This window comes from Xenopus laevis, chromosome 7S (assembly GCF_017654675.1).
Source record: "Xenopus laevis strain J_2021 chromosome 7S, Xenopus_laevis_v10.1, whole genome shotgun sequence".
Lineage (NCBI taxonomy): Eukaryota > Metazoa > Chordata > Amphibia > Anura > Pipidae > Xenopus > Xenopus laevis.
The window spans coordinates 109,412,504-109,484,592 of record NC_054384.1 but is presented as its reverse complement, the minus strand read 5'-3'; the positions used below and the strand labels follow the sequence as shown (position 1 = coordinate 109,484,592).

Sequence of the window (72,089 nt, the reverse complement as noted above, 5' to 3'; positions counted from 1 at the left end):
AAATATTGTCCATTGACTTTAATGCATTTGGAGAATTTTTAGCTCAAAAATTTTGGTGAAGTGAAACGGGTCAGATTTGCTCAGCACTTAAAAAAGTCTACTTTATAATTAAAATTATAAAAAAAATATAATATATAATCAAATACAGCAACAATAAAAAAAAAATTGACAAGGCAGATTGGAATTCTTTACAGGACTGGACAAAAATATCTTACAATTACCCAGTGAGTGAAAATGCTTTTTTTTCTGTTCAACAATATCATAAAAAAATCAAATTTTCTCTAATTTTACATATTTTAATTGTCCCCCTTTGGGGGTGGGTCTGAAATAATCCCTTCTAATTTGACACAATTCACTATATCAGTTCCAATAAATAAACTTTATATTTTCGCCAGAAATATTTTCAGCTATTTTTGCGAATAACTGAAAACGAAATTCCCTATTTTTCTTTTTTATCAGACCCACACACTGCCCCTCCCACGTCACACTCAGTATTACAGTTAATGAAGTGAGAGAATTAAAAATATGGGGTTATTTTTGAAGTCAGGGTTGTATTTTTTTACAAATATATTTATAATTAAATATAATTCTAAATAACTGAATATGATTCTAAGCAACATCCCGGTTGCATAGATGTTTCTCTAACAGTTGTGACGTCACTATCTGCTGGATGGTTTCCCACGGCGCCTGAGCTTATTTCCTGACAGCAGCCAGAGCCCACTGAGCATGTGCAGAGCCCCTGACACACACTAGGGGGCAGATTTAACAAGGGTCGAATTTCGAATAAAAAAAACTTCGAAATTGGAATAAAAAAGACCAACCAAAATTTATTTAAAAAATCTGTTTTTTTTTTCCAGGTAAATAGACCGTTTTGGTTCGAATTCGAATCATACAAATCGAAGTAACATCATATTCAGTTGAATTCGATTCAAAGTTTTTTCTAAAAAAAAAACTTTGATTTTTCAAAGTCCACCAATTGACTCCAAATAGGTTCTAGGAGGTCCCCCATAGGCTAAAACAGCAATTCGGCAGGTTTAAGATGGCGAATGGTCGAAGTCGAATTTTTAAAGGGGCAGTACATGATAAATTTCGAATTTGAATTTCCTTAGTCCAAGTAGACAAAAATAAGTCGAAATTCGAATTTTTTTGAATTAGAATCTTCACTTTGACCCTTGATAAATCTTCCCCTAGACGTCTAACAAGATCCAAGATGGGGAGCTGCGGGGGGACAACTGGGCTGCTGAGCCTTTGGGCTGGAACAATAAGTTCTGTATATAAAATATCATTTTAATATTGTTCTAAGAATATTTTGGTCATTTTTAGAACCATTGCACCAACAACTTTAATCCAGAAACACAGCTGTTCTGACCCAAAACATAATAAAATCCCAAGAAATAATACATTTTGTGTCTTTGAACCAAATCTCTCTTCCTTTGTGAAAAATTAAACTTAAAAAGGAACAATTTGTTTTTGTCTAAAGGTCCGAGGAACCTGCGGTCGGACTCACCGTCACCACTTCCCTTCTCCACAGTCAGACGCACAAGATCAGTTGCCCAGTGGCTCATTAGCAAAGAGAGGGGCACAGTAATAAAACAAAAATGTTTGGCTTTCTGCTTGAAAAAAAGCTTTGGCATAAAGAAAAGTCTTATAAAGGTTACAAGACTTTGTTTTAAACATTGGGACATGTCAGGTTCCCATTGTAAGCAGCAGTCCTGTCCTGCTTTATGGCAGCTGAGATTCTAGCTATCTGTATAACAGAACATTCTGTCCCAGTGGCTGCACAGATCCTATCTGATCCCCATTGTAAGCAGCAGTCCTGTCCTGCTTTATGGCAGCTGAGATTCTAGCTATCTGTATAACAGAACATTCTGTCCCAGTGGCTGCACAGATCCTATCTGATCCCCATTGTAAGCAGCAGTCCTGTCCTGCTTTATGGCAGCTGAGATTCTAGCTATCTGTATAACAGAACATTCTGTCCCAGTGGCTGCACAGATCCTATCTGATCCCCATTGTAAGCAACAGTCCTGCCCTGCTTTATGGCAGCTGAGATTCTAGCTATCTGTATAACAGAACATTCTGTTCCAGTGGCTGCACAGATCCTATCTGATCCCCATTGTAAGCAGCAGTCCTGTCCTGCTTTATGGCAGCTGAGATTATGAAAACAAATGAAAAAACAACAAGAAGACAAATATTAAATAGGTCGAACACATGAAAAGATAATTTTAGGTGAATTTTGCCTTTAACAGGCACCTGCTCATATGCTAATGTATTCCCATTGGGTCTTTGGTGTAAAGGGGAACTCTACTTAATAACTATTTTTGCATAATGAAAGAAAATATAAGCAGCTTTCCAGTATAAGAGTTTTCACAGGCAGATACTGCTTTCAATCACACATGTTTACAAACAACTTTAAACCCACAAAAAAGTGTCATGAATGAAAGTTTGTGAGTTGCTAAGTTCCCCTTTAATTCCTTTCCGTTGTTGCTGGGGGGCATGAGCAGGGCAGGACGAGGCCAGGGATACAATGTAAATAATGATCGAGGGGAGTAATTCTCATCAGGAGTGACACATGGACACTTACAGGCAGGGAAGAGAGAGGAGAGGGGTAAGTGGGTGTGTGATAGTGCGAGAAAACACCCGGAATCCCCAGACTTTTGTGAATCAGTAATAGGGAAATCCACCGTGTCATGAGTCACCTGACCCCGGCGATGAGTCACACCCACTGCTCTTATACCCCCCCACACACACGGCACACCCCCAGTTACCTACAGTCTGTCTTCATCTGTCTGTCTGTTTATTATCGTTATTTGGACTGAATATAAATGAGCTGGAGAGAGTGCAGAGACTAAGTGCAACTAAACTGGTTAGAGGGAGGGAAGAGTTAAATTATGAGGGGAGACTGACAAGGTTGGGGTTGTTTTCTCTGGAAAAAAGGCGCTTGTGAGGGGACATGATTAGACTTTACAAGTACATTAGAGGACATTATAGACAAATAGCAGGGGACCTTTTTACCCATAAAGAGAATCACGTACCAGAGGCCTCCCCTTCAGACTAGAGGAAAAGAAGTTTCATTTAAAGGAACAGAGTAGGGGGTTCATCACAGTCAGGACAGTGAGGTTGGGGAATGCACTGCCGGGTGATGATTCAGTTAATGACTATAAGAGGGACTTGGATGATTTTTTGGACAGACATAATATTAAAGGCTATTGTGATACTAAACTCTATAGTTAATATAGGTATGGGTATATAGAATTTTAATTAAAAGTAGGGAGGGGTGTGTGTATGGGGCTGGGTTTTCATTTGGAGGGGTTGGACTTGATGGACTTTGTTTTTTTTCAACCCAATTTAACTATGTAACTATGTAACTATGTAACTATGTAACTATATTGTTATTAATATTATCTGCTGTCTGTTTATCTATATATCCTCTAGCTGTCGATCTTTCTTTTATCTGTCTGTCTATCTGTCTGTCCGTCTATCTATGAAGGAGATAACATTTCAGTTGTATAAAGGTATATCGACGATATTCTAAAAAAAAAATCTAATGGGCAGTATTGTGCAAATGTGCAATATTCCCCCCCTTCTACTTATACAGGTATTGGACCTGTTATACAGAATGCTCAGGACCTGGGGTTTTCTATGTAGGGTTTATCTATCTATCATGTATCTCTCTCTGTCTGTCCGTCCATCCACCCATCATCTATCTATCTATCTATCTATCTATCTATCTATCTATCTATCATCTATCTATCTATCTATCTATCTATCTATCTATCTATCTATCTATCTATCTATCTATCATCTATCTATAGTATCTATCTATCTATCTATCTATCTATCTATCTATCTATCTATCTATCTATCTATCTATCTATCTATCTATCTATTTATCTATCTATCTATCTATCTATCTATCTATCTATCTATCTGTCTGTCTGTCTGTCTGTCTGTCTGTACATCCGTCCGTCTGTCTGTCTATCTATCTATCATCTGTCTATCTACATTTCTATTTACATCTATCTACCTATTGTCTTTTTATATATTGATCTGTCTATCTGTCTGCCTGTCTACCTACCTATGTATCTATTATCTATATATCGATCTATCTATCATTAAATATCTAGCTACCTACCTACATTATCTATCTTCTATCTATCTCTCTATCTACTATCTGTTCATCTATCTCTATTAATGCATCTAGTAGAACTCTAACAGCTGAACTGATTTCTGTACCGGCATATTGTATATATAATGGGGAGGCTGAATTTTTTTTGGGGGGGCACATACCTCTAGAAGTGGAGGGGGGAGAGTTCATTCCCTCCCCACCTTGCGTCTCTTGCCTGTAAGGGTCCAGCCTTCCCCTGTAGAATAGCAGCAACTGCCTGTTTCTCTCTGTCAGCTTTCGCTGTGATGTGACAGTCACTCGTCGCTGCTTCTATTAAAAAGGAACTGTCAGGTTCAGCCCACGGAGGAGGCGACGGAAAGAGCAGACCAGGAGATAAATAGAGGAGATTGGTAGATAAGCCTGATACACTGAATGAGTGGAAGATACAAGGGAAAGTCACTAAAATAAACCCAATATAAAATGGAAAGAGTTGGTGGTTGGTGTAAGCCGGCCATGTATCTACATAATGCAACGAGTATAGAATCACTGTTAAACCCTAATGAGCAAATTCACCCCAAATCCTCACTCTCCAATCAATATCAGGGCAGGAATCCAATATTTTCAGGGTTGAACTTGATGGACACGTGTCTTTCTTCAGCTTCATCTACTATGTGACACTTTGTGCTGCTGAATAGACACTTTCAACCTTCCATTGGCAACTGCCCCAAACTCATGTGCTAAATAATCCATCTGTGGCCCTATGGGCCATTTTTCCATATATATGCCATGCTTATTTGCTAATTGAAGGTGGGCAACACTTAGTAGCATCACTTGGCATTTACAAAAGTAGGACACGGGTACTTGCCCCGGCATTGCCCTGGTGCTGTCACTAAAAGTACCATAGTCTCTCAGTTCTGGTAGGAAGAAGTGGTTAAAAAGAAAGGAATATTGGAATTATCCAAGAACATCGGGGCATGAATCTGCCCTTAACCCATTAACCCAACCCAGCCATTCAGATTCCTACTTTCAGTTTCTATCGTGTCATAGACTGTTGAAAGCTAATTGTCGATTGGTTGCTATTTAGCACTTGCCTCAGTAAACCAGCCCTAAAATGTTCACATCGGTGGCACTTTTGAATAACATTTTTGGAAAATTCCTGTGTTGTAAAATATCAGCAGTTGATTTTGGAGAAACAGATCAAATATGACCACACCAAAGGGGATAATGAACATGATGCAATACAGAAACAGGATATAAATAAAAAGAATGTCGTGGAAATTGATTTTCATTTTTGGTTTTACTGGTCCTTTAATTATATTATGGTGTGCTCCACAGCAATGGAATGGTTACATTAAATGCGCTAGCATTGGAGGCAATGGGGGTGTCCTAATTTCTGTGTTTCTTTATAAAAGAACACAGAGAAAATCTTGAAATGTGTCACAGAGAGACAACCAAATGTATTAAGGGAATGAATTTTATTGTAAATAAGCTAGAGGCATGTTGTCAAAGCTAAAAATCTAATCTAGTTTTGCTCCAACACCTCTGAATATGGTCCTGGAAAAAAACATTATAGGAGTTGCAGGGGAGCCCTGAGAATGGTAAATGGGCAATGCACATTTATAGACTAATGCTAATGCTAATGAATATATTTAAGGAAACAAAAATGCTGGGCTACCCCAAGGTCTATGAAATAAAGTTTTTGATGCCGGCCAACACATCCATTACCAGGCACAGATTGATTCCTATTTAATAATGTATTTGTTTGCCCCAAATCTGTGATTATCGCAGGAAGCCCTGGGTATTTATGCATTTGGGTAGGTCAATTAAAGACATTTGCTGCACAGATTCAAGTATCCTAGGGCCAATTCCATGTTTAATAATCAGAATACAAGTCAGAATAAATACATTGCCAGTTCCATGTATAATACTCCAGAACTAACAACAAGATAAATTTAGTATCAGTTCCATGTACAGTATAATACCCCAGAACACACAGCCATTTCCAAGTACAGTATAATACCCCAAAAACAAATGGTAGGACAAAAACAGTACCAATTTCATGTATAATACCCCAGAACACTCAACACGATAAATACAGTGCCAATTCCATGTATAATACCCCAGAACACACAGCAGATAAATACAGTGACAATTCCATGTATAATACCCCAGAACACACAGCAGATAAATACAGTGCCAATTCCATGTATAATAACCCAGAACACACAGCAGATAAATACAGTGCCAATTCCAAGTATAATACCCCAGAACACACAGCAGATAAATACAGTGTCAATTCCAAGTATAATACCCCAGAACACACAGCAGATAAATACAGTGCCAATTCAATGTATAATACCCCAGAACACACAGCAGATAAATACAGTGTCAATTCCATGTATAATACCCCAGAACACTCAACAAGATAAATACAGTACCAATTCCATGTATAATATCCCAGAACACACAGCAGATAAATACAGTGTCAATTCCATGTATAATACCCCAGAACACTCAACAAGATAAATACAGTACCAATTCCATGTATAATATCCCAGAACACACAGCAGATAAATACAGTGTCAATTCCATGTATAATACCCCAGAACACACAGCAGATAAATACAGTGACAATTCCATGTATAATACCCCAGAACACTCAACAAGATAAATACAGTACCAATTCCATGTATAATATCCCAGAACACACAGCAGATAAATACAGGGCCAATTCCATGTATAATACCCCAGAACACACAGCAGATAAATACAGTGCCAATTCCATGTATAATACCCCAGTACACACAGCAGATAAATACAGGACCAATTCCATGTATAATACCCCAGAACCCACAGCAGATAAATACAGAGCCAATTCCATGTATAATACCCCAGTACACACAGCAGATAAATACAGGACCAATTCCATGTATAATACCCCAGAACACACAGCAGGATAAATACAGGACCAATTCCATGTATAATACCCCAGAACACACAGCAGATAAATACAGTACCAATTCCATGTATAATACCCCAGAACACACAGCAGATAAATACAGTGTCAATTCCAAGTATAATACCCCAGAACACACAGCAGATAAATACAGTGCCAATTCCATGTATAATACCCCAGAACACACAGCAGATAAATACAGTACCAATTCCATGTATAATACCCCAGAACACACAGCAGATAAATACAGTGACAATTCCATGTATAATACCCCAGAACACTCAACAAGATAAATACAGTACCAATTCCATGTATAATACCCCAGAACACACAGCAGATAAATACAGTACCAATTCCATGTATAATACCCCAGAACCCACAGCAGATAAATACAGTGCCAATTCCATGTATAATACCCCAGAACCCACAGCAGATAAATACAGAGCCAATTCCATGTATAATACCCCAGAACACACAGCAGATAAATACAGGACCAATTCCATGTATAATACCCCAGAACACACAGCAGATAAATACAGAGCCAATTCCATGTATAATACCCCAGAACACACAGCAGATAAATACAGTGCCAATTCCATGTATAATACCCAGAACACACAGCAGATAAATACAGTGTCAATTCCATGTATAATACCCAGAACACACAGCAGGATAAATACAGGACCAATTCCATGTATAATACCCCAGAACACACAGCAGATAAATACAGTGCCAATTCCATGTATAATACCCCAGAACACACAGCAGATAAATACAGTGCCAATTCCATGTATAATACCCCAGAACACACAGCAGGATAAATACAGTGCCAATTCCATGTATAATACCCAGAACACACAGCAGGATAAATACAGGACCAATTCCATGTATAATACCCCAGAACACACAGCAGATAAATACAGTGCCAATTCCATGTATAATACCCCAGAACACACAGCAGATAAATACAGGGCCAATTCCATGTATAATACCCAGAACACACAGCAGATAAATACAGTGCCAATTCCATGTATAATACCCCAGAACACACAGCAGTATAAATACAGGCCAATTCCATGTATAATACCCCAGAACACACAGCAGATAAATACAGTGCCAATTCCATGTATAATACCCAGAACACATAGCAGATAAATACAGTGTCAATACCATGTATAATACCCCAGAACACAAGACAGAATTAATCCAGGGCTAGCTTCATTGATTTTGGTTAGGGAAATCTTAGCCAAGTGTTCATTAAAATCTGCCTATGAATGGGAAACTACAGATCTGCAAGTCGTCCATGCCAGTAGTAAATATGGTGCTGTTGTGCAGGGATTTCCGGTTCCGAATGCCTCATCCACATCAGACTTCCTATGACTCCCCTTCACTGGGTCGCTCTGCTGTCAAACACTCTGTGCGGCTGTTATTCATCATTAGCAGAGGTTCAAGTCCAGTTCCATATAAATAGGAGTCATGTGATCTCAGATGTAGTTGCCCTGACCCAGAAATGCGGCAAAATAATAATAATAACAATTAGAATAAAAACAGAGTTTCATCATTGTGGTTTTTTTAATTGGATTTCTTTTATCCTGAACCTCCAGTTTTTGGAGGAAGTGGAAGTAACGAATCATCATATAAATAAATCGGTGGATGTCTCACGTGTCTTTGTTTTGCACTTATATATCATAGACAGGGCACAGATTACGGTGCAACATTTCAATGTGCAGATGTAGAACACATGAATTGGGACTCGAGGCACAAACTAGGACTGGCATTTTGTATATGGATAGCGGGAACTGCAATAGAGTCATAATGAAAGTGCCCAAAATGGAATGTGCTCACAAGATTGGGAGCATAGCAATTGTGACATCATACACAATCCCATACTGGTGTATAATACAGTTTATAGTGACATCATACACAATCCCATACTGGTGTATAATACCGTTTATTGTTACATCATACACAATCCCATACTGGTGTATAATACAGTTTATAGTGACATCATACACAATCCCATACTGGTTTTAATACAGTTTATTGTGACATCATACACAATCCCATACTGGTGTATAATACAGTGTATAGTGACATCATACACAATCCCATACTGATGTATAATACAGTTTATAGTGACATCATACACAATCCCATACTGGTTTTAATACAGTTTATTGTGACATCATACACAATGCCATACTGGTGTATAATACAGTTTATAGTGACATCATACACAATCACATACTGGTGTATAATACAGTTTATAGTGACATCATACACAATCCCATACTGGTGTATAATACAGTTTATAGTGACATCATACACAATCCCATACTGGTTTTAATACAGTTTATTGTGACATCATACACAATGCCACACTGGTGTATAATATAGTTTATAGTGACATCATACACAATCACATACTGGTGTATAATACAGTTTATAGTGACATCATACACAATCCCATACTGGTATATAATACAGTTTATAGTGACATCATACAAAATCCCATACTGGTGTATAATACAGTTTATAGTGACATCATACACAATCCCATATTGGTTTTAATACAGTTTATTGTGACATCATACAAAATGCCAAACTGGTGTATAATACAGTTTATAGTGACATCATACACAATCACATACTGGTGTATAATACAGTTTATAGTGACATCATACACAATCCCATACTGGTTAGATATATCCACGTGTATCGGGCACTGCAGAAGAGTCCAATCAAGTTTGGTCTGGCCCATTTCTTAGAAGGCAAAGAACCCTCATATCAGCCTGAGTCACCCCAGTTTCCCTTTCATAGTTTCATTTCCCAGCAGCGCCATCACCGTAAAAGAAATGAAAGGAACCGGCCGGCTGGCCCCGCACTCGTCCCCATGAGATATTGGAATGATACATGAAAATTTCCCTGGGCAGGAAACAGATGCATCACTCGCAGACTATTGACTTCCAGCAACAATTTCTTTCTCTGTACAATTAGTTAAAGTCTGTACAGCTGGTGCAGCAGAAAGGTCACTTTATTCACAAGTTTCACTTCTGGTGTCGGTGTCATGCAGTGACGAGATGCTGTGAGTTTTGAGGGGACATCATCAATGACAAATGAAAAAACATAAAAACATATTACCCTCCGCTCATTTAAGCTTTTGGGCATTTGCTGCACAACTGGCTGCAGTATCCCGCACATTTCATCTTTCATTTTGGAAGGGAAATAGAATAGAATTAACCCTCTGGCTGCAGTTCTTTGGCCCCAGATATATATATATATATATATATATATATATATATATATATATATATATATATATATATATATATTTTTTTTTGCAGGCCTTGTGGTCCCCAAGGCTCCCTACACTCTCCATCTTGCCCTACAGTTTCCATCTTGTCCTTCTGCTTCCCTCTTGCTCTACTGTCACTATCTTGCCTTACTGTCTCCATCTTGTCCTACTGTCTCTATCTTGTCCTACTGTCTCTATCTTGTCCTACTGTCCCTATCTTGCCCTAATGTCTCCATCTTGCCCTACTGTCTCCATCTTGTCCTACTATCTCTATCTTGTCCTCCTGCTTCCATCTTGCCTTACTGTCTCCATCTTGCCTTACTGTCTCCATCTTGTCCTACTGTCTCTATCTTGTCTTACTGTCTCTATCTTGCCCTAATGTCTCCATCTTTCCCTACTGTCTCCATCTTGCCCTACTATCTCCATCTTCTCCTACTGTCTCTATCTTGCCCTAATGTCTCCATCTTGTCCTACTGTCTCCATCTTGCTCTACTGTCTCCATATTGCCCTACTGTCTCCATCTTGCCTTATTATCTCTATCTTGTCCTCCTGTCTCCATCTTGCTCTACTATCACCATCTTGTCCTACTGTCTCCATCTTGTCCTACAGTCTCCATCTTGTCCTACAGTCTCCATCTTGCTCTACTGTCTCCATCTTGCCCTACTATCTCCATCATGTCCTACTGTCTCCATCTTGCCCTACTGTCTCTATCTTGCCCCCCTGTCTCCATCTTGCCATACTGTCTCTAACTTGCCCCCTGCCTCCATCTTGTCCTGCTGTCTCTATCTTGCCCTACTGTCTCTATCTTGCCCTAATGTCTCCATCTTGTCCTACTGTCTCCATCTTGCTCTACTGTCTCCATATTGCCCTACTGTCTCCATCTTGCCTTATTATCTCTATCTTGTCCTCCTGTCTCCATCTTGCTCTACTATCACCATCTTTTCCTACTGTCTCCATCTTGTCCTACAGTCTCCATCTTGTCCTACAGTCTCCATCTTGCTCTACTGTCTCCATCTTGCCCTACTATCTCCATCATGTCCTACTGTCTCCATCTTGCCCTACTGTCTCTATCTTGCCCCCCTGTCTCCATCTTGCCATACTGTCTCTAACTTGCCCCCTGTCTCCATCTTGTCCTACTGTCTCTATCTTGCCCTACTGTCTCTAACTTGCCCCCTGTCTCCATCTTGTCCTACTGTCTCTATCTTGCCCTACTGTCTCTATCTTGCCCCCCTGTTTCCATCTTGCCCTACTGTCTCTAACTTGCCTCCTGTCTCCATCTTGCCCTACTATCTCTATCTTGCCCTACTGTCTCTATCTTGCCTCCTGTCTCCATCTTGCTCCACTGTCACCATATTGTCCTACTGTTTCCATCTTCCCCTACTGTCTTTATCTTGTCCTCCTGTCAGCATTTAGCTCTACTGTCCCTATGTTGCATATGGAACAATAGAGTCTCAGTTTTTCTTATTTAAGTCAATGCATGGTTGCTAGGGTAATTTGAACCCAAGCAACCAGATGGCTGAATTTGCAAACTGCAAAGCTGCTGGATAAAAAGCTAAATAACTAAAAAATAATAAAAAAATTAAAGCCATTTGCAAATTGTCTCAGAATATTACTCTCTACATCATACTAACAGTTAACTCAAAGGTGAACAACCCTTTTAAGTTTGCTAATTCATATTCTGTTTATGACTTTATTATAGTCTCCATTTAGTGGTAGTGCATAGGTCATAGGTCAGGGTGCTTGTCCTGTTAGTCCTGTATAAGGTGAGTCATATACTGTAATTAGGAGACTAATTAAGAAATAAATTTGTTTTGGGTCAAGTGAGATTCATTAGATAAAGAATATGAGTAAAAAGCAAATGCATTTTATAACCACAAAAATTGACATAAATGAGGAAGTGATCAGGGAGGAAGACAAGAGGAATGTCCTTTTCTTGGTTTAATAGACATTTAAACCAAAATGTGTCGTGGGTGTAGAATTGTGTTTGCACTCTGGGTGTGGTTAATGCTTAGTCATCATCTGATCCCAAGGTGGGACATTTACACATTCTGGTGTGACAATTTCTCTTGGGGAACCCATTTTTGGGGGGGAGGTTCATAAACTGGAAGCTGAAATATAACATTCTATTGCTTTGTAGCTGGTTCCCACCAACACACCCCAAAATCAGCTAAGTGAAAAAAATAGCACATAAAGTGGAAATAAAAGTTTAGAAAATTCTAAAGTTTCCACAAAGACAATAAAACCTGTCTACACTGGAACTGTGTACGTTTTCTGATTAAAATTCCAGGCCTTATGCAGGAGCCCCTTATGTATTTTGTAGAAATAGGTGATTTTGTGTGGCCGTAAATGTAGATTTGTTGTGCAGTGCATATTGGCTGAGGGCAATGTCCTCCACAATTGCCTCCATCTGACATTAAAATGTAGAACGTTTCCTCAAGCTATATCATATAGGTGATTTCCTATTGAATTGTTTCATACAAGGGATGCCCTATCATATTCATAGATTCTGAAAAGGTCTTCAAAACTTAAGAGAACGAGCAGGTGGAAACCCTCAAGAACTAATGGATACCAGAGGTAGTTATCAAAGTCATCAAGAAATGTACGATAATTTTATGTGCCCAGTGGCTCACAAGGGTCTTCCCAGTGAAATCTGGAGTCCACCAAGAATGCATTCTATCTTCGACTATCTTCTTACTCATACTGGATGAGGTAATGAAGAACATCACCACACAAGTAGAGGATCTAAGTTACGTTGATGACAACAGTTTCAATAATGGTGCATGCTATGAAATGATTGCCAATATTAATATCCAAGACCTTGGCTGAGTGCAGGGGAACGTCATGAATACTGAGAACGTTGATGAGGACAGCATGGTCAAAGGATGGAGGAGCAGATGCAGATGTCAAAGAGTTTATACAGAAAGCAAAAGTAAAAGTTTTGAAGGCCATAGGAATATTACTTTCGACCAAAGGATTTTTATGTCAAGCATCAAGACTGTATTGCTATATGGCCACAGAATGTGGAAGGTCAACTCTGAGATTACCATAAGCCTTCAAGTAGAGTCCTGCATTGGGTTGGGTACCCATGGAAAAACCACAATATGATTGGGACTTGAGCGGGTCGGGTGAAAATTCGTGGAGTTGTCAAGGCGGGTAAGCGTGTCTGGGTCAGACTTGGGGAAAACAGGTATGGGTTGGGTGCGGGTTTTAAAAAACAGACCAGTGCAGGTCTCTACCTTCAAGTACTTTCAGCTGGTGCTTGTGAAGGAACCTTGACGTGTTCTGACCCAATGTTATCTCCAAAGATCTGTGGAAACAAGTAGAGCATCACATCATCAGACAGATCAAAAGGAGGAAGTTGGACACGCACTGCAGAAGTATCAAAGTGCGGCTGAGATGCTAGTACTGCTGTGGATACCACAAGGATGAAGGACGTGGGAAAGATAATGTGGAGGAGAGGCATTGAGGTGAAGAAGAAGGGAAAAGACATCAGGAGAACCAACAACCCTTACCCATTCCAGAAATTTTACTCTACCCTATAGTGTGAGCCAGGAGGCCTCAGTAAAGGGAAAGCCAGTGCTCTAAGGAATGGTGGAAAACCTTAGTAGATAAGAGGGGTCACATGAATTAAGGCTTCTAACTAGTAATAGGATTACTCTTCATATAGCAGCAACTTTGAGCTGCTATATGCTATATGGGTTGAGCACATTCACTTGGGAGTCACCACCAAGTATCTGGCACCTATGAGTAGATCAACCTCATTGAAGAAACTATAGTATACCTTCACTATGTGATATACTGAGAGATGTATTGAACTGTGCAAAAAGACAAAGAACTTTCCTCTTCTTTATCTTGTCCTTCAATAAATAAAGAACCACTGGTTTTGAAAGTGTGTGTGAAAGTGTAGTTCAGCCTTGAGACCTTATGCTCTACCTGGCGAGTGTGAGGAGTAAAATAATTCCATGTTCCTAATATGTCCCTAGTGCTATAGAACGTCAGTAGATGGACAGTGGGCTCCTGCCATGAAAAGTCACCGCTGGCAACTTCAAGAGCAAAAATTTGGGCTCAAGAAAACCCCCATGTTGTATTGCTGGATATGTTTAGTGCCAGCTCATTAATCAGAATTATTCAGACAGTGCAGTTCCATATTAGAAGTCAGTTGCGACTCCCAAATATTTTATTGTCCTGTACTCATTTAGAGACAATGAATGATGCAGAGCTGCGCTCACATTTATACAGCGGAGCTCACACTCGCATGTAGGAAGGTAATGAAAATCATACATAGAATCAAAATGTGCAAAATGAAAGTGAAACTGACAGATTTCAGCCTAATGCAGAAGTGTTGGCACCGGGGGGGGGGGGACACTGCTTTACACCTGCTGATGCGAATCTGAGAACCTACTTAATAACCATTAAAGGTACATGTGGTCACAGTTTTGGGGTAAAAACTAAAAAGTTCAATAGTACAAATGGCACAGTATGGGGCAGATTTATTAAAGGTAGTGATGGGCGAATTTGCGCCATTTCGCTTCGCCGAAAAATTCGCTATTCGCGAAACGGCGAAAAATTCGTGAAACGGCGCCGGCGCCCGTTTTTGACGCCGGCGTCCGTTTTTCCGAAAAAAATTTTTTGACGCCGGTGAATTTTTTCCGCGAATTTTCGCTGGTGTTTCGCGAATTTATTCGCTGGCGGCGAATCGCGCAAATTCGTCTTGAATTCGCGCCTGGCGAATAAATTCGCCCATCACTAATTAAAGGTATAAAGTTTCTTTAAATTGTTTTTTATGATCAAAACTGTCGGGAATTATTCAAACTCGATTCCAGTTTTTTAAAAAAAAATTGGAATTAGATTTTTTGAGATTTATCATACTCTGGCCCTTTAAGAATTCGAATTCGACTATTCGCCACCTAAAACCTGCCGAATTCCTGTATAAGTCAATGGGGGAGGTTCAGTGACTACTTTGGAGATGTTAGTAGCCTTCCTGACTTTCGAGTTTTTCCGAGAAAAAACTCAAACCGAGTTTGGTCGAATTAGAATCAAATTCGTTTCGAGTTTTCCGGTGAGTAAAATTCGTCCGAGTTTCGGGTAAAATCGAATTCATGTGAGTTAAAAAAGACTCACATGAATTTGAAATTCGACCTTGATAAATGTGCCTCTAAATGTATTGTTAGATATTTTCAATAGACAGATTGGTGATACCCAGTCTGCAGTTGTTGAATTGCAATTCACCATTTCCCACCTACTGTGATCACTGGAGGGCTGCAAGTTGGCAAAAACGTGGGTGAAGGTTTCTTGAGCTCCGAAGCTTACATTTCCAATCACATTTTCAATAATGCATCTCCTCTAGGTTGCTAAGGGTAACAAGATGTTGGGCGTCCAAGCTTAATGCCCTTCCTTATTTTGTAACCACCCTGGAAAAAAGGAATGATCTATTTGGCACACTCATGTTTAGCAATTGTGCACTAGGTCAATGGAACCCTTGGGCCCCCCTGAAGCTGTTCTTTCTTATCTCTTATAACAAACAAGGGAAAGTTGTGCTCACCACTTATTTTAAAACCATTAGGCGGGGGTGCAATGAGGCTGTGACCACAAAATACAAATATTCACATACAAGAGTCCTCAGCACTCAACCCATTATCAATATATTTAAGACAGAGACATTTTGTGCTACTGCTACTGAAAAATGCCTTACCCTTTAAACAACACAGGGATTGTTTGTCCATATATTGCAATATATTTAAGCTGGCCAACTACGTCAAAGTCATCCCATATCTGGCCAGTCCTATGCTCAATTTTATCTGATTCATTAAGAATTCTATTGCTTCATTATACATTTTACAAAGGGACTTGGTTTTACCTGCAACTTAACTTGCTGCTTTCAAAGTAAACCTCCATACTTGGCTGCCCTTTTATTAGACACCAGTGGGATCACCTGACTATAGCTGGGAAGGGTGGGAGCTACAACATGGAGCTGGTCACTGCTCCTGTATAAACTATAACAAACAAGGGAAAGTTGTGCTCACCACTTATTGTAAAACCATTAGGCGGGGGTGCAATGAGGCTGTGACCACAAAATACAAATATTCACATACAAGAGTCCTCAGCACTCAACCCATTATCAATATATTTAAGACAGAGACATTTTGTGCTACTGCTACTGAAAAATGCCTTACCCTTTAAACAAAACAGGGATTGCAATATATGGACAAACAATCCCTGTTTTGTTTAAAGGGTAAGGCATTTTAGTAGCAGTATGCACAAAATGTCTCTGTCTTAAATATATTGATAATGGGTTGAGTGCAGAGGACTCTTGCATTTTCTTATCTCTTACGCCCCCTGTGGGAAGTACAAGTCATATCTTCAATACCCTCCTAAACATTGACTATTTTGATGCTTCTGTTCCCTATATAATAATGATCTTATACACAGTGAGTGTAGGGTTAGCACTGTGCAAGCTGGTGGAGGAGGCTCCAGTCAGACAGTGGAAGTGGTGGGCCATGTTGTCCAACTCCCACTGGGAGAAAGTGGCCAAGATTAGGGCAGCCGACAAAGGGAGTGGGGGAGTTAATGTGGCCCTATGTTTGACAGAGACACAATACTCATCAATGATGACATCAGAGCCTTGCACCGAGCATCTCCCAGCTTTTCCTTCCATCAGTGGGCAGCCGTCCATGACTAACGCACCTCTAGGAACAAGCTACCCATGACATCATACATTTTCTGTGTCTTTCATCTCCCCGTCGCAGGGATGTGGCCTCTCAGTCGGTGAAGGAAGGAGGAAGGGGAAGTGGGTGTGACCTGCACACTCAGACGGTTTGGGGTTTATCACAGATGCACAATAAGGAGATAGACACCAAGCTGTACCAAGAGCGTTGCTTGGTCTGAGGGATCATTAGTCCTGCGCTCATAGACTCAGAGGGGCCCCACATAGAGTAAAGTGTACATATACGTGTGTCTTGTGTTTGTAACCCAGTGAAAGGCACCAGAAATAAAGACCAAATGCAAGTTTCCTTAGACTTACCTTTCAAGGCTTAGGTCAAACACTGTGGTGACATCCTAAGGAAATCCTCAGCCTGAAGTAACAGTTACTGCTCTCTTTGTTGGATACTTGCCATAGAGTACTGCAAGATAATCCGGCAAGTCTCATCCCACGGCAGTGTCGGACTGGCCCACCGGGATATCAGGAAAAGTTCCGGTGGACCCAGGTGTCAGTGGGTCCTTGTGCTGCTAAACATTTGGCCTATTTCATGGTCATTCCTTATTTCTATGAGAACAAAGTGGTTAAATAGATGAAATAATAGATTATAGTCTGTAAAGAAAAGAGACAGGAGAATAGAGGTTGAGTGAGGAGAGGAAGAATAATAATAGTACTGAGAGTGGGCCCTGGTCTAAGATTTTTGGGTGGGCCCCTGGTGTCCCAGTCCGACACTGCCCTACGGCACAACTAATGACCAGTCTCTGGGTGAGAAAGTGTAATGTATCCTGGTATCTTCAGCTTTAGGAGGTGTGGGGCCCTAGATCAGAGGTTCCACTGGGCCCTACAGGAGATTAATGTGGGTTAAACCTTTATACTCCTGGGCACTGCCATTAAATGCCCCTTTGAAAAGCTTAGTGGTGCCACGTAGTGATGGGGGAAATTCTTCACCATTCTGTAATGATACAAAGTGTAAAGTGCCCCATAATTTGTAGGTAAGGTTGTTGGTACCGTAGACAATTGGCACATTAGACTGGCAGACATCCTAATGCTAAGCCAATATTTCCTTTCAACCTTACTTATCATTTACCAAAAATGTATATTTTACACTTTACATGTCCCTATAGACTGGGTGCCCCTGTAACAGGGCTGTTCTGGTCATGGGAGCACAGAGAAGAGGTTTCTTTAACCAGAATTGAAAGGAAAATCCCAACCCAACGTGAATCATATTTGAGACTTGATTGAGTTTTACACGCCAATAAATAAATTCCCTCTCTGGGCCCTTTATGACCCAACCAAATATATACAATAACCAAAGGGGTTCTGTAAGCAACACAGCATGAAGGTGAGATTCCCAAAGGAATGGGAGAGCGTTTGTCCCCAAATACTTTACCCAATTCTGTCACCTGCCTGCATTATAGACAGAACAACTCCTCAGTGACTTCTAATATCCTTATCATTTACAGTAGGGGGAACATTATCCCTTATAATACATGAGTGATACTCAGAGTTCCCTGTATAACTCAGCCTGCAGCCTTGTGCCTTTATATGGTCACAGAACAACCCCTCAGTGACTTCTAATATCCTTATCATTTACAGTAGGGGGTACATTATCCCTTATAATACATGAGTGATACTCAGAGTTCCCTGTATAACTCAGCCTGCAGCCTTGTGCCTTTATATGGTCACAGAACAACCCCTCAGTGACTTCTAATATCCTTATCATTTACAGTAGGGGGTACATTATCCCTTATAATACATGAGTGATACTCAGAGTTCCCTGTATAAGTCAGCCTGCAGCCTTGTGCCTTTATATGGTCACAGAACAACCCCTCTGTGACTTCTAATATCCTTATCATTTACAGTAGGGGGTACATTATCCCTTATAATACATGAGTGATACTCAGAGTTCCCTGTATAAGTCAGCCTGCAGCCTTGTGCCTTTATATGGTCACAGAACAACCCCTCTGTGACTTCTAATATCCTTATCATTTACAGTAGGGGGTACATTATCCCTTATTTTTTATTATCCTGTACTCATTTAGAGACAATGAATGATGCAGAGCTGCGCTCACATTTATACAGCGGAGCTCACACTCGCATGTAGGAAGTTAGTGAAAATCATACATAGAATCAAAATGTGCAAAATGAAAGTGAAACTGACAGATTTCAGCCTAATGCAGAAGTGTCGGCACGGGGGGGGGGGACACTGCTTTACACCTGCTGATGCGAATCTGAGAACCTTCTTTATAACCATTAAAGGTACATGTGGTCACAGTTTTGGGGTAAAAACTAAAAAGTTCAATAGTACAAATGGCACAGTATGGGGCAGATTTATTAAGGGTCGAATTGAAAATTCTAATTCAAGTTTTTTTAAATTGTGGTCAAAACTGTCGGGAATTATCCAAACTCGATTCCAGTTTTTTTTAAAAAAAAATTTGAATTAAATTTTTTGAGATTTATCATACTCTGGCCCTTTAAGAATTCGAATTCGACTATTCGCCACCTAAAACCTGCCGAATTCCTGTATAAGTTAACGGGGGAGGTGCAGTGACTACTTTGGAGATGTTAGTAGCCTTCCTGACTTTCGAGTTTTTCCGAGAAAAAACTCAAACCGAGTTTGGTCGAATTGGAATCAAATTCGTTTTGAGTTTTCCGGTGAGTAACATTCGTCCGAGTTTCGGGTAAAATCGAATTCATGTGAGCTTAAAAAGACTCACATGAATTTGAAATTCGATCTTGATAAATGTGCCTCTAAGTGTATTGTTAGATATTTTCAATAGACACATTGGTCATACCCAGTCTGCAGTTGTTGAATTGCCATTTCCCACCTACTGTGATCACCTGGAGGGCTGCAGGTTGGAGTTTTTGATTCATGCTCGGCTTCTGGCAAAAACGTGGGTGAAGGTTTCTTAGGCTCCAAAGCTTACATTTCCAATCACATTTTCAATAATCCATCTCCTCTAGGTTGCTAAGGGTAACAAGACTGTCAGATTTTGGGCGTCCAAGCTTAATGCCTTTCTTAATTTTGAAACCACCCTGGGAAAAAGGAATTATCTATTTGGCACCCTCATGTTTAGACTTCTAATATCCTTATCATTTACAGTAGGGGGTACATTATCCCTTATAATACATAAGGGATACTCAGAGTTCCCTGTATAACTCAGCCTGCAGCCTTGTGCCTTTATATGGTCACAGAACAACCCCTCAGTGACTTCTAATATCCTTATCATTTACAGTAGGGGGTACATTATCCTTATAATACATGAGTGATACTCAGAGTTCCCTGTATAACTCAGCCTGCAGCCTTGTGTCTTTATATGGTCACAGAACAACCCCTCAGTGACTTCTAATATCCTTATCATTTACAGTAGGGGGTACATTATCCCTTATAATACATGGGTGATACTCAGAGTTCCCTGTATAACTCAGCCTGCAGCCTTGTGCCTTTATATGGTCACAGAACAACCCCTCAGTGACTTCTAATATCCTTATCATTTACAGTAGGGGGTACATTATCCTTATATAATACATGAGTGATACTCAGAGTTCCCTGTATAACTCAGCCTGAAGCCTTGTGTCTTTATATGGTCACAGAACAACCCCTCAGTGACTTCTAATATCCTTATCATTTACAGTAGGGGGTACATTATCCCTTATATAATACATGAGTGATACTCAGAGTTCCCTGTATAACTCAGCCTGAAGCCTTGTGCCTTTATATGGTCACAGAACAACCCCTCAGTGACTTCTAATATCCTTATCATTTACAGTAGGGGGTACATTATCCCTTATAATACATGAGTGATACTCAGAGTTCCCTGTATAACTCAGCCTGCAGCCTTGTGCCTTTATATGGTCACAGAACAACCCCTCAGTGACTTCTAATATCCTTATCATTTACAGTAGGGGGTACATTATCCCTTATAATACATGAGTGATACTCAGAGTTCCCTGTATAACTCAGCCTGCAGCCTTGTGCCTTTATATGGTCACAGAACAACCCCTCAGTGACTTCTAATATCCTTATCATTTACAGTAGGGGGTACATTATCCCTTATAATTTTATTCAGGCAAAATGCCAGCCTTTAGTTTGGGAACTTTACCTTCTGACCCACTTTGCCCCCCTGGAATGCACTCAGCTCCCTGATTCATGTCTTCTCATCCTTGTTTCAATTGCTTTTAAACCTTCTACTTACTCTTATTGAGAATGGAATGTTTAAGACATACGTCTGAACTACTACTACTGATCTCCCAGCATCCTCTAGCAACATATGGATTCTGGGGATTACTGGGAGCTGGCCTTATGTATCGGTTGGAGATGCACAGGTCTGTGTTCTGTCCAAAATCTTACAAGAGATCTTGAGAGTTGTAGTTCAGCTGCATCTGGAGAAATCATTGGCCAGTTCCCCTGCAGCCCCATTTGTTCCATGAACATTTTTTTCTGTGTAATTGGCAGGTCCCTTCCTCCTTTTCTTTGTGCAATAGTGACACCTAGTGGAGAGCTGTATCCATTGCTCAATCATGTCGCAGGTCATACAGCCTTGTGCTCTGTACAGTCCGAGAAACTGTTGCAACTACTGGCTTCCCCTGTGTCGATAGGCGCAACTGCACTCGATTCGAAGGGGGGGATCACAGTTGTGGTCGTGTCATTTCCCCTTAATCAGTTGCAGGAAAACTTATATTCATTAACGGTACTTGCACCTAAAGGTGCTCCGACACCGCTTTGCACTTTCTGTGCACTTACTGAATTTGAGTTTGAGCCACAAGCTCATTAGCAGTCTAAAGCTGCAACTATTCCAGAAGTTATGTAGTGTAGTGATGAGTGATTTTTTTCGCCAGGCATGGATTCCCGACAAAAAAGTCGCCACGACAAAATTGCCATCCAGACAAAAAAGTCGACAAAAAAAAGACCCGCCCATTGACTTTAATGCATTTGGAAAAAAGAATGGACAAAAAAGTCGCCAAGACAAAATTGTCATCCAGACAAAAAAAGTCGCCATAAGAAAAAATACCCATTGACTTTAAGGCATATGAAAAAAAAGAATGGACAAAAAAGTCGCCAAGACAAAACAGTTGCCACAAGAAAAAGCCCATTGACTTTAGTGCATTAGGAGTGAGAAAAAATTGTTGCACACGTAAAAATTTGCCGCGCTTATAAAATTTTTGGACTTCAATGCCGTTTGCCATTTTGCAAAGGTTTTAGTAGTTTCATGAATTTTCATCACTAAAGATCCGTAAGTTTAATAGCAGAACAAACTTGGGTGCTAAACTCAATGTTCCCACAATAATTATACAGGGCACCATCATAGTGGACTTACAGTCTTTACACTTATGTTCTTATGCAGTAGCCATCCTAGAGGGGGGCGGGCCCTTGTGCGTGACGCGCAGCCGGGCCCCGCCCCCCTCCGTACGGCTGCATTTGGCCGCATTTACAGTGGCGAACGGACTGCCGGGGGGCCCTGAGGGGGTGCAGGCCCTGGCACGCTTGCACCCCCTGCTCCCCCGGTAGTTCTGCCACTGTTCTTATGCTAATTGCCCCCAAGGTACCAGCTCAGTGGAACCAATTTGTGAGGAAAACTCACCCTGGTGGTCTAGTGGTCCGGCGGGGACGCCTGCCTCGTTGATTCTTCCTCTCTGGCCTGCCGGTCCCTATGGCGCACGTGGCGCGCACTTCCTTTATTTATGCGACTATTCTACACTCCGTTATCCGTCTGCTTTGACTACTGCTCATCCAGAACCCTCGCTTGGCTCCTCTCTTTTTAAGACGTGGTGGCATCCAATTAGCCGAGGGTTCCTCCCAAGGTGAAAATCAGAAGTAAGAGCTGAGACCAGGGAGCCTAGCATTGGTTCTGGATTCTGAGTGCCGATTCATGACACAATTGTTCCTGATGCCTAGACAGACAATTGCATCAGTCCTCCATTATGCAGCCTCCTTACCTCAACTATGTGGCCTCTTACCTCAATGTACCCCTCCTGTGATGCCTCCCACCCCAGAGTTTGCCCGTGAAGCATTAAGGAGATCCTTTCCTGGCCCTCTCCATGGCAATACTCCCGGAAATCCCCTCCATCTCCTGACTGAAGAACCCAACCCCTAACACATAAATTAGTACCTCCCCTGGGTGTCTCGTAACAAGTTCAACTACACCACATAACCCAAGGGAGGGAATCCAGACATGGAGAGGACCAGGAAAGGAATATCATGGTAAGTAAGACACAATTTTCCCTTTTCCCTGATCCTCTCCATTTCAATAATCACAGGACCAAGCGGGCTGAATATCCCTGGGTGGTTATGAGTATTGACATGGAAAGGACCAGGGAAAGACTATGACTCCCCCTTCCTTTTATACACGATTGGGATCAGCTAATAGAATCCCAGCATTTCTACTCTTCTATCCCAGGGAAACTTTATCCTGCTGAGATGGTTCCATGGGGATCACATATCACACAGGGAGGGAAACATTTTCATTTGAAAACTCAGAAAGGGTTTAATATGCCAAACCTCCCATATGCTCCATGACTAGTCCCCATTGTTATATTGACTGCAAGTTACAGAATGAGAGAAGATATGGGTAGTGATGGGCGAATTTGCGCTTTGTCGAAAAATTTGCGAATTTTGCACGAAATTCATCAAAACGGCGCCGGCGTCTCGTTCTTGACGCCGGCGCCCGTTTCTTTTACGCCGGCGTCCGTTTTTTACGCTGGCGCCCGTTTTTTACGCCGGGGCCCGTTTTTAACGCCGGCGAAATTTTTCCGCGAATTTTCGCGGGCGTTTTGCGAATTTATTCACCTGCCGCGAATTGCGCAAATTCGCCGCGAATTCGCGCCTGGCGAATAAATTCGCCCATCACTAGTGGCAACCCTAAAAATGAGCTGCTCCTTACCTCAAAGCCGAAAAGAAGCTGCAGCTGGGAGGGGAAGGCAGGAGTTTGTTTATACAGAACATGAGAACTAAAGCTACTGTAAAAATATTGTCATGCGCTGCAGAGGACAGCACAGAAGGGTTACTACCTGCACGGCTCCTAGGTTACAGGCATAGCCAAGGCTGGGGCTGATTCAACATGATTCAAATTTACATGCAATTTACTTGCTGATGAAATTGCAGCCCCTTGTTGTTTCCCAGCCCCGTGTGGCAACAGTCAATGGATCATCCCTTGATAGCCCCATGGTGGGAGGGTAGTCAGAAAGAACTGCTTAGTAGCCACACCTGAACATGGCTACCTACATGCAGCAGCATTGTTACAGCATTAGAAAACTGGAAATGTGCAGTGCTCCCTACTACAGGGACTTGTTATCAAAAATGCCCAGGACCTCGGGGATTCCAGATAATAGACATTCCATAATTTGGATCTTCATACCTTAAGTCTACAAGAAAATCATATAAACATTAAATAAACCCAATAGGCTGGTTTTGCCTCCAATAAGGATTAATTATATCTTAGTTGGGATCAAGTACAAGATACTGTTTTATTATTACACAGAAAAAGGAAATAATTTTTAAAAAGTTGAATTATTTCATTAAAATTAAAAGTAGAATTATATCATTAAAATTGAGTCTGGGGAGATGGCCTTCCCATAATTTAGAACTTTCTCGATAATGGGTTTTCAGATAATGGATCCCATACCTGTATTTCCCTTTTCAAACTGTCACCCATAATCATTACATATTAGAGATGGATTCTCTCCCTTGTTTAACCCAGACACAGCAGTTTTTACAAGGAAAAAAATGTTTCTTTTGATAGGACATCAGTTACTTTGATACATTTTAGGGATGCACCGAATCCACTATTTTGGATTTGGCCGAACCCCCGAATTCTTTGCAAAAGATTTGGTCACATACTGAACCGAATCGGAATGCTAATTTGCATGTGCAAATTAGGAGTGGGAAGGGAATTTTTTTTACTCCCTTTTTTTAGGACAAAAAGTCATGCAATTTCCCTCCCCGCCCCCAATTTGCATATGCAAATTCAAATTCAATTTGTCCGGGCAGAAGGATTTGGCCGAATCCGAATCCTGCTGAAAAAGGCTGAATACTGGCTGAATCCCCAACCGAATCCTGGATTCAGTGCATCCCTAATTATATTATGTTAACATTTAATGACATTTTAAAATGTAATTGACTTGAAAAATTTAACTTTTGAAATGCCTTTGTAATTCCAGCAGGGGGAATCCAGGGCCCAGGAAACAATTTAATGGATCCTGTCATCGGAAAACGCATCAGTTAATAGTGCTGCTGAATTCTGCTCTGAAATCCATTTCTCAAAAGAGCAAACAGATTTTTTTATATTCAATTTTGAAATCTGACATGGGGCTAGACATATTGTCAATTTCCCAGCTGCCACAAGTCATGTGACTTGTGCTCTGATAAACTTCAATCACTCTTTACTGCTGTACTGCAAGTTGGAGTGATATCAACCCCCTCCCTTTCCCCCCGGCAGCCAAACAACAGAACAATGGAAAGGTAACCAGATAGCAGCTCCCTAACACAAGATAACAGCTGCCTGGTAGATCTAAGAACAACACTCAATAGTAAAAACCCATGTCCCACTGAGAAGGAAAAACAGCAGCCTGCCAGAAAGCATTTCTCTCCTAAAGTGCAGGCACAAGTCACATGCTGCTGGAACAGCACTAATAACTGATTCATTTTGAAATTTTTTTTTCCTATGACAGTATCCCTTTAAGCAGGTCGGGTGCAAGCAGGAGGGCCATGCGGGTAATTGTGAGTTCGGGTTGTGGGTACAGGTCAGGTCCGTGCTTCAAACTATTTTGAAAGCAAAGGGTCATGAACAGACCCCATGTGGTACTCCACTAAAAAACTGATCCAATTGGAAAATATACAATTTCCCCCTATTCTGTGTAATGTATCCTTCAGCCAGTTCTCTATCCAGGTACAAATATTATGTTCCAGACCAAAATTCCTTAACCTGTAGCCTTCTGCCTGGCACTTTATAAAATGCTTTAGCAAAGTCTAAGTATATCACATCCACTGCCATCCTACTCCTGCTTACTTGCTCACCAGACTTAATCAAATTAGTCTGGAAAATCTATTACACATAAAACCATGCTAACACAAACTAATAGTAAGGTGATTGTGCAATATATTCAAGTATCTGATCCCTTGTTAGCCCTTCCAAAAGCTTTCCTACCACTTGTGTCAAACTAACCAGCCTATAGTTTTGAGGTTGATCTATTTTTGAATAGCAGCACCATATTAGTGATTCGCCAATTTATGGGCACTAAGACAGACCTCAAAGAATCCTGAAAAGTAAAGAGGTTTGGCAATCCCAGAACTAAGCTCTGTAAATCCCCTCGGATAAATACCACCTGGTCCAGGACATTTACAGAATAGCTTCAAATGTTCTAGTCTCTTTTTAATTTCCTCCTGAATCACCTATGCATCAATAGTTATATTATTAGAATTGGGTCTATTTAAAAGGGAGCCTTCATAGCTTGTTCCTTACCTGTGTAGACGAATGAAAAATAACAGTTTAGAATCTCTGCTTTTTCCCTGTTCTCATCAACCAATTGACCTCCCTTTTCACACATTTTTTTTTTACTATTTACATATTTAAAAAATAACTTTGTATTTAATTTTACTTGCTGCAGTACCCTTTACCATCTCTATTTTAGCTTGCCTGTGTTTAACCCTGCAAAAAGCCTTTCCCAGTTTATGTATTGCAGAGATGTCCTTATACTGCCAAAGGTTGTTCATACAAATTTGGCTCATGTTTCACAAGCTCATAAATTTCCTCTTGGGATCACTCAATACCCAGTCTTGCCCGAGAGTTTAACAAAAGAGAAATAATCTCCATTTGTCGTCAGAATCGACAGTTCATGTCTAAGTTGCCCAAACCATTTCCCGCAGAGACCTATGGTAACTGGGTGGATATTTGCTAATTCTCTATTGCAGAACTGAAATATTTCAAGGTTGCAGGCTAATAGAGAAATACTGCAGATTAAAAAAGGAAACGTTATTTTTGCTCTGAACTGTTCGTGGAAGGGGGAGATGCTCATATTGAGCTCATCACCAATTCCTCTAACTCCTCAGAGGGGAGGTGAAAACCACTTGTGATTTCCTGTCCTGTGCGTAAAAAGCAGAAAAAGTGAGAAGGTGGGTTACAGACCATGTTTGGAACGGCAGAGCAATGAAGAGCCAAAAGTACTCCATGCACCTTGTGATCCTATGTCTGCTTGCAGGTGAGAACTTCAAGGGTGAGACAGGAGACCATGGTCAAGAGGTTGTGTGCAAGTTACTCCTCAGCTGATCCTTAAAGGTCCTGGATATGAATTTATTCAGGATACCTGCTCTCTGGAACAAACTTGCCTGATCTCTTCATGTGTTGGAAAAATAGAGTCAACTTGAAAAAGATGTAAAGGTAGAAAAATGCTTAATTGTGTGATGTTTACTGTGTTTTACTAAATGATTAGATTACAGATCATAGAGGGACAGAGGCATGGGGAAATGTTGGAAGGGTTACTGTCTGCTCTCTCTCATTTCCCTACAGAAATAGGGATTGGTAACACTAGATAGGTACCTAATATATAGAGACAAGAGGAAAGTGTTGGAAGGGTTACTGTCTGCTCTCTCTCATTTCCCTACAGAAATAGGGATTGGCAGCACTAGATAGGTACCTAATATATAGAGACAAGAGGAAAGTGTTGGAAGGGTTACTGTCTGCTCTCTCTCATTTCCCTACAGAAATAGGGATTGGTAACACTAGATAGGTACCTAATATATAGAGACAAGAGGAAAGTGTTGGAAGGGTTACTGTCTGCTCTCTCATTTCCCTACAGAAATAGGGATTGGTAGCACTAGATAGGTACCTAATATATAGAGACAAGAGGAAAGTGTTGGAAGGGTTACTGTCTGCTCTCTCTCATTTCCCTACACAAATAGGGATTGGTAACACTAGATAGGTGCCAAACTCTGCCCACTTCTGCAACTGTGAAACTCTCAATGAACTCTAAATATTCCCCCAAAAGTTAACTTTTATTATGATAATTCCTCTTCTTCACACAGTGAGGTCCTTTGGTAGATCTGGTGATTTCCAGTGGAATCTTTGGGGCCAGTGTTGTGTTACAGCAAAGACTACTGAAGAATTGTTTTCTAATCGGTCTGGTTATCCGTTTGCCTGTAGAACCAATATAAAAACATACTGGTGAAATCGTAGTCAATTGTGTAGACGCTGGGATCAGGTTGATGACCTAATAATTAACAAAAAATTGCAGATTATGTTTTTTTTGGTGATTTTCTGGTTGCTGGGGGGTCAGTGACTCTAGCAACTTTATAACAGACTGTGTTTAGTTCTTTATATTTAATAATCATCACTCGCTGTTTTTTCACTACAAACCACTGCCCAGCTCCTCGGGCTATTGGGTCTCTCCGAACCAGATATTATTTTAAATTCCTAACTGAAGCAATATAAATAACAATATGTCAGCTTATCATCTTTCTGTTTCGTAGCACAGTAAAACGGGAATTGAAACGGTTCACAAACAATGATGGAGAACCTGCTCCTATATATATATATTTATATATATGGCCTTGCTATTAAAGGGGAACTGAGCCCCTTCTCTGAAATCAGATTTATTGATTGAATAGATGTGGTCTCTGGAGGTGTTTGTGGGAAGGGTTAGAATGGACCTATAAGTCGAGCAGTACAGCCACAAAAACATATGTTAATTGAAGCATCTGGCACACACAGACACCCCACTAAGATGAACGGAGTGCAAAAAAAATAGGGGTTGTACATGACAGGTAACATGTGGCCACCATAGAACGTTGGTGGCTTCCATATAATGACCTTTTTAAGAACCTTTATGCTGAGAATATTCAATGGCGGATGACTCAGTAGATGCCTATGTGGACTGCTTAAATGAGCAGCAGTGTGAGAAATGGAGAACTTCACCCTACTTTGTCTGTAAAACAGAACTTCATCTCTTTACATCCTCCACCATTTGTTCTTTAACAACTTGCCTATAGAAGGCAGGAGGTAGCCTGTGGCAATGAATCAGGTGTGTATTAGCCCTACCCTGACCTGGAAAGGCCTCCTCTTGCTCTGGGTTACTAGACTCGGCTTTGGTAAACTCAGACATGACCTTGTATTGGCTACAGATCCAAGGAATAATAAAAGTAAACATAATTCTAAGCGACTTTGCTATATATATATATTGATTACAAAATACAAATAAGTTGCTTAGAATTAGCCCTTCTATAACATACTAAACGTTAACGTAAATGTGAACCACCCCTTTCATAGACGTTTGCAGCATTGTTTAAAAAGAAAAAAAGGAGGAGTTAAGCGAATGTCAATAGCGATTGTTTTTTCAAAGAACTTTAAAAACACTGCCAATTATTAATAAATGTTTATTGGAAAGTTGCTTAGAATCATTTTTCCTTTTTATTAGAAAAGTACATCAGTCTCTTTCTTTCTCCTGACAACTTCCTTGACTACTTGCTGGTCAGACTGGTGGGAAACTGACCAGCAGGTGGCGCTGTTGTAACACAATTCATTCATATTAACAGCACATGTATCCCTTAATATCTTGGAATTAAAAATAAAAAAAAATAATGAATGTAAATAACAAAAGTTCCTACAATAGTCCCCTTGTCAATTTGACATTCACTTATTTTAAAGGGGTACTTAGCCTTTAAATGACAGCAGCCATTGGCAGCGCTGCCTGAAACAAACCAGCGAGTTGTCTGAATATTACTATATTATTATTATTATTATGAAAGGTACTAAATCTCACTAAATAATCTGTCCTTTTTGGGTTTTTTTCAGCCTGTGCAGCATCCTCTGAGTCAGGTAAGGCACTGCTTTATAGTCATTACTGATAACCTTAGGTGCGCTGATCTATACTTGCCCTTTGATGGATCTTAGCTAGAACCCCAACTTGTCTTTGAGGGCATCAGGTCCGGACTGAGAATAAAAATAGGCTCTGGCATTTCAGGTACACAGAGGCCCAATCAGCCCAAAAAGAGGCCCAAACAGCCCCCACCAGCCCACTAAATACTGACTTTCTATGGCACCTTATAGCAGCCCCTCTGGCATTTGCCAGAACCCACAGATTGCCAGTCCGGGCATGGAGGGGATGTTAATTATCTTTCTGTATTTTATATATATATATATATATATATATATATATATATATATATATATATCTATATATATATATATATCTATATATATATCCCTTTCCTCCTATTTACATCCACAAATATAAACGAGCCCTTATGTTTTCCTGCACTGGGAGGGTGAATGAGGCTGAATTGTTTAACTCATGTTCTTACACTGAAAAGGCAAGTGGAGCCGTATATTGAACCCTGTGTATAACGGATTCACCTTTAAAGGAAAAGGAAATAGTAATGTGCGAATTTGTCCCGTTTCGCCCAAAAATATGTGAAACGCATTGAAATAAATGGGCGTCAAAATTATTTTGACGTGCGTCAGTTTCAAAGCCCGCAACACATTTTTTTTTGTCCAAAAAGCATTAAAGTCAATGGACGGCCAAATAATTTTGTTTTGTGACAATTTTGATGCACGGACATATTCTGACGCACGCCCAAATATGCCCAACGGCATATTTTCTTGACAAATTTATTTGCTGGCGACAAACTGTGGAAACTGCCAAATTTATTCGCCAATCACTAAAAGGAAAGGCTAAAATTAAGTAAGCTTTATCAGAAAGCTTAATTAACTAAATACACCAGTAAACCTTCAAAGTAATGCTGCTCTGAGCCCTCTATTGTGTACTCAGACTTCCTGTTTTCATCTTTCCTGTTTTCATCTTAAACCTCCAGGGCTAGGGCTTGAGCATGCTCAGTTTGCTTCTCTCTCCCTCCCTGCTGTAATCTGAGCCCAGAGCTATGAGTGAGCAGGGAGAGACTCAGACAGGAAGTAATGTCACACCAAGCTAATATGGCAGCTGCTAGAGAGAGCTTCTACAGCTGTTTACTTAACTATGGTAAATCATTCTACAGAATAAATATAATCTTATAATTTGCATTATTGTGGCTAATCGATTAGAAATAATCTGCTTCGGTAGCTTTCCATCTCCTTTACGTTTTATGGCCGTATCCATAGACAGATCAATTTATAGGGCTGGCACTGTCTTTATTTCTTAGCACAGGCAGCACACACGTGTAATTAACACAGACCTCATTATCCTTACATGCAGCAAAACTGTTTTCTTTTTAATTGTTTTGTCCAGTTTGCAACTGAATTGCTCGCGTTGCTAGGGAATGAGATTCTAGCAACCAGGTGGCAGTTTCAGAAATAAAATGGAGGATAGAATAATATGAGCACAATGGGGGTGAGGGGTAAAGGACAGGTGACATTAATATTCTGGAGGGTTTTTGTGCTGCCGCTTCCTCTCTGGTGGGTGGGGTGGGTGCTCAGGAAGTAAATGCGGAGAAGCTGCTCGTTCTTGTTAACCCCATGTGCAACTTGCAGCTCTTAACTCAGGAACTCATTGGCCTCTTTGTTCTGCAGCTTTTTGTCCTTCTTAAAGGTACACACCTTTCAAATGTCATTAATATTCAATTAATTTGCTCCTTTAATACAGCCTTCAAAATTATTAAAAAAAGGCCTTTATTAGCAGGAACTAAAATAGAACAAAGCATGAATACTATTGGCCAAGCTTAATGGGATCCTGTCATCGGAAAACATGTTTTTTTCAAAACACATCAGTTAATAGTGCTACTCCAGCAGAATTCTGCACTGAAATCCATTTCTCAAAAGAGCAAACAGATTTTTTTATATTCAATTTTGAAATCTGACATGGGGCTAGACATTTTGTCAATTTCCCAGCTGCCCCTGGTCATGTGACTTGTGCCTGCACTTTAGGAGAGAAATGCTTTCTGGCAGGCTGCTGTTTTTCCTTCTCAATGTAACTGAATGTGTCTCAGTGGGACCTGGATTTTACTATTGAGTGTTGTTCTTAGATCTACCAGGCAGCTGTTATCTTGGGTTAGGGAGCTGCTATCTGGTTACCTTCCTATTGTTCTTTTGTTTGGCTGCTGGGGGGAAAGGGAGGGGGTGATATCACTCCAACTTGCAGTACAGCAGTAAAGAGTGATTTAAATTTATCAGAGCACAAGTCACATGACTTGGGGCAGCTGGGAAATTGACAATATGTCTAGCCCCATGTCAGATTTCAAAATTGAATATAAAAAAATCTGTTTGCTCTTTTGAGAAATGGATTTCAGTGCAGAATTCTGCTGGAGCAGCACTATTAACTGATTCATTTTGAATTTTTTTTTCCCCATGACAGTATCCCTTTAATCTGCATTCCATGACACATTGAGGATGATTTACACAGGCAGCACACATATACTATATTTATATATTCCATGCATTTATATGAAGTTATTTTCCCCTTTACTGATACCTCTTTGTTCTCCACCTCATGTCAGAGGAGTGTAAGGATTGTTATCGGATTGACACGGCGACGTTGGTGGGGGTGGTTCTGGGCGACATCCTCTTAACGGTCATAATCATCCTGGTCGTATATTTCTGCACCAAGCAGACCTTCCAGAAGCGCATCACTGTTGGTAAGGAATGTATGTATGGGCGGGACATTTATCTGCATAGGTTTTCAGTGCTTTTATTATTACAAAATCATCAGGTTTTTACCAAACCGGGAACATAAGGGGGGAGGCATTATTATCATTAGGGATGCACCGAATCCACTTTTTTTGGATTCAGCCGAATACTTCTTGAAAGATTCGGCCGAATACTGAACCAAATCCAAACCCTAATTTGCATATGCAAATCAGCCACGGAGAGGGGAACATTTATACTTCCATGTTTTGTGACGAAAAGTCACATGATTTTAAGGATTCGGTTCGGACCGGCTCAAGGATTCGGCCGAATCTGAATCCTGCTGAAAATGGCATCCCTAATTATCATACAATTGTATTGATAAGATAAAACTGTCTCCTTTCTGTAACGGTATGGAATCTCTTACGTATTCATAGTAATGTAGTAACATAGTAAGTTAGGTTGAAAAAAGACATGTCCATCAAGTTCAACCTTAAAAAATATACATTTTTTTCAAAACACATCAGTTAATAGTGCTGCTCCAGCAGAATTCTGCACTGAAATCCATTTCTCAAAAGAGCAAACAGATTTTTTTATATTCAATTTTGAAATCTGACATGGGGCTAGACATATTGTCAATTTCCCAGCTGCCCCAAGTCATGTACAGGCAAGGACTAGTATGGCTAGAATTCATCTGCAGAACCACCATTAGTGGGGTACAGGTGGTACTACCCCAAAAAAACTTTTAATGCAATTTGTGGGTCTCAGGTGGGACAGGGCTTGCAGGGGGTGGACTGGGTTTAGGTGGATCATGAGTGGAGACATAACTGGGTATGGCTTGGGTGAGCAGAGCATGGTTGTACAAGAGTCTTGGATTAATTGGGGCCCCATTATACCTGTTAGCAAGGCCCTCCACCCCTGGGGCAGATGATAGTTCTCTTAAGCCACCTCTAGCTTGTATTTTATTCAGATACAAAAGTTAGGAAGTGCCAATGGGGTGCAGGAGAGCCCCGTATATAATGGCTGTATATAATGGCTGTATATAATGGCTGTATATAATGCTTTTCTATGGAAGCTAAAAGCATAACTGTGACGAGAAATATTCCTATTGGTTCTTATGAATTCACAGCAGAATTTTATTACACTGTGGAATGATAATAACAATATTTTTTCCCATTTTGCAGATGATCAGAAGATTTATATTAATATGCCCATGAAAAAAACAAAGCTTCAGTCGTCCGCATCATAAGCACCTCCAATGAATTTCCTTCTGGAACTTTCCCTAAACAGACTGCTAACAAGCCCCCCAGAATCTAGCGGATTCACATATCTACTTACCAGTCCACTGAATCCTATGAAAAAGGCATTTCATGGCACAGAACACAACGCTGTCGGCTAATACGGACTCCTTGGCTCAAGAACTGATGGACTGGTGGACCTGACACTGCCAATTCTCTTCACTCAATAAGGGGGATTTATGTTTAATCACCATAGAGACGTGGGCACGTCTGTATCAGAGAGAAAGTGTCCCTTACGGAACAAAACAATGAATTGATGTTGCCAAAATGAGTGTCTGTGGAGATGTTACGTTATCAGAGCAATAATGATTGAATCTTGTGTAAATAAGGGCCCCTGACCAGAATAAATTGTCCTGGGATTGTATATAGGAAAATAAAGTGAATGCTAAATATAGGTTTTCAGCAATTTTTGGGTTCAAGTCCCCTTGATGGTCCAGCATTCTTTCCTCATAACAAAGTTTCAGATTGTTGGATTTATAATACTGTTTAGGCACAAGAATATGTAGGCTAGAGTGCTCACTCCAAACCTTACTGTAAGTGACTTACTAACACCTCCAAACCTCATTTTAACTGGCCTGCCAAACATATCCCTCTAAACTTTATTTTAACTGTCCTTCAAGTTGTGTCTTTTGCTTCCACACTTCTTCCTGTTACAGTTAGAGCTGCAGTATTTCTGGTCAGGTGATCTCTTCCTGTTACAGTTAGAGCTGCAGTATTTCTGGTCAGGTGATCTCTTCCTGTTACAGTTAGAGCTGCAGTATTTCTGGTCAGCTGATCTCTTCCTGTTACAGTTAGAGCTGCAGTATTTCTGGTCAGCTGATCTCTTCCTGTTACAGTTAACATGTATTATAATGTACTCCCTACTCTATAGGGTTATACAGGGAACACTGAGCATAATTTATGTATTATAAGGCATAATGTACACCCTACTGTAAATGATAAGGATATTAGAAGTCACTGAGGGGTCCAGTAACCATATAAAGGCACAAGGCTGCAGGCTGAGTTATACAGGGAACTCTGAGTATCACTCATGTATTATAAGGGATAATGTACCCCTTACTGTAAATGATAAGGATATTTGAAGTCACTGAGGGGTTGTTCTGTGACCATATAAAGGCACAAGGCTGCAGGCTGAGTTATACAGGGAACTCTGAGTATCTCTCATGTATTATAAGGGATAATGTACCCCCTACTGTAAATGATAAGGATATTAGAAGTCACTGAGGGGTTGTTCTGTGACCATAGAAAGACACAAGGCTGCAGGCTGAGTTATACAGGGAACTCTGAGTATCACTCATGTATTATAAGGGATAATGTACCCCCTACTGTAAATGATAAGGATATTAGAAGTCACTGAGGGGTTGTTCTGTGACCATATAAAGGCACAAGGCTGCAGGCTGAGTTATACAGGGAACTCTGAGTATCACTCATGTATTATAAGGGATAATGTACCCCCTACTGTAAATGATAAGGATATTAGAAGTCACTGAGGGGTTGTTCTGTGACCATATAAAGGCACAAGGCTGCAGGCTGAGTTATACAGGGAACTCTGAGTATCACTCATGTATTATAAGGGATAATGTACCCCCTACTGTAAATGATAAGGATATTAGAAGTCACTGAGGGGTTGTTCTGTGACCATATAAAGGCACAAGGCTGCAGGCTGAGTTATACAGGGAACTCTGAGTATCACTCCTGTATTATAAGGGTTAATAAAAGTTATTTGTTTATGAAAAAGCCAAAAGCTCAGTTATTAAAGTTAGAAAACTCCAGGGTGACGCCAGGGATATCCTTTCTTGTACAGAAACAGATCTACAAGTTTCTACTTTGAGGAAACCTGCCATTTATCTTGCACTTTCTTTTTATTGATTTAACCTTATTGAGGAAGTGAAACAGGGAAAGTTTTTTTTGAGGTCCAAAAGAGGCATTTGAAAACCAAATTGTAACTCTGTCCTTAGCAGAGAAAGAGAAGCCCAGAGCTGAGAGTATTGGACCTGGAGAGTAAATAAATGACACCAATGGAGTCAGTTCAGACTTTAGAGCAGGAAATAACAAAGTTCATTATAACTTCTATTCCACAGAATGTTTCTCCTTTTGTTTAGAACTTACTGTCAGTACAGTATCTTGTAGATTGAAGGCATCCATGGAACTGTACAACCCGTACTTGTCCAACATCCCAATATTTTGGCTGTAAAATGACCATTTGTTGGAGTGTTCAAATTGGAAGGCATGGTATTGTATGAGGAACAAGTGTAAGAAACACTCTGGGGAAGCTGGGAAAGGCCTATTGGCTCAGGAGAGGCATTTTGCATACAAAGGAGGGGATAGTACATTGAAGGTTTGGGCCATGATCTCCATTCCATTGAGGAGGGTAAAATGTGTGTGAGAGACTGAGGCCTCAATGATGAAGCATAAGTAGGTAGGAAGTCGGTAAGTAGGGACCATGTTAGTGAGGAAAGAGCAGGGGTCCCATGGGTGTCCGCAGAAAATTTTCCAGGGTGGGGCAAGGAGGCATCTGTGGGCGGGCCTGTGAGATAGGTGGGTGTGTCACTGCCGTCAGGGGGTGGAGCTATGCCACAGCGATCAGCCGATCGCCGGGTCAATCAAGGGAGATAAATACCCCCAGAACTCACAAACAGATGGCACAGGGGCAAGTACATGTATAAATACCCCCAGAACTCACAAACAGATGGCACAGGGGCACGTACATGTATAAATACCCCCAGAACTCACAAACAGATGGTACAGTGGCAAGTACATGTATAAATACCCCCAGAACTCACAAACAGATGGCACAGGGGCAAGTACATGTATAAATACCCCCAGAACTCACAAACAGATGGTACAGGGGCAAGTACATACATAAATACCAGCAGAACACACAAACAGATGGCACAGGGGCAAGTAATTGTATAAATACCCCCAGAACTCACAAGTACAAGGCTGCAGACTGCAATAGATAGGGCTTTCCTTCCTTCGTTTTCTCCCGCGCTGCAATCTGTGCTACTGGCCAATCAGATGCTCCCTGGCTGCTCTCTCTCTCTCTCTGTCACAGCTGAAGTAATACGATCCGGCAGCACCGTGACAAGGGAGGGGGGAGCGAGCACCTAGGGAAGGAGCTAAAAGAAAACTATGCTGCACAGAAGAAAAATCTTCGAGGGATCGCGACAGAAACCACAGTAAGCTGGGGCCAATGCACGAACAGGTGGAAACTTATGTGCACAGTCCCAGGGGGGGGCACTGCCCCCTCTTGCCCCCCTCTGCGGACGCCCATGAGGGGTCCCCAACCTTTTTTATAACTGTGAGCCACTTTAATTGTAAAAAGCGTTGGGGAGCAACACAAGTATCTGAGGTGCAAATAAGGGGCCGATTCATCAAGGGTCGAATATCGAGGGTTAATTAACCCTCGATATTCGACTAGGAACTAAAATCCTTCGACTTCGAATATCGAAGTTGAAGGATTTAGCGCAAATGCTACGGTCGAACGATCAAAGGATTTATTCCTTCGATCGAACGATTAAATCCTTCGAATCGAACGATTCGAAGGATTTAAATTCAACGATCGAAGGAATATCCTTTGATCAAAAAAACGTAGGCAAGCCTATGGGGACCTTCCCCATAGGCTAACATTGACTTCGGTAGCTTTTATCTGCCGAACTAGGGGGTCGAAGTTTTTTTTAAAGAGACAGTACTTCGACTATCGATTGGTCGAATAGTCGAACGATTTTTAGTTCGAATCCTTCGATTCGAAGTCGTAGTCGTAGTCGAAGGTCGAAGTAGCCCATTCGATGGTCGAAGTAGCCCAAAAAACACTTCGAAATTCAAAGTTTTTTTACTTCGAATCCTTCACTCGAGCTTGATGAATCGGCCCCTAAGTGTTGTGATTGGCTATAAGTAGCCCCTATGAGGACTGGCAGCTACAGGAGAGTCTGTTTGGTACATCTGGTTTTTATACAACTAAAACTTGCCTCCAAACCAGCAATTAAAAAATAAGCATTGAGGCCACTGGGAGCAACATCCAAGGGGTTGGAGAGCAACATGTTACTCAAGAGCCACTGGTTGGGGATCACTGGTCTAGAGGAAGGATGAGTCTATGTAATAACATTCTATAGCAGCGAGACACAAGTGTAGGGTAACTAGCAAGTTCAGTCATTGGCTTTACTGGGGGAGAAGTCGTATGGGGTTAGTATCCCAGGCAATGCCCAGAGTAAGGTCTCCATTAAATAAACCCAGGTTAGACTTTGGGGCATCAGTGTGAGAGCCAATACACTGGGACTGAGTGTCTAAAAGTGATACATGTGACACAACTGCAGGTGTAATGGATCCTGAATCTGCTATCCAACAAGAATCAATGTGAAACCCTTTACTCAAATCCCATCATAAAGACCCAACATAAAATATCACTTGAGGGCTCCTACATCTGACACTCTATTAAATAAATAAATAATTAAATACAGTTTCTATTTCATCCCCCATGGTCTAAGGTTCCCCTTACAGATCCAATAGGCCTCTCTTTGTTGTAGTTGTATTACGGAGATCCCCCAGTAGATGCCCCACACTTACACCCAATGAGCTAGGATTCCAATCCCAATGCTTTCTATTACAGTATGTATTGAATAGGATACCTGGCTGAAATTTGTCAACACAGCAAATTGTGTTGTAGGCTGTAGGTTGTGTTGCAAAGCCTCGGTCCTTGGGGTGCCAATATGTTAGACCACCCTAGTGTCTTTATATAATTAACTCTTACCCTGGGTTAGAGCTTCTCCATTGAAAAACCTTGGGTAGCATATGCACTGTGGCATACATGTACACATGTACCAAGTCTAAAGTTGTACAGGGGGTATCTGGGAAGATTGGGAAAGATGGCAGCATCCTATCCTAAAGAGGAGGAATGCCAACCTGGGACAAGAGGAAATCAGAATCACGGGGCATTTTCTTATCTTTAAAAAAACAATAGTTGGTGATGAGCGAATCTTTCCTGTTTCGCGAAACTACGAAAAAATTTGCCAAATGTCGAAAAATCCACAAAACAAATTGAAGTCAATAGTTGTCAAATTCTTTTTTTTACTTGCGACAATTTTTTATCACCCCAAATGCATTAAAGTCAACGGGTGTTTTTCTTGTGGCGATTTTTTTGTCCAAATGCATTAAAGGCAACGGGCGCTTTTTTTCTTAAGGCAACTTTTTGCCTTGGCGAATTCTTTGTGATGGTTATGTTTTTTTTCTGGCAAAAATGAAAATAATTTGTATATGGCAAAGTACGGAATTTTGCCACGAATCCATGCCTGCCGAACAAAAACGCCCCTCAGTAGTTGGTGCCCCTAAATTTATTCCATGGTGTCATTCTACTGCTCATGGCCAAATCCCCCCAAAATAAATTTAACAACTGTGGTGGGTGTTTGATAAATTTGTTTTTTGTAATCAATTCTGATTTTTAGCTTTTGTTTGTGATTAGGTTTTGAAAAGAGGCTTTTCTGATGAAACAGCTCATTCATTTAATAGGTCCAAAACTGACAGCAGGAGGAATAGGTTGAAATAACATTGGAAATGTCCAAGTGCCAACAATGAAGTGCAGTAATAAAAGTTTTTAGGCAGGAAATTTTTTTTTAAAAAGGTGTGTAAATTCTTTTAAATCACATGAAAAAAGAAAAAAAAATCTAATTTTTTTTTCAGAATTCCTGAAAATCTCATAAATTCGTTTTTTTATATTCGTTGTTTTTAGTTGAATTTGTAAAAGTAAATGGAACAATGTGATTTTCTTTGGTACCGTTTTTTTTCTCATAAATTACCTGGAAAATTTTCAGATTCCATTTTTTCCTAAATATGTCGCCAAACAAGAAATGGGGGGGGGGGTATCAAATAATTATGCATAAATCTGCCTAAAAAATTTGGTGTCAATTTAAAGTGGTCTTTTTGCTAGGGATGCACCGAATCCAGGATTTGGCCAGGATTCTGCTTTTTTCAGCATGATTCGGTTTCGGTGAATCCTTTTGCCTGGCTGAACCGAATCCGAAACCTAACTTGCACATATAAATTAGGGCTGAGAAGGGAAATCGCATGACTTTTCGTCACAAAACAAGAAAGTAAAACTTTTTTTTTCCACTTTTTCCTTTCCTGACCGATTCGGATTCAGTTTGGTATTCAGCCAAATCTTTCACAAAGGATTTGGGGATTTGGCCAGATCCCAAATAGTGGATTTGGTGCATCCCTAGTAAAAAGACCACTTTAAGTTTACTCCAAATTTTTTAGGCAGATTTATGCATAATTATTTGAGCCCACCCCCCCCATTTCTTGTTTGGCGACATATTTAGGAAAAAATGGAATCTGAAAAATTTCCAGTTTATTTATTTATTATTTATTTACTTTTTGCAAGTTTGTTTTGCATTTATTTTTCATTTTATGTTGTTTCTAAGATGCTAGGTGTAATGAAAATTAAAACTTACCCTGGTGGTCCAGTGGTTTGGCAGGGATGCCCGCCACGCCAGTCTGTCTCTGCCGCCATGTTGGTTCCTTAGGGCGCGCGCGCCCGCGTCTCATTGTACTTATTGACGTGGACACGCAAGCGTGTGACACAGATGCGCAATGGCGCGAAAATCTTGACGTGAAATTACCGCTATAAAAGGCCCAGTTGGGCTGCTAGACATTGCCCGTGATAGGATTTGATTCCTAGTGGTTTCCTGAGCCTTGTGCTTGTTCCTGTTTGTCTGAAATCTGTTCTGATCTTCTGTGTTTGACCCGGCCTGGCTTTTGACTTCTCTGACCTCTGAAAACCTGACCTTTGCCTGAAACCGACTTTGATTCCGCTTGTCCCTCCTGATTGACCTCCTGGTTTGACTCCTGCCTGTTGTTTGATTCCGATTCTGCCTCTATCCCATCTGATTGATTACCCGGTTTGACCCTTGCCTGCCTGACGATCCTTACTATCTACCTGCCTCGATTCTGCCTGTCTGACCATGAATTTGCCTATTTCTGCTTGTACCGTGACCTTTGGCCTTAAAGACGCTATCTACAGTCGTGCCCCTCTGCCTATCCAGAACCCTCATCTTGCTCCTCTCGTTTAAGTCCAGGTGGCACCCAAGTATCTGAGGGCTCCTCCTGAGGCCCAAAGGCGGTCACACTACTGGTGAAGCACGAGCCGAGACCAGGGTGCCTGGTGTTTGTTTTGGTGTTGGGTGCCGACCGTGACACTAGGCGATTTAGACTGCTAGATTTTGCTCAAAGGGGCCAGTGAACGTAATAGTTTACAGTTTGCTATGCACTTCCAGTAATCAGTTTGCACACGGGTTGCTGACTCTCACTTGAGCCAAAATGCAAATATCTAAAAAGAAAAAAAGAAAACGGCTATAAATATATAATGGCTGTAAACTGCACCCTGACCTATTTTTCGTAGAATGTAAAGTAAATGTTTGCTGCAGTGTGCTGTTAGTTTGTATTTCCTGTGTCCTAGTTTTTTTTAAAAATTAAACCGCAACCTTTGCAGAAGAGCTGAAGAAAATCTGACCAAACCCATTATAACGATCTAGCCAATTACATTTAGACCTAAATCCTTTAAATAATTCAAGGAACAAAGACCAATAGCAAAATACCAATTTCTAGCACATACCAAAATTGAGGTTGGAGTAAATAACCCTTTAAAGCAGAAGGAAAGGCATATTTAATTGGGGGTGCCAAAAGTTAGGCACCCCAAGTAATTATATATCTCTCATCTCAAAACTGAACTGACCCAGGGGTTATTCCAGTGAGCACTATGGAGTGATCAGCTCCCTTCTTCTTCTTTCTTCCCAGGGCAGACGTATGCGCAGTAGAGCGAAAAAGGCGACTTCTTCATTAATGTTTGTCTCTTCGTGCTCCTGCGCATGCGCACCCTCGCCAAGACTGAAGAAGCCAGAAGAGGATCGCTCTTGCTGGAAGAACCCTGGGCCGGTGCAGTTTCCTGCTGATAGGACCCCCGGCCCCGGTGTCAGTTATGTCAATACAATCACTTGTGGGTGCCTAACATTTGGCACCCCAATGTAAATAGTGCTTTTCCTTCTCCTTTAATCCAATCCAAAACAAAATATTAACAAATATATATATATAAGAGAGATGTCAATTGTGTAAACATGGACCTCTACAACTACACTGGCCACCCCCTATTTTTGCCTCATTTTGGGTCCAACTAAACATATCTATCACCTTTTTTTTACAAATGTGGCCCTCAGTAATAAATAATCTACCTGTTTAGGATTCAGATGGCTTTGCCCAATATGGCCAGTGCTAAACAACTTGCCCATTTTATTATAGTACAATTCAATATGTTATGCGTGTTTTCGTTTTGGACTGCTAATACCAGGGTTTCATCTCAGCTGTTCTGTTTTAGAGTCAGAAACGAAGTGACCCCAGGTTTAATTGACTAAATATTGACTATATAGGCTGCAACTAGTGAGGCAGGGTCACTAACACTTGGATGACAGCCTGGTATTGGGAGTTCAACTCTTTTTTCATAATAGAAAAGTCTCCAGCCCAACAAGCCAGGGTGCAACATGAGCGCATGCCATGTTCAGCTGAAGTATTGCGAAAATAAATGTATCTGTGGTTTCGCAAGTCACCCTTTCCTCCTGCGACCAGGGTAGAGTGTCCTGTGACTGTTGCTGATGTCTCACACACTTCCTTCAGAGTCAGGCGGTGCAAGAGCCTCACAACACAGTCTATAGGCGAATTGTAGAGCTGGACCCATATATGAAAGACTGGAAGGATGATAATACACAAGAACTAGCCCAGGGACACCATGTTATCAGTAGAAAGGCCACAATTACAGTAGCTGAAGAACACATGAACAGTTCAACGTGATCCCAAAATACAGTCATCAACCTGCCCATTCCTAAACTGCACCCAGGTCTCCAGGAACCATGAATTGCCAAAGTCCAACTTTTCTCATCCTGGTTTTGGCTACTTTAGGTAAGGCCTTTGCTTTATTGACTCTATTTCTGGGAAGATATTGCTGTAAAAAGACTCATTTAGATATTGGGTTCAGATTTATTGCAACGAGAAAATGTTACTTTATGATTTATCTTGTGAAAACGTATGGGTGAGATTCAGTTTGAGCTGAAAAAAACATAACTGAGTTCCAGTTTTTTCCATTTTTTAAATTTAAAAAAAAAATTTGGATTATCTGGATAACGTGGAGTCTACAGGGACAGCCTTTCTTAATTCAGAGCTTTTTGGATAACAGGTTTGCGGATAACAGATCCCATACCTGTACTACACACCCTCTATGTCTCTCTATATAATATGGCAATAGCAAAATGTTATAATTAGGGGTTTTTTTTCTAAAGGGTCTCGATTGAAATGGATGAGAAAAGCTTAACTTCTATTTCAATTCCAGATTTTCCCATAGAGTCAGGTATAATCCAATGAGTAAAAAATGAGTAAAAAAAATCTCCCTGTTTATCGCAGGAAAACTCTGTTGATGTTTATGAGAAAAACTGGAACTGAATATTCAAACTGAATATTTCCCATAAGTTTTCACATGACAAATAGTGATGGGCGAATTTGCGCCGTTTGGCTTCGCCGAAAAATGAGCGAATTTCGCAAAACTGCGAAAAATTCGCAAAACATCGCCGGCGTCTCGTTTTTTAGAAAAAAATTTTTGACGCCGGCGAATTTTTGACGCGAATTTTCGCGGGCATTTCGCGAATTGCGCAAATTCGCCATGAATTCGCGCATGGCGAATAAATTCGTCCATCACTAATGACAAACTAAAAAATAATTTTTTTCTCGTGGAATTGAATCTGGTAAATCATTGTAACTTGCAATTAACCGAATGACATGACAATGACACATCATAGATTACAAAGGCCCACCACTGCTGAAACACATTATTTGCTTTAACCTTTTGGAAAACGCAAGCTCCTGTATGTTTGGATTTTAACTGATTCTATCACTGGAATGTAGAAACAGTCCCGCAGAACTAAGACAGAATGTCTATGAAGATTCTCAGTCATCCAGTTAATGATATACAGTCTAGTAGAATGAACAGTTGGGGGTTATTTATCAAAATCAGAATTTGTCTAATGTTTTAAATAAAAAAAAGTCAGACCAAATTTGGTTACTGTCTCTAAATAGCAATTAACCCTTGGCAATCCAGGGGCCCTGAGTCCCTTTTGAATATGAATACTGGGAACTGGGATTTACAGCACATTGCCTCCACCTAGGGAACACTGAGGAGCACAACTTAGGGGGGTCCCACTAGGAAAAATAAAACACACACACAGTTTGCAATCGAAACAAATATAAACTTTATATAAACAGTAGTGAATGCATTTGGGCAATCTAATACACAATGCAGTCCTGCACTGGGGACCTACCTAACTCACTATTAGGTACCTGACTATTTCAGTCCCTTTTATTATCAAAGTCCCAATCCTCTGGAAGGGGTTAATAACCACGCAGTTCAGTTTAAATAGAATGTCCCTTCCCCAGAGCTCTTATACCCCAGGTAGCGATACTTTTCCCAAAATCCCCGATTTGACCTTATTTATCGTTAGCACAATTTAATTGGATCTGGGAAAAACTTGAGGGCTTTTTCCTGAAAAGTCAGATTTTTTGGGATTTTTGCCTAAAAAACCCCAAAATAGTCAGATTTTTGGTCTAATTCCTGCGCAGACCATGGAAACTTTAAAATAGGATAAGGACCTCTCCCATTGACTTATATACAACCTCAGCAGGTCTAAGATGCCAGATTTTCAGATTCAGACTTTCCCCATCCTCTGGGTATAATAAATCTCGAAATATTTGAGTTTATTTTCCACTACAAATTCAGATTTTATAGTAAAAAAAAATATATATTTTTTTGAGTTTTTGGCATTCGGACTTAAATAAATAACCCCAAAATGTCCAGTTGACTTTGAGTTAATTCTACTAGATACAGTACTGTAACCATCTGTGAGTCATTTTAAGTCCTAAATTACTAAAATAAGAGGCCCATTTGGTACCTTATTAGACTGAACACATTTGACAGAAGTCTACAGACTGTATAGGAAGAGAGCAAGAAGGACAACGCTGCTTTTTCATCACTGTTTATTTGTAGAACAGTAACAAGTTATGAGCTGCCTACAACAATAGTATAAAGTTCTCGCAACCAAGGGAAACACAAAGAAAATGGAGCAGTAGAATGGAGTCGAGTAGATGACACCAGAGGCCATGATTTTCCTCATATTAGAATACAATGTTATTGGTAGGTTTGTAAGAAAAGAATTTGAAGACCAATGGGGGAATGTAATAGTGGTCGCTAAAGAAAAAAATAATTCGCAATGCAAATAAATGTTGCCAAAGTGAAAAAAGTTTGCCTTTTGAGAACCCTTGGCCCCCCATCCAACAGGAGGACAGTGATTGCTAAATTTATAGTTTGCCATAGTGCGCAGTGTATTTTTAATACAATTTCTTAATGAAAAAGTTGTTACATTTGTGCCAGAAGTTTAGGGCACCTTCAAGCAGGTCTTCACGTTCCCAATTATAATTCGCAATGCCAGAAAAGGCTAATGAAGAATATACCATTGGGACATGCACATTTTTTATTTATTTGTTCTCTTTGCAAATTTTATTACATTGCCCCCTTAGCAGCTGGTTATGTGGCCTTGGAGCTTAGCTTTATATTCTGCCTAAACCAAATCCATGATCCCAAACACAAAGTACTCCAACAATGGAGCAACTCAGTAAGGAGACAATGGTGGTGGTCAGCCACACTGATGTTATCTAAGGACTTTATCATCTCACATGACATCAAATTCCTTTGTCACCAAAGTTCTTGATCTCTCATTCAGGAACATTTATTGTTCTACTGAAACATTTGATTAAACAGGTGGATAACAAGCTAGGAGGAGAAGACTAAGGGCTCAATCTATGGGTGAAAAGGGCTACTATGTAGACTTGTTGAGGGATTCTTTTTCCTGGAAGAAGGGTTGGGTGTAGGGTAGTCTGGAAGTCAAAGGTTTTTAGTAGGATAAAATAATTAAGCTTATAAGCTTTGTAATTCTAGTTGGATGGTTATATCACAGATAAGAGGCAGGAATTTGGTACTGGTCCCCATTATTTAATATCACTCCAAAGTGGTGAGGAATTGACTGTTGATATGGTATTGTTGTGTAAAGAAGAAAATAACAGGTAGACTTTTAGGCTATATCAAAGTCAATAGAGAAGACACATCGGGAAGGCCAGGACAATAGACGTATCCCCTTATTTCTAAGTAAGGTTAATATGCTCCATACTCAGATCAACTTTACATACAGAGAAAGGCACAACTATGGATTCCAGTTCAGGAGCCAAAGAATTGCTCCAATGGGGGAACAGGGTGCATTGAGGGGAAAAATGCTTTGCACCTTGGCCCCTTAAATGAACTTCTTAGAAGGCTGGGCTTTCTGTGTGGGCTAGTGGTACAATTCTTCCAAATTACTGGTGTAGATGTCCAAAGTCACCCACCAACAAAGATGTCACAGCTGGTGACAATCGTAGTTTGGATTAAACTAGGGAGAGCCTCCTCCACAGGGTTCAGGCATTTCTCCACCAGCTACACAGTGACTTTTTGAGAATATGAAAATATAGAGAATAGGATTATTTGTCTTTGCAAAGAGGAAGAAGCAGATGTAGGATTTTGCAATGTCCTGTTTAATCATCAAAAAGAACTAAAAGCAACTGGCAGAGAAACAGAGGGAAAAAAAGACAGATGTTGCTCTTGTGAAACCAAAGTACAGTCATTATCATGTGACACAACAATGAAAACATAGCCGTCACTAAAGGGGCACTTAGGGGTCAATTTATCATGTTCTTTAAAACAATGGAGGAAAACATCACCTGTGATATTGCCCATAGCAACCAAGAAGAGTTCAACAGTCATCTACAAGTTCGAAAACAAAAGTAACAATCTGATTGGTTGCTACGGCCAACATCGCAGGTATTGTTTTTCTCCACTGTTTTACACAGCATGATAAATAGATCCCTTAGTGGGGTCTGGGCCATTTAGAGGAAATTTGCTCCTGGAACCCAGCTTGAAAGTCACTTATTCGGGATCTGAGGTGGTTGTGACTCTTAGATAGAACTAAGACTGAATGGCTATATCTGAAGGCCAGTCAGGAGGAGATTTGGGGTGAATGTTTATTTGTGCCCTGGGTACCCCTGGAACTATAGCAGGGTGACTGTTACCCCAATGTTTCTATATATCTGTAACCTTGTTATGAGCTAAGGGGGCCCAGCCTGATGGCCAGTTAGGGGGAGATTTGGGGTGAGTGTTTATTTGTACCCTGGGTACCGATGGAACTATAGCAGGGTGACTGTTACCCCAATGTTTCTATATATCTGTAACCTTGGTATGAGCTAAGGGGGCCCAGCCTGAAGGTCAGTTAGGGGAAGATTTGGGATGAGTGTTTATTTGTGCCCTGCGTAGCCCTGAAACTAAACTAGGAAAGACGCTTGGGGGAGATGACAAGGGCATGGAGATTGGACATTGTGTACTGGCTCTTTTCATAATAACAAATACACTAATCTACTGTATTTCTAGGTTGTCATGTGTCCAATCCATGACAGATTTCCACTCCTGCTATGAGGACAGAAATGTTTAAATGTAAATAATTTATTTTCATTTCATTAAAATAAACTTCTATTATGGTATTAGGAATCACGTCCAACTGTCACTTTGGCATTTCTTTGCATTTTCTTGCCATATTTGTATTCCTAATGCAGTGACCCATGACTTGCTCCATGCAGATGGAACTGTTCATATGTTGAATCCTTTTGAGTATAAATTTAATGCATATTTGGCTTTTCTGTAACAGTGCCCAAATCTGTGCTTGAGACTTGTGACTTATCGAATGTACTATAAATGTCCGGCACTGTCAGCATGTGTGTATGTGAATCACAACTTCTCTGTGCTAATTTCCTCTAAATCATTTCCTTGTTACATGAAAAGGAATTTGTCTAGTTCAACAAGAGAGCAAATTCCTCTATAGAGGGCCCTTCCAGAGTCACACGTGGAGGCCTTCCAAACAGCAGCCAGATATATGATCTCAGATTTCAGTGACTTTTGGTTTTTCACCAGTATAGATAGATTCTGAAAAGTGAATTACATTATATGGAAGGTTGTTGGTTAGTAGAAACAGATACATAATTTGGCAAGTAAAGCAGTTGAAGACCAAAGTTGCAGTGTAAGTTACATCTTCAGTAGGGTTGTTGAAGACCAGATACAACTGAATAACTTATTGGGTAGGGTTACTGAAGAGCAGTGAATTATTTCAAAAGATACTGATCTCTACTGTTAAACCCATTTGTGATGTGAGTGAATCACATCACAAATGGGTTTAACAGTAGAGATCAGTATCTTTTGAAATAACAGACTTTCAACATCGATCAAATGATATGCAGAAAATCTTATGACTATCAAGCTAGACTTCCAGGAGAACCTAGGAGAGCAAATGGGCATTAATCTCAGATTTTACCTGTAAAGCAAGGTATTCCAAAGCCCAGAACAAATTCCAAGGTTCCGGTCACAGCTCACACTTTTGCCTATAACAGCTGCCTTTCACTTCGGGAGGAGCCCTCTGCTACTCCAGTTCTTAAAGTGAGAGGACCAAGAAGAGTTCTGGGCAGACAAGGAAACTGAAGGTATACCAGAAGGACTAGGAACAAAGAACATAGTTGAAAGTCAGGCTGGGCTGATACCAATTGGAGAGTGCAGTACAAAATCAGGAATTAGAGCCATATTCAGGGTCACAGAATGGGGTCAGAACCAACAGTAGCACAGCACAAAAACAGGATCTAAAGAATGGTCAGTAAATGGGCATAGGACAGTACAGGCAGCGAAGTAGCAGATGTCAGAGACAATGATGATGGAACGAATTCCCCCCTTAGGATTACAATTATGTATCTATTTTCCTTGCTCCCATCCACAGCAAAATAGATCCAAATCCAAAGAAATGGGAAAGATACCATTGGGTGCAGAGGATCTGCTGTCTGTTGGTATCTTTCCCATTTCTTTGGATTTGGAACTGTTTCACTGTAGATGTTAGGGATAGGCTAAGGTTAAGGAACAGAGATCAGAAAAACAAGATCACCCAGGAACTATTAGGAAATAGACCTACATTAGACAAGAAACAACTGGCCATGACCCCTTTAAATATTTGAATTTATGAGCCAAGCACCATGATGTCAGATGCAGTGTGCCAATAAAACTAACGTGCATGCTTGGCACTTGTCAAGGATGCCCACTGCCTCCCGGTTATTATTACATTAACCTAACTGAGCTCTGGGCTTACTAAGGAGGAACTTTCCCTTAACTGTTCCCTCAAAAGAGTAAAACAAAAAAAAAAGCATGAACTACCTCCACCCTCTTCCTATCTAGCAGTGTGATGGAGCAACTTCCATTGCATTATTGAGAGAATGGGCATACCTAGCACCCCTATAATAACCACCCTTCTTCTAACTGAGCTCTTTGCATCTAAGACAGTGGAAGTTGTATTACTAGTGATAGGAGACATTGATTAGTCGCTGTCAGTAAGTGAAATGGGAGATCATTTAGAAATGTCTGGCAATAAAGTAGCTAGTGAGTGATAATAGGAGTGACCAAGTGTCTGGGAGGCATTATTGCTCAGTTGAAGTAAAATAAAAGATGAAGTCTTGAAAATAAAGACATGAAAAGGCTTAATAAAGATGTTTGGAAGAGACAGGTCAATGTTAGTCATCATTTTAGAATTGCTAAACAGAGTGGGAAGCAATATATGAAAGCTGCCAGTAGACTGTATGATGGGTCAATAGTATTAATATATGTTATTAATATATGTAGAAAAGTATAAAAACGTGACTGAATTTTAGACTAAAGAAAAGAGACAGAAGATAGTAAGCAATGGGCATGCTAAATGTTCATGTTGGATAGCAGAACAGCCACCCCCATATCTAGCAGGTATTTGAGAAAAGAGAGGATTCCACGTATGGAGACTAAGAGCATATAGAATTAAGCAAAATCGTACATTGGTTCTAAATAAATACCCTTGAGGTGCCCACAGTAAACTTCACCTGTTGGCTCATAATGGTTGAAGATGATGGTGGGTATGAGAGATGCAAACTGGGGAAGTTTAATGTATGAACAAAGTGGACTTTCTACAGAGAAAAGGGAATAAGCAGTGATATAAAAGAGTGATTTGACTAAGTAAGAATCTAGGGGGGTGCACAGAGCCGGGGGATCAGGACAGGTGGTAAAACAGGAAGTTGCTAAACTAGAAGAACTGACGCCAGACCCAAGCAAAAAACCTGTCTAAAGTTCTGCCTGTGGTCATTACAACTGTGGTTTTGTGGATCCACGTAGTAAGTTATTGCTAAGAGCCTATTAAAGCACTTAATATTAGTGAGAACAGAAGAGAGAATAAGAAAAAGAAAATGAACCTTAAATATTTGCTTGTGGAAGATAGAAGCAACAAGAAACTGCATGATAATAATTACAAGGTTACAGATACAGAGAAACATTGGGGTGTAACCCTGCTATAGTTCCAGGGGTATCCAGGGTACAAATAAACACTCACCCAAATCTCCCCCTAACTGACCTTCAGACTGGGACCCCTTAGCTCATAACAAGGTTACAGATATATAGAAACATTGGGGTGTCACCCTGCTATAGTTCCAGGGGTACCCAGGGTACAAATAAGCAGTCACCCCAAATCTCCCCCTAACTGGCCTTCAGACTGGGCCCCCTTAGCTCATAACAAGGTTACAGATATATAGAAACATTGGGGTAACAGTCACCCTGCTATAGTTCCAGGGGTACCCAGGGCACAAATAAGCACTCACCCCAAATCTCCCCCTAACTGACCTTCAGACTGGGCCCCCTTAGCTCATAACAAGGTTACAGATATATAGAAACATTGGGGTGTCACCCTGCTATAGTCCCAGGGGTACCCAGGGTACAAATAAGCAGTCACCCCAAATCTCCCCCTAACTGAGCTTCAGACTGGGCCCCCTTAGCTCATAACAAGGTTACAGATATATAGAAACATTGGGGTAACAGTCACCCTGCTATAGTTCCAGGGTTACCCAGGGCACAAATAATCACTCACCCCAAATCTCCCCCTAACTGACCTTCAGACTGGGCCCCCTTAGCTCATAACAAGGTTACAGATATATAGAAACATTGGGGTGTCACCCTGCTATAGTTCCAGGGGTACCCAGGGTACAAATAAACACTCACCCCAAATCTCCCCTAACTGACCTTCAGACTGGGCCCCCTTAGCTCATAACAAGGTTACAGATATATAGAAACATTGGGGTGTCACCCTGCTATAGTTCCAGGGGTACCCAGGGTACAAATAATCACTCACCCAAAATCTCCCCTAACTGGCCTTCAGACTGGGCCCCCTTAGCTCATAACAAGGTTACAGATATATAGAAACATTGGGGTGTCACCCTGATCTAATTCCAGGGGTACCCAGGGCACAAATAATCACTCACCCCAAATGTCCCCCTAACTGGCCTTTAGGCTGGGTCCCCTTAGCTCCTTAGCTCATAACAAGGTTACAGATATATAGAAACACCCTGCTATAGTTCCAGGGGAACCCAGAGTTTAAATAAGTATCGGTGGAAATTGCAAAAAAATAACCCATACAAACAGAGCAAAACCATATTGACTTGCAAGGTATAGAATATAAAATTAGATAACAGATGCATTTCTTATAATGAGCTTTATTAGGTCATTTAACCACTTCCTTCCATTTCCATATCAAATGTTTCCTGCGTAAAGCAGCTGCCCTTCCTACCATTGCTGCGCACATTAGCCGTTTCATGTGTGTTAAAAAATATTCAGTGTATTTGCCCATATATAAAACTGGGTCATGCATTAAAAGGATCCTGTTTCTAAAACTGTTATTTTTTTCCACTCTTTTAGGTTCTGTTTGGGGACAAAATGGTAAGACTGATAAATAACTTCTTAGAAAATCTACAAAAACATGAATTGTTTTGGTCAAAAGTTACATTACAGCAACATTAATAAATGGTACTAAGTACAAGATTACGAGTATATGGGTAACGAAGCAGGGGGTTAAATGTATTTTGGACAGGGGTTATATATGAGAAATAGCTTGGGTAATGTTTAGAAAGCCTAAATATTAAAAGCACTTATTCTGATGAAGAAGCCTATGTAAAGTATCTTGCAAAACCCATAGAATACGTTGTTTTGTATTTATTGTAAATAAAAAAAGGGCCCATGGGGGTAGACAAAGGACAACATTCATTTCATTAAGAAAAAGGTTTATCATGTGAAAACTCAATTCAAGAAAACTGATCTTATGGTTTATTACGTGAAAACTTTTTTGAAGTCAATGGTAGAAAAGCTGGAACTGAATTTGCAGAAACGTTTTTTTCTTCTTGAACTGAATCTCGTCTGTGAGTTTTCAAGCGATAAACCACGAGAACCTTTTTTTAAAAAGGTTTATCATGTGAAAAAATGATCTCATGTGAAAACTCTATTGAGGCCTATGGGAAAAAACTTGAAGTGAATAAGGAGAAAAGTTTTTTTCTCCTCGAATTGAAGCTCGTCCATGACTTTTCATACGATAATCCATGGCAAAACTTTTTCTCACTGAATTGAATCTGGCCCAAAGATCAAGATCTATTAACTGATCAACAAATGATAAAAACATTAGTGAGAGCACTTCCCGCTATGATTCTTTAAGTAGGACACAAATTCCTCCCCATTACAAGTTGATCCAGGGACTGGTCCCATTGCCATTTTGGAGTAAAGAAGGATTTTTTCCTCCTCTGAGGCAAATTGGAGAGGCTTCACTTGGGTTTTTCGCCTTTCTCTGGATCAACTGGCAGTTAGGCATATTATATATAGACTTAGAATTTTGCATTTACAACATACAATGACCAGCTGACATTAAATGTCCTTTTACATGGGGAGGTGAGGTCAATATGTAAAATTGCAATCAAGTAGACAGCTTATATTTTCTTTGCACACTGTGTACATTGACCCTTTATTCTTGTTTCTCCATAATGTCCTTCAAAGCCCATTTATTTAAGATCTCTGTGGAACATTCACATTAACATTCACAAAATGAATACTAGAGCAACAGTTTATATCAAATTAAGTGGCATATTACAGCATCTTACCAAAGGGGTAGATATATTTAAGTACATCTTGCCCTTTTACATCTCTTTCCTTGAGCCTCGTTTTCGTGATGGTCTGTGTGCTGCCTCAGAGATCACCTGACCAGAAATACTGCAGCTCTAACTGTAACAGGAAGAGATCACCTGACCAGAAATACTGCAGCTCTAACTGTAACAGGAAGAGATCACCTGACCAGAAATACTGCAGCTCTAACTGTAACAGGAAGAGATCACCTGACCAGAAATACTGCAGCTCTAACTGTAACAGGAAGAGATCACCTGACCAGAAATACTGCAGCTCTAACCATAACAGGAAGAGATCACCTGACCAGAAATACTGCAGCTCTAACTGTAACAGGAAGAGATCACCTGACCAGAAATACTGCAGCTCTAACTGTAACAGGAAGAGATCACCTGACCAGAAATACTGCAGCTCTAACTGTAACAGGGAAAAGTGTCGAAGCAAAAGACACAACTCAGTCTGTTAATTGGCTCATGTGACCTAACATATATAGTTTGTTTGGTTTGTTTGTGTGCACATTGAATCGTATGATCCCAGGGGGCGGCCCTTATTTTTTAAAATGTCAGTTTTCTATTTATGATTACCCAATGGCACATACTACTAGAAAAGTATATTATGTAAAGCTGGCTGCACAAGTATAGATATTGTTATTAGCTTTTAGGCTTCATCCAATGATTGGAATGTGTCCAAGGAACAATTAGAATAAACATCTTTATAGCATTGATAATTGTCGTTTTATTGATTGAGCAGGTTTGGGCTCAAAAAAAAACTATAATATGTTCATGGAAAGTCCATGTGACAATAGTGATAGAATGATTGTGCCAAAGGATGATGCTCCTGACTTGTTTCTTTATATGCCTGGCCAGTCTGTTGCCTGGTCTTTCCTGTATGGCCACCATGACCAATGTCGTCCAATTAAATGTTTGTTTTCATTAATATAACTGCATTAGAGCAATGAAAATGCATTGGTTTTTTGTGTTAGCTAGCTGGGCTCAGACAATGGGCCAGATACTATTCAACATGAAAACATTTATGTATCTTCTAATCCAGTTCTTCAGACTCCATGTCATAAGCCATGAGTTGTATCTGGTCTAACTTGGGTTTCCCCTGTCTATTATTGAACTAAATACAACCCTAACTAAATTGATATTTCCTTTGAAAAAAGTAACATTTCAGATTAAAAACCTTTAGTTCAGTTTCTTACAAAAAATTATTTGCATTTTTGATTTATCCTGTACCACCCCCTGAGTCTGACCCAGTTCCCACAGTAACTGGTATATCTGCTCTTCTTACAGACTGTGGCAGCTGCTTCCATTTGGATACGGGCGCAGTGATTGGCATTATCATCTGCGATGTTGTCATTACTGTTATCATTGCTCTAATCGCTTACTATGTCTCCAATAAAATCCAGATGAAAAAAGAGGAGGGTGAGTGACACCAGGTTGGACCTTCATGATAGAGAATATGAAATATGGTAAAAGAGAAGAAAGACATGAGTTGTGTTTGCGTGGGTTGGGTTTGTTGACATCATCAGTTTGATGCCCAAGACTATTTGTAATTATTTTGTTAAAATTGATTATTTTATTTTGTAGAAAGAAAGAGAAATTCTCAGAAACCAGACCCACAGGAGGCTGAGCCAGCATACGAAGTGAGTCCATTAGACAGAAGTACCAAACAGTATTAATTCATCAATTAATTCAATTACAATAATACATTTTTATATTCATTATAAAATTGGGCCAGATTCAGTTCAGTGAGAAAAAGGTTAGTGTTGGGGGTTAGGGTTAAGGTTAGGGTACCTCACGGTTTATCATGTGAAAACTCTATTGAAGTCTATGGGCCAGATTCAATTCAGTGAGAATAAGGTTTATCACGAGAAAACTCATGAACGAGATTCAATTTGAGATGCAATTCAATTCAGAAAAACTTATTTCATGATTTATAACATGAAAAATCTATTGAAGTCTATGGGAAATAAACTGGAACTGAATTAGGAGAAACAATTTTTTCCCATCGAATTGAACTTCGTCCATGAGTTTTCATGTGATAAACCACAAGATAACTTATTCTCACTGAATTGAATCTGGTCCTATGGGAAAAAAAATGGAACTGAATTTGGAGAAAAGTTTTTTCTTTTCAAATTAAATATTGTCTTTGAGTTTTCATGTGATAACTTTTTCTCATTGTCCTTTAGAGATGCAGCTGTTGCATACAGATATTTGGGTTATATGTCAATGCACCATTATTTTTAGGGATGCACCAAATCCAGGATTCGATTCGGGATTCGGCCAGGATTCGGCCTTTTTCAGCAGGATTCGGATTCGGCCGAATCCTTCTGTCCGAACCGAATCCAAATCCTAATTTGCATATGCAAATTAGGGGCGGGGAGGGAAATTGCGTGACTTTTTGTCAGAAAACAAGGAAGTAAAAAATGTTTTCCCCTTCCCACCCCTAATTGCATATGCAAATTAGGGTTCGGATTCGGTTCGGTATTCGGCCGAATCCTTCGTGAAGGATTCGGGGGTTCGGCCGAATCCAAAAAAGTGGATTCGGTGCATCCCTAATTATTTTGCACCTATATATACAGGTTGGTGTTTGGTGCAGTACAATATAAGATTTCCGTAACAATTTTTGCAGAAAGCTACAAACATTGAGGTCCATCACTGCAGCCTAAATAATTCCAAATTGGAGACAGTTCCAATTGTTCCAATATAGAAAATACATTTTTAAATTTGATTGGAAATTTTCTAAAGATATTATTACAACTAATTAAATTCATTTTTAATTAAAGTTTACATTTTTTTACATTTTGAATCCAATCATATTCATTAGTTCATTTAAAAAGACATTTGGAATGACAATGTTATGAAAGGTGTGCTGGTTCCCATGACTACTTTGGGTTTATTAGGAGCACAGTTACTTTTTTTTCATTCAATTAAATGAATGAATTTGTATAAAAAGATTTGGGAATTATGATTTTATGAAAGGAGCGCAGCACAGTTACATTTTTCGCTTAAATACTGGCAGAAAATCCATTTTTAAATCTGATTGGAAATGTTCTAAAGATATTATTACAATTAATTAAAATTAATTTTAATTAAAATTATATATTTTTTTACATTTTCAATCCAAATATATTTATTAATTCATTTAAAAAGTCTTTTGGAATGACAATGTTATGAAAGGTGCGCTGGTTTCCATTACTCTTTTGGGTTTATTAGCAGCACAGTTACTTTTATTTGAGAAACTCCCCCTGCTCTATGAGGCATAGAAGCCAATTAGATATTGGCTGTAATTAATTACATTTGATTAAAAATACATTTTTAGATTTTTTTCATTGAATTAAATTATGAATTTGTACAAAAAGTTTTGGATTTTTTGATTATATGAAAGAACAGTGCAGTTAATTTTTTGCTAAAAAAAATGGCAAAGATTTCCCCAGCCTGTAACCCAGACAAGTCGATTAGATGTTTTCCTTATCTACTTAAAAATTAAAGATAATTTTTATATTTTTTATACTATTGAATTAATTCATTGATATAAAACGTCTTTTGGAATTCTTATCAGTTTATTGCCAGTTCGCATTTCCCTTTAGGGTTTATTAAGAGCATAGTTACATTGTCTTGCTAAGCTATAGGCAAATATTTCGCCAGACGGGATGAATATTTCACCATGTTTTGCCGAGAAAAAACACCCGTGATAAAAAAATATATTGCGTGGTCTGAAAAATGTCGCACAGTTTGAAAAACGTACACAAAAAAAATCCCATTGACTTCAATGAGAAGCGAAACAAGTCAGATTCGCCCATCAGTATTGGCCAATACTGTAAGGCAAGGGAGCCAATCAGATGTTTGCTATCATTATTTTAAATGCTCTAGTCCAACTTACTGGTTGTTAACATAAGTGCAACCCTTATAGCCAGATAGAAGTTTCATTTTCAACTAAAATAAATGCCAGGTCAAACTGCCTCTTTTACTGAATTTTGACTAAATCGATCCAAATGTGTGTGTGTCTGTTGTACACCAATTAGATTGTATTTTAGCCAATTATTACACTTTATTTCGGTGATCCCCAACCAGTAGCTCGTGAGTAACATGTTGCTCTCCAACCCCTTGGATGTTACTCCCAGTGGCCTCAAAGCAGGAGCTTCTTTTTGAATTCCTGGCTTGGAGGCAAGTTTTGGTTGTATAAAAACCAGGTGCACTGCCAAACAGAACATCAATGTAGGGTGAGAATCCACATAGGGGCTACCAAATGGCCAATCACAGCCCTTATTTGGCACCCCAAGAACATTTTTCATGCTTGTGTTGCTCCCCAACTTTTATTTCTGAATGTTGTTTACAGGTTCAAAAGGTTGGGGATCCCTGCTTTATTTAAATGGTAGTCCTATATATAGAATAATCATTGTTGAAATAAATATAATTGTTAAAGGTGCTGCATTTTGTGCGCCAGATGCATTGGGGCAAATTCACTAAGCGCCGAAGCGCCGAAGCGCCGAACGCTAGCATCAATTCGCTAGCGTTGGGCATTTTCGTCACTTCGCAAATTCACTAACGAACGCTGGCGTAAATTCGCTAGTGTTACTTCGCACCCTTACGCCAGGCGAATTTTCGCTACGGATGTAACTACGCAAATTCACTAACGAGCGCAGTGTACTGAACGCTACCTTTTACGCTAGACTTTCTTTCGCCACCTCAGACCAGGCGAAGCGCAATAGAGTAGATAGGGATTGCTTCAAAAAAAGTTCAAATTTTTTCTAAGTCCCAAAAAATGCTGGCGTTTTTTCTATATCATGGGTGATAGGCTGAAAAAGATCTAAAAAATTTTTAGGGCTCCCCTCCTTCCCCCCTACATTTCCTAACTCATGGCAACTTAACTATACAGTGGGCACATGTGTAGGGCAAAATAAACATTTTATTTGATGTTTTGAAGGTTTCCCAGGCATTTGTAGTGATTCTACGTATTCCTCCATTGAAATTTGAATTTGGCGCCGTATGCAAATTAACCATCGCTAGCGTAACTTTGCTTCGCTTAGCGAATAAACGCTAGCGCAACTTCGCAACCTTACGCTACCCCTGTGCGCAACTTCGGATTTTAGTGAATTTGCGGATTGCTGGCGAAAATACGCCTGGCGAAGTGTGGCGAAGTTACGCCTGGCGCAACTACGAATCTTAGTGAATTTGCCCCATCGACTCCTCCAGCTATATAACCTAAATGAAAGCATTGTTATATAAAGCGTGTGGGGCTGACACCTGTTTTGTTTGTTTTCCCTTCCTAGGAGCTCAGAGACCATAGAATGGACATCTATAATGATCTCAGTCGTTCTGCAAATTAATTCTCCCAGCACCCGTCTGTCTCACTGCCAATAAAGTCTGTCTGTTAACAGCATTGTCAGAGCTAGGGCTGAAAAAAAAGGCCCCTGGCATTGTTAAATATTTATAGTTATGTTGGAAACAGGTTTTTCAGAATTTCAATATATAATAGTCACATTTGTGACAAATCCAGAGACTTTTTAATTAAGTGGAGAAAGCATTTTCTGAAATTCTAAGGCTTTGATGAATATGGAACATTGAACCATCTTACTCTTATTTATGTCCCAATTGGCATCTCAAGGGCATATACGTAGGAGTGGGGATTCTAACCATTTCAAGTTGCATATGACACTAGCTTAAAGGGGAAGCATTGACATTAAATATTTTGTTTACTAAATTGTAGTGGATGTTTCGAAATTCTGTTTTGCAAATTAGGGCTGCATAATTAATCTTCTTTATTTTTATAAAGGGAAACCAATGATTTGCTAACTATTTGCACTAGCCCTTTGATTGCAAAATAGATATTTAAGAATTCCTGATCATTTGATGGGACTAGTGATGGGCGAATGTATTCGCCAGGCGCAAATTCGCGGCGAATTTGCGCAATTCGCCGCCAGCGAATAAATTCGCGAAACTCCTGCGAAAATTCACGGCAAAAATTCGCTGGCATCAAAAAAAATTTTTCCGAAAAAATGGACTTCGGCGTCAAAAACGAGACGCCGGCGTAGTTTCGCGAATTTTTTGCCGTTTCCCGAATTTCGCACGAAATTCGCAAATTTTTCGGCGAAGCGAAACGGCGCAAATTCGCCCATCACTAAATGGGACCTGAAGACCTGTCTTATCTGGAGTCTACAGGTCAAGCTACAGAACAAGTAAGATCTTCAATGGAGAAAAGCTATTACCCAACGAACATGCTCTGGTCTTTTATTTATTTACTAATTTTCTCTTCTCATCTTAATGAGTAATGACCACATGTGTATATAAGAGTTAACTTTGTGAGAATATCTTTGCTAATGCAATAAAATGTAGCCAACAATTTACAATTAAACTCAAAGCCTTACTAACAGAAGTGGCTTTTCTGCTTTCACCAGGCTCAGTCAATATTGAGAGACCAAACTCCCTGCTGGACATCTTTGTGATGGACTATACTTGAAGAGTGATTTGTCATCTCTATGGAATTTAGTTCCCATGTAGTGTTACATGTGTTACAGTTGATATTATACACAGTGGGTGGGTTAGATTGCTATTGGTCAGTTTATTCCCCAAATGTATAAAGGGATGGGTTTAGATTTTTACTCTTGGATTCCCCTAAGGAAAAGGATGAATGTGGATCCATCTGGGGTGAAGATGTGCAACCTAATGCAGGAGGTCTGAGAGATACCCTAATGTGAGGCAACCCCATGAATAATTCTAAGCAATTCCAATGAAGTACTTGCCACAGATAATAGTGCTCAGGTAGCATATTTTATCCTCATTAGATCCTGGAAAATATTTTCTTAGGTGCCTTACATAATCTGGTTCCTGTACGTTCTTTTATTTTTTTATTTTTTGGGTGGACCCCATAATGAGAATTAAAGAAGAACTAAAGTTTAACCAAAAGAGGTTTTTGGCTTCTGTACCAGCCCAAGGCAACCACAGCCCTTTAGCAGTAAAGATCTGTGTCTCCAAAGATGCCAGAGTAGCTCCCCATCTTCTTTTCTGCTGATTCACTGCACATGCTCTGTGCTGCTGTCACTTACTGAGCTTAGTGAGCCACTCACAATATACAGTACACATAGAATAGAAATGTCACAATATAAGGCTGATTAGTAATTAATACACATAATTACTACATGGCAGCACAGAAAACAGTGCAATTAGCATCAGAATTGAATAATCAGCAAACCTGTAGCATCAGCTTATATTACAGCCAGGGAAGCTCATTTTCTGCTGGATAATTAGTGACGAGCCCTAAGCTTAGCTTCTCAACAGCCAATCAGAGCCCACTGAGCATGTGAGTGTCACAGACACTTTCCAAGATGGTGACCCCCTGTGACAAGTTTGAAGTCCTGGATCATTGCTGCTATTGACAAGCTGAAACTTAAGCCTCGTGCAATCAGTGCAATATATAAAATCTGGAATTTTGAGCCACATTCATATTTAGGTTCTCCTTTAAACAGATGAGGTTTAGATCCTATGTTTAGGAACTCAAGATAATGAATGCTATATACTGAGCAGTATGAGCACATTTGTGGGTTAGTGTCTGGGTGAGTAACGTAACTGTGTAGGGTTCAGGTGCATAGACATAAAATAATGTTCTTCTGGTGTTGTTGGAACTCAAGTACGAGTGTTCTAACCAGAAACTGGTATGAACTGTAAATTCTGGATATTGAATATATCAGGGCATCTGTATTTTATTGCACCTTAAAACGCACTGTTTGTTTATTTGTCACCCATCCGAGTAAACCTGCAGCACCCCACCATTGATGGAAGGCGCTATAACCCATGTTCTTCTGAAATAAGTTGAGGGGCCTTTAAAATATCGTTACTTTACAGGAGACCACAGGTCTAGTAACTCACAGCACCCAATCAGATGCTTGCAGAGTGCAGACCAGTAAGGGCTACTCAACTTTTGATTGGCTTCCTTGGGTTACAATAACTGAAGCAAACGTTACTGTTTTCATGACATTACCTACAAGTCAACAATATGGGGCTTCTGTCTAGCATCTTCAGGTAGACACTTAGGTTTCAGGTTGTCAAGCATCATAATTTACCAACCATTCCACTTTACTGATGTTGAGGTGAAGTTGGATTAGGACCAAGCGAGACATTCTTTACACAAAATAAGTAAATTACACCAATTTTAGAGTTTCAGCCATTAAGTTGCAGACAGATAACCCATTTGACTGAATAAGAACCTGCACATCTATAACACTCCCCCACATTTTTCCCCATTCGCTCTGCACTGATGATCTTCTAATTTTAGAAAAAGAAACTGGAGTGCAAAGCAGAAGATGTTTGAAAGGAAACCAGGCTATTTCACATGTCTCGCTTGTTTTCAGACATGTAGATCTTTCTTGCAGCTAATAATAAGAAATGATCTTAACAAAGAACAGAATGGGACTTTTCTTAGTTTCATTATGAGTTGAGTATAAAGATACAACTATAGCACAGGTACAGAGGAGATAAACTCTGGGTCCCTCTAGTGGTTTTTGACATCAAGGTTGAACTTGATGGACATGTGTCTTTTTTCAACCTAACTTACTATGTTACTATGTGAATCTTTCTTATCTTGAGCTTAAAATACACAAAGGGCATCAGTTTGGAGGTATCCAGTAGCATATTAAATGTGAGTGATAAAGATCAGTCATTGACATCAACCTCCCACCTCATAGGTAGACATCATCTGCAGCTAAATACTTATGTTTAACCTTAGTGGAGACAGATTCTGTGCAGAATGACCTGGTGTTTTTTAATATCAATGGAATATTGACCCATTGAGTGTCAGGATCAGCTGGGATTCATTGTGTTCCTGGGCCTGTGCACTTACCATCTGAGCCACTGGAGGCTCTCACAGCTGCTCCTGAAAGGTCCTCCTACTCATGTATTCTTTTTTTCATCTGCTCCCTTGTCTCCACCCACCTCATTAGTTCCATGTGTTCTTCATCCTGTAATCAAGACCCTTTATAAGCCTATCCCTGACCATTGCTCCTTGCTCAGTCATTGTGTTTCATAGCCCAGATCTTGCTGGTCTGATTCCTGAGAGTCCTTTTTCTGAGAGTCCTGTTCCTGAGACCCCCCCTCATTCCGTGATTCCCAGCCTTGTTCCTGTGCTCCTGCCCCCTCCTAGTCTGTCCTATTGGATTTCCCAGTTGAGAACTCTAACCTGTTCTTGGACTCCATTTGCCCCTGCTGCCTGACCTGACCTTTGGCCTGATCACTCAGTTTATGCTTGCTGATTCCATATGGATTGCATCGCCTGAGTAATTCCATACATTAGTGGGTACAGATACGTGTTATTGGAATAATAAGGCCTTTGCATACAACACTGTAACCATCAATTAGGTATATCTACTGTATGCAATGACGCTTGGATGTTCACGTCTTGACTTTACCCCACCAGAGATCAATAGGGTCCATTTACAATTATCCACATGGACATGAAGGTTTGGAGAGGCTATGCTTCTGTATTAATCTTTCCATGTGGATTTGGCTGTGACATACTATTGAGGAATCTGTTTAGCAAATGTCCCTCTTCCTGGCTGACTGCAATGCGCCCCTACTATTAATAATCTGTTCAATGGGGGGAACCCTTTGTTTTAAAATTTGGGGGGCCCGACCTAAAAATGGTCAAGGCAACCCGGCATCCATAATAGAGGCACTATATTTTAATTCTGTTAAAAGCCTGCACAATGCTTTATATAGAACTCGAAGGGATCTTGGCCCTTTACTACCTGTAATGGATGCCACTAAGAGAGCCTGGGATGCAATTGTGCAAATCACTAAAGCTGCTACTACTCTATCTCCAGATTCACCTTTATGGGGTAATAGTAAATATCTACACTTAGTCACATTCTCAGAGGTGGGAACGTGGTCTAAATTTGGTTTAAGCGGCTGTCTCAAGTTTATGCTGATGGCGCTCTTCATACACTACCTCAACTTCGCCAGATCCTCTCTCTGCCTGACCTGTCCGAATTCCGATATAACCAGATCAGTCATCTTTGCTCAGCACAGTTCCCAACCCCTCCTCTGCACCTACAATACACAGGGATAGAGAAATTGATGTCTCAACCCGCCAAGGTCAAGCTCCTATCCAATGCATATAAGCACTTAATTTCTAATAGGTATGATCCCCGACCCAGGGTGAAGTACAAGTGGGAGAGTAGTGGGGTTTGTATTGACCCAGATGATTGGGAAGAAATCATTGACAACCTATATGTCCCTTTAGTGAGTGTTAGAGATAAGCTCATACAGTTTAAGATCACGCATCAAACATACCTCACCCCTCAGAAACTATTTACGATGGGGAAAGTAGCTTCACCCAGCTGTCCAAGATCTGATGCTTCTGTCGCTAATTTCATGCATTTAATGTGGGATTGCCCAGTGATATTTAGATTTTGGAGGGCAATTGTGAGCTTCATGGCTACTGAACTGGATCTTCCCCAGATACTTAACCCTGCTACTTGTCTTCTGGGTCTCCTTGACTCCGTGATACCTAGAGTAAACACTAGATGCCTGATGAGGTTGCTTTTCTTTTACGCAAAAAAAGTTGTTGCCCTGCACTGGATGGGCCCCTTGCCACCGACTCTGAATTGATGGATTGGACTAATTAATTCGCAACTGGAACTGTACAAGCTCACCTACTTAGCACGCGGATGCCCGAAGAAATTTGAGAATATTTGGAACCCTTGGCTCGAGTCGCCAGCCACAACGACTAACCAGTGATAGTCACTTTTTCAGCCGTACCTCTTTCTCTACTTTCCCCTTTCTTTCTTTCCTTCTACCTAGCTTTACTTCCTTCAAATTTTTTTTTTTTATGTTGTTAAAATTCAATAAAAATCAACTTTTTAAAAAAAAAAATGGTCAAGGCTTCAAGCTTCAGCATTCAGGTACTAAAGCCATTTTTATTTCCCAAAAAGAGAAAAACTTTGGCAGGTTTTAGATGCCGATCTTTTTATTTGGATCTTGGGCCTAATTAGGTGGTAAACTCACAACGTTTGCACTTAGTCTTGTGACCCATGGCAATCAATCAGGTGTAAACGTTTACAGAAGTGACTTTTTTTTAAGCAGAACATTTTGACTGGTCTGGCACTCACTTGTAGAACACACGGAGCATCAGGAAATAACAATAGCAATTCATTTATCTTCACGAGAATTAACTTATGATGAACTGAGCCTCTTATCACGGCGATTCAATTATGTACCGGAATCAAAAGGTGATGCCTTTACTGCAATGTTGGATTTGAATCGATTTATACGACTATTAACTTTTTCAAACACACAAACAGATATTACTATATTGCCATCATATGAAATGCCGACCCTGAAATAGAAGAGATGGGAGAAGGTTCAAAGTGGGACCTGTTATTGGGACATGATATGAATGACATGATTTTCAAGATCTCAATACGGTTTGTATAATGAATGATCTCAGCAAGATAGGGCGTCTAATGTGTTACATTCAGGTTTTTTCAGATTTTTACCCTTTACAGTCCAAAAATTTACAGATTGAGCTAAAAAAGTTAGTGCAAAAGGACATTGAGCCTACATTAGAATCACAGGGTCCTAGAAAATGTAATAATCTCACTGAAGGAGAACAGAGGGCACTGCAGTCCCTTATTAAGGACAAAAGTTTGGTTATACAAAATGCGGATAAAGGGGGGGGGTCAGTGGTGGTTTTAGATTCTTCTACTTATGTTACTGAAGTTATGAGACAATTAATGGATATTGATATGTATACTCCGTTGGAGAAGAACCAAATGTTATTGGATAAGGGTGTGAACGATGTGAACGATGGTATACTCTCTAACGAAGAAAGCGAGGCAGTGGAATGTAGTAACCCTGTGATCCCTGTCTTTCATATTCTGCCAAAAGTGCCTAAATCCTTAGAGAATATGAAAGGTAGACCTCTAGTTGCCAGTATAGGTTCTGTTGGGGGAAATTTTGTCACAATATGTGGATACTTTGTTACGACCCTTGGTGGAGGTACTTCCTACTTTTCTTAAAAACACCACGATGTGTATAAATAAGTTTCAAGATGCCAAATGGAAAGCAACATATCGATATGGTTTACCATGGATGTAGTGGCTTTATACTCATCTATCAATGATGAGGTGGATACGGTAGCAATATAATATTGGTTGGATAAATGTAACATATTTTCTGAGGCACATTGTGGTAGAATCCCGCACAGGTCCATTTTTTGGAAACCGTACCTGACCTGAACCTGCAATTCGCAACCCGGACCCACAACCCGCATTCTTACCCGCTACCCGACCCGCAAGTACCTTATCCGCAACCCGGACCCGTGACCCGCTGACCATCAAGAATCAGGAAGTGCTGTCCTTGTAGACCGGAAGTGACATCATCGGAAGTTGACGTGATCAGAAAAAAGGAGTAAAAATCACTATTGAGAAGACCCACGGCCCGACCTGTGACCCGCAAACCAGCAGAACCGCCGACCCGCGTCCATACCCGCACCTAGAACTTCTACCCACAACTCGCAGGGTACCGGAGGGTACCTGACCCGCTGCAGGACTCTACAGTGTGGTTTTCTTATTCAATTTATTCAGTTTCTGTTGGGTTCTAATTATTTTATGTTTGACAAAAAATTTTACCTCCAGAAAAGTGGAGCTGCAATGGGAACGGCTATTCATTTTTGGAGATAGTAATCCTTACAGATCCCAAATTGATTGTTTTTTTTCTTTACATGTGCATCATGCCCCCTCCCCTACACATAGAGACTTATAGTATTTCATGGCCCCAGGTAGAACCCTCCTGTAAGTGATATGTATGTGCAGGAGAAACTGTTACACAATATACAGTATTTCTCATTATACAGTATCAGACTGAGCAGTTCACATCATTTACAGTAGGGGGTACATTATCCCTTATAATACATGAGTGATACTCAGAGTTCCCTGTATAACTCAGCCTGCAGCCTTGTGCCTTTATATGGTCACAGAACAACCCCTCAGTGACTTCTAATATCCTTATTATTTACAGTAGGGGGTACATTATCCCTTATAATACATGAGTGATACTCAGAGTTCCCTGTATAACTCAGCCTGCAGCCTTGTGCCTTTATATGGTCACAGAACAACCCCTCAGTGACTTCTGATATCCTTATCATTTACAGTAGGGGGTACATTATCCCTTATAATACATGAGTGATACTCAGAGTTCCCTGTATAACTCAGCCTGCAGCCTTGTGCCTTTATATGGTCACAGAACAACCCCTCAGTGACTTCTGATATCCTTATCATTTACAGTAGGGGGTACATTATCCCTTATAATACATGAGTGATACTCAGAGTTCCCTGTATAACTCAGCCTGCAGCCTTGTGCCTTTATATGGTCACAGAACAACCCCTCAGTGACTTCTAATATCCTTATCATTTACAGTAGGGGGTACATTATCCCTTATAATACATGAGTGATACTCAGAGTTCCCTGTATAACTCAGCCTGCAGCCTTGTGCCTTTATATGGTCACAGAACAACCCCTCAGTGACTTCTAATATCCTTATCATTTACAGTAGGGGGTACATTATAACTTATAATACATGAGTGATACTCTGTTCCTTGGAATTCAGCTAGATCCTTGCATTAAGAATCAGTATATACTATAAATTGACATTTTATACAAGGAGAAGGTTAGGTAATTGCAGCATTTGTGGTTAGGGAGAGGACAATGTGGAACAGGATTACCTAACAATCTCCTTCTGATTCAACACCACCTTACATAATTAATGGACAGATTTGTAAACATGCGGTAATTCCATATGCAGTGAAATCCATGATCCTGTAGCTGCACAGATTGGGGCCTCGGGTACATCTGCATTTTATGTCCAATACTGTATGCACGCCGGAGGTTTGGGCTGTATACGGCAGTTGCAATTAATATCTTGCATCATTTCAAGGCTAGTCTATGGATATAATTGCGATAGCCTAGTGAGCAATAGCAATGTGATTTATATATAGTGATGGGCGAATTTGAAATTCTCGAATTTCGTGCGAAATTTGCAAAACGGCGGAAAATTCGCGAAACGGCGCACGTTTTTCCGGAAAAAAAATGTTTTTGACGCCGGCGAAATTTCGTGTGTGCTTTGCGAATTTATTCACTGGTGGCTAATCACGCAAATTCGCGTCTGGCGAATAAATTCGCCCATCACTATATATATATATATATATATATATATATATATATATATATATATATATATATATATATATATATATATATATATAGGTATGGGATCTGTTATTTGGAAACCTGTCTCCCCTGGACTCCATGTTATCCAAATATTCCAAATTGTTAAAAATTATTTCCTTTTTGTCTGTACAGGTATGGGACCTGTTATCCAGAATGCTCGGGACTTGGGAGCTCCCAGATAATAGATCTTTACATAATTTGGATCTTCATACCTTAAGTCTACTAGGAATTCATATAAACATTAAATAAACCCAATAGGCTGGTTTTGCCTCCAATAAGGATTAATTATATCTTAGTTGGGATCAAGTACAAGCGACTGTTTTATTATTACACAGAAAAAGGAAATTATTTTTTAAAAGTTGGATTATTTGGATAAAATGGCCCCATGGGAGACGGCCATTCTGTAATTCAGAGTTTCTGGATAACTGATGCTATGCCTGTAATAATAAAACAGTAGCTTGTACTTGATTCCAACTAAGATATAATTAATCCTTGTTGGAGGCAAAACCAGCCTATTGGCTTTATTTCATGTTTATATGATTTTCTAGTAGACTTATGGTATGAAAATCCAAATAACAGAACAATCTGTTATCCAGAAAACCTCAAGTCCCGGGCATTCTGGATATGAGATCCCATACCTGTTTTTAGTATTAGACGTGCATGAGGCCAGTATTGAGGATCAGATTATAGACTAAAGGGACACTAATAACAAAATATAAAGTTTAAGAGGCCAAATTAATGGGATCAGATGAATAATTCTGTTTCGGATTTGCCTGAACATTCTGGGATTTTGCAGGAATCCGTTGCTCAGCACAGGGTGCGGAATTCCTAGGGGTGCAAGTGATTGTTGGGTGAGCCCCTTTGCCTTGGGGGTATGTAGATCCCCCCTTTTGAATTCCTCTCCTTTTCCTCTGGAGAATCAGTTATTCAGTATTTCTCTCGACTTATCTCGAGGCACAATACGTTTGTATAGTGTGACTGTAATATCTTAGTATTACTTTCATGACGTCTCTATAGGTTTCTGTTACTTGTTGTGAAATTGAACCTGTTTTGCATATTCTTGTATTGTATCATTTTCACACTGACACACACACTCCTGCTTAAAGGAACAGTAACACCAAAAAATAAAAGTGTTTTAAAGTAATACAAATATCATGCAGTGTTGGCCTGCACTGCTAAAATTGATCTGTTTGCTTCAGAAACTCTACTATAGTTTATATAAACAAGCTGCTGTGTAGCCATGGGGGGAGCCATTCAAGCACAGGATACACAGTAGATAGCAGATAAGTACTACTATAGTTTATATAAACAAGCTGCTGTGTAGCCATGGGGGCAGCCATTCAAGCACAGGATACACAGTAGATAACAGATAAGTACTACTATAGTTTATATAAACAAGCTGCTGTGTAGCCATGGGGGCAGCCATTCAAGCACAGGATACACAGTAGATAACAGATAAGTACTACTATAGTTTATATAAACAAGCTGATGTGTAGCCATGGGGGCAGCCATTCAAGCACAGGATACACAGTAGATAACAGATAAGTACTACTATAGTTTATATAAACAAGCTGCTGTGTAGCCATGGGGGCAGTCATTCAAGCACAGGATATACAGTAGATAACAGATAAGTACTACTATAGTTTATATAAACAAGCTGCTGTGTAGCCATGGGGGCAGTCATTCAAGCACAGGATACACAGTAGATAACAGATAAGTACTACTATAGTTTATATAAACAAGCTGCTGTGTAGCCATGGGGGCAGCCATTCAAGCACAGGATACACAGTAGATAACAGATAAGTACTACTATAGTTTATATAAACAAGCTGCTGTGTAGCCATGGGGGGAGCCATTCAAGCACAGGATACACAGTAGATAACAGATAAGTACTACTATAGTTTATATAAACAAGCTGCTGTGTAGCCATGGGGGCAGCCATTCAAGCACAGGATACACAGTAGATAACAGATAAGTACTACTATAGTTTATATAAACAAGCTGCTGTGTAGCCATGGGGGCAGCCATTCAAGCACAGGATACACAGTAGATAACAGATAAGTACTACTATAGTTTATATAAACAAGCTGATGTGTAGCCATGGGGGCAGCCATTCAAGCACAGAATACACAGTATCAGATACAGATACAATTTGATGAAAAACGTGTTTTGCCTTATTCAGTTCCAGATTTACCCATAGAACCAGATACAATTCATAGAGAATATTTATCTCACTGTTTATCACATGAAAACTCTACTGAAGCGCCTGGGGGGAAAAACTGCAACTCAATAAGGAGAAAACCTTTTTCTACTCACATGGGCCCAAGGCCCATTTATCAAAGGTTGAATTTCGAATTCATGTTTTTTTTTAACTATAATAAATTCGAATATACTCCAAATTTGATTGGTAGGGTATTTAAGAAAAATATCAAATATCTAACACTCGAACGAATATTATTGACCTGAAAACTCGAATCTAATTCGAGCCGAATTAGACTAAACTCAAATCGAGTTTGTTCTCGAATGTCTTCTTCAAATGGGTCACTGGACCTCTCCCATTGACTTATACATGAACTTGGCAGGTTAGGGGTGGCGAATATTCGAATTCTAATTATTCCCATGGTATAGGTTTAATAAATTCCGAAATTCGAATTAAAATTCGAATCCAGTTTGTATAATTCACAATTCGAATGGGAGAGTTTTGACCTTAAAAAAATCTGCCTCTTAGTGGTGAGCAAAATGTTTTGCCAAATAGACTCTAAAGGGTGAAAAAATTTGTTGTGAATCAGAAAAATTTTTGTTGCCCATAGACTTCAATGCTTTTGACTACTCACATTGAATCTTGCCCATAAGTTTTCACGAGTGATTGGCTTAAATTTGCGGTGAATTTCCACGTTTTGACGCTGGTGAATAAATTTGCAAAAACTGCAGCGAAAATCGGAAAAGTCACTGGTGTCAAAACTGATGAGTGTCAACATTATTCGGACGCCCATTGACTTTAACGATGGCGTCAAAATTGACGTAGGCGTCAAAATTCGCATTGCCTGAATTTCGTGGGAAATTCACAAGCATTTTTTATGCTCCTCAAGCCTTAGATCCTTATAGAAACACCAAACTTTATCAGTCGATCACAACTAAACAAATGAATATACAAATAGTTATTTTAAAGGTTTCATTGGAAGAAATACAATCGCATAAACACACCCAATCACTCAGTTGAGGATTAAAGACCAAGCACACCCTGTTGAATTCTTTATTTACAGTTTTGACATTGACTTATTCCTAAGAACCTAGCTGACTTGCTTGAGCTGTCCTACAACATTCATACTCGGAACATGATTCATTTATAAGACATTTGCCTAAAACAAATATATTGCCAAAAAAACAAAATATAGGTTTTACTGTGAACTCCAAAGGACAGGCAGCTCTCAGTAGTGTATTCATACACACCAGCCATTAAACCTTAAAGGGACACTGTCATGTTTTTATGGTGTAGTTTTTATTTCTAAATGACACTGTTTACACTGCAAATAATTCACTGTACAATATAAAATGTCATTCCTGAACCAGCAAGTGTATTTAGTTGTAATATTGGTGTGTAGGTGCATCTCAGCTCATTTTGCCTGGTCATGTGATTTCAGAAAGAGCCAGCACTTTAGGATGGAACTGCTTTCTGGCAGGCTGTTGTTTCTCCTACTCAATGTAACTGAATGTGTCTCAGTGGGACCTGGATTTTACTATTGAGTGTTGTTCTTATATCTACCAGGCAGCTGTTATCTTGTGTTAGGGAGCTGCTATCTGGTTACCTTCCCATTGGCTGCTGGGGGGGGAAAGGGAGGGGGGTGATATCACTCCAACTTGCAGTACAGCAGTAAAGAGTGACTGAAGTTTATCAGAGCACAAGTCACATGGTTGGGAGCACCTGTGAAACAAACAATATGTCTAGCCTAGGGTTGCCACCTTTTCTGGAAAAAAATACCGGCCTTTATATATATTTATCTTTTTTTCCTATTAATAACATTGGGATTAGCCATCATTTTTACCGGCCAGGTGGCAACCAAGTCTAGCCCCATGTGCGATTTCGAAATGAAATATAAAAAAATCTGTTTGCTCTTTTGAAAAAAGGATTTCAGTGCAGAATTCTGTTGGAGCAGCACTATTAACTCATGCATGACATAAAGAAATAGAGAGTGCACAAGGGAAAAGTCCCATAGTGTATCCCCAAGTAATTAGATAAAGGATTCCAAATTAGTCGTTACCAATAAGCAGAGAAAGTGAGTCAACGTTTGCAAGTAAGGGGCCACCCTGTTGCTATGGGCAACTGCATTGGAAATGAACCCTCCTAAATGGTCATGGTCCTCCTAAATCTAGAAGCTCAGACTGAGGAGATCATTGATGACTGATAAACCCATGAAATCCAAATATGAATACCTAATAGCTTGTACAATATTAGCTATGATAAATGTATTGGAGGGTGGTAAAGGAATTGTTCATCTTTAAATTAACTGTTAGTAAGACAATTTGCAATTGGTTTTCATTTTTTATTATTGGTGGTTTTTTACTTATTTAGCTTTTTATTCAGCAACTCTCCAGTTTGCAATTTTCTGGTTGCTATGGTCTAAATTCCCCTAGCAACCATGCAATTCACTTTTGGTGCATGCGCAGCTCTCAAAAGAGAAGATTGCTCCAAATGTGCATATACTGATACAGTAATTACATCGAGAAAAGACTGAAGAGAAGAAGAAGAAGATGGCACCCGTGAACTCCGATGCACTGGATCTGCACTGAGGGGTAAGTAAAGAGTTAGGGGCATTTACCAGGGGTAACAAC

General features: G+C 40.0%; 3 protein-coding genes across 4 annotated transcripts in view; 2 read left to right on the top strand and 1 right to left on the bottom strand.

Annotated features, from left to right (window-relative positions):
- LOC108697288 (NF-kappa-B inhibitor delta) overlaps positions 1 to 13,819 on the bottom strand; it is a 21,406-nt gene extending 7,587 nt beyond the window's left edge. Inside the window, exon 1 of the mRNA XM_041570657.1 lies at positions 13,603 to 13,819. Within this exon, the coding sequence (XP_041426591.1) occupies positions 13,603 to 13,819 (217 nt within the window). The remainder of the gene's footprint in view (positions 1 to 13,602) is intronic.
- Positions 13,820 to 27,083: 13,264 nt separating this feature from the next.
- Positions 27,084 to 34,285, top strand: hcst.S (hematopoietic cell signal transducer S homeolog). Its single transcript, XM_018228455.2, has 4 exons — positions 27,084 to 27,247; positions 29,836 to 29,859; positions 32,469 to 32,606; positions 33,780 to 34,285. Exons 1-4 carry the CDS (start codon positions 27,196 to 27,198, stop codon positions 33,842 to 33,844), a joined length of 279 nt encoding a protein of 92 aa, XP_018083944.1. The 5' UTR covers positions 27,084 to 27,195; the 3' UTR covers positions 33,845 to 34,285.
- Positions 34,286 to 42,502: 8,217 nt separating this feature from the next.
- On the top strand, positions 42,503 to 58,970 carry tyrobp.S (transmembrane immune signaling adaptor TYROBP S homeolog). Of its 2 annotated transcripts, NM_001127887.1 has the most exon segments (5): positions 42,554 to 42,830; positions 51,790 to 51,810; positions 54,330 to 54,461; positions 54,627 to 54,682; positions 58,313 to 58,453. In NM_001127887.1, coding segments are annotated over 5 exon segments (315 nt in total). In that variant the 5' UTR covers positions 42,554 to 42,781; the 3' UTR covers positions 58,370 to 58,453.
- The last annotated feature ends 13,119 nt before the right edge of the window (positions 58,971 to 72,089 follow it).

Excerpts from the sequence above, each read along its gene's own strand:
- hcst.S (XM_018228455.2), top strand. The coding sequence starts at position 27,196 with ATGAAGAGCCAAAAGTACTCCATGCACCTTGTGATCCTATGTCTGCTT. Across the intron at positions 27,248-29,835 it reads GATCCTATGTCTGCTTGCAG|CCTGTGCAGCATCCTCTGAG; the intron begins GTGAGAACTTCA and ends GGTTTTTTTCAG. Across the intron at positions 29,860-32,468 it reads TGCAGCATCCTCTGAGTCAG|AGGAGTGTAAGGATTGTTAT; the intron begins GTAAGGCACTGC and ends ACCTCATGTCAG.
- tyrobp.S (XM_018226766.2), top strand. The coding sequence starts at position 42,782 with ATGAATTGCCAAAGTCCAACTTTTCTCATCCTGGTTTTGGCTACTTTA. Across the intron at positions 42,831-54,329 it reads CCTGGTTTTGGCTACTTTAG|ACTGTGGCAGCTGCTTCCAT; the intron begins GTAAGGCCTTTG and ends CTCTTCTTACAG. Across the intron at positions 54,462-54,626 it reads CCAGATGAAAAAAGAGGAGG|AAAGAAAGAGAAATTCTCAG; the intron begins GTGAGTGACACC and ends TTTATTTTGTAG.